This window comes from Corvus hawaiiensis, chromosome 4, assembly GCF_020740725.1.
Source record: "Corvus hawaiiensis isolate bCorHaw1 chromosome 4, bCorHaw1.pri.cur, whole genome shotgun sequence".
In the NCBI taxonomy this organism is placed as follows: Eukaryota; Metazoa; Chordata; class Aves; order Passeriformes; family Corvidae; genus Corvus; species Corvus hawaiiensis.
The window spans coordinates 48,941,808-49,004,710 of record NC_063216.1 but is presented as its reverse complement, the minus strand read 5'-3'; the positions used below and the strand labels follow the sequence as shown (position 1 = coordinate 49,004,710).

The 62,903-nt window shown below is 39.0% G+C and overlaps 1 long non-coding RNA gene across 1 annotated transcript; it reads left to right on the top strand.

Moving 5' to 3' along the window:
- Positions 1 to 2,341: 2,341 nt before the first annotated feature.
- LOC125325573 lies at positions 2,342 to 60,955 on the top strand. The gene is made up of 5 exons (XR_007203409.1): positions 2,342 to 2,460; positions 42,512 to 42,649; positions 44,109 to 44,477; positions 57,280 to 57,383; positions 60,740 to 60,955. It is a non-coding gene; the product is annotated as an uncharacterized LOC125325573 (long non-coding RNA).
- The last annotated feature ends 1,948 nt before the right edge of the window (positions 60,956 to 62,903 follow it).

The following is a 62,903-nucleotide window of genomic DNA, read 5'->3' as shown; positions in this document are numbered from 1 at the left end:
CAGCACTCTCCCTCTGGTTTTGAATTTGAGAGATATTGCATCACAACTGGTGTCAATGAGATGAATTTTTCATTCAGCCCAAACGCTGTTGGGAGAGGAAGGGAACCAGTGGCTGACGTATCTGGGTTCCTGTTTCTTGCTCCACAGGTCCCAGCTGGGTTTGAGCCTCATAGGAGTGATGCTAATTCTGTAGTTCCACAACTCCCTTAAGTCAACATAAGCAAATGCTGATGCTAAAAGAGGCAGTGCCAACTTCCCACTGACCTAATCAGTGTTTTCACTCTCCTTGCTTCCCCAGTGACTGCAAATAGTCATAAATACATATGAGAGGGGAAAAAAAAAAGAGAGGGTTAGTTTTAACCCAGAGTGTTGTCCTGTTCCCATTCACAGTGTGGCTGCATGACCCTGTGGCAGATGGGAGAGAGAGATGCAAATGGCAATAAGCAGGCAGGGGACTGGAAGGTAAGCCAGGACTGGTTATTACAGTTTAAATGAATTCTGGAACTAGCAAGAAAAGTACAGCACTTGAACAGTGTCCCCTCATGGCTAAACAGGAATGGAGGGAGGGTGTGCAAAAGCACAAGGCAGACATCCCTGGCCCATTATATCTGGATTAGGCAGATTAGATGAAACAAACTTTCTGACTCAGAAAAAGCTATCAGACCTGTTTAAGCTAGGCTAAATGTACCTAAAGAACCCCTTAGTTACAAAGTGCTTTACATTATCTATGACATCCAAAATCAAGTACTGGTAATTTCTAATGAAACATAGCCTAGTCAAGATGCTCTTTTAAATCAAAACCATTGTCTCATCTTTTTTTGAAATGAAAATCACTTGCCTCGTAAAAAGTTTTTATGTTTCAGAAAATTATATTGAGAATAATATTTCTTAATAATGACTCTTATAATGGCATTACTTAAAACAATTAAATGAATTAGTTCAATAAAATTCTTCAACTGAACTGCAATATTTTGACACTGTGACTGATTGAGTTTACTGCCTTTGCAATTAATGAAAGATTGGTTCCTTTAGCAATTACACTCTGATTAGTCCACAGCAAGAACATTTTACATTACTCATCCCCCACTGCTATCAAAGGGCCTTTACTTCTGGCTTTTAGTTCTCTCTTTAATCCTAAATTAACAGAGTTTATCAAAGTCCTTGCTCACTAGAACTCTTGGAGAAAATTTGATTTTGTATTTTACCTGTGCTAAAACTTCATTGAAATGAGAAAATCCAAAAGGTAACTAGACACTAAAGCAAAAGCACCTAATATTTTTGGTTTAATTAAAAAAATAGTAGGGTTAATGCCAAAACCTGTGATGAAAAAAAACCTGTTTATCACAAAACAGCATAAAGAACCTTTTCATAGTCCAAGTAATCAAGCTTCTGTCAAAGTGAGATAATTGTAAATCAAACTTTGAATTCAAACACAGCTGCTAAAAATCAGACAAGAAGCCAGACACTTCACTCCACTTTGAGCACTAACTCAGAAGTGAGTACAGAGGCTTGGCAGTAGCTGAGACCTTGTAATTCTGTACAGTTGTAGAAGCACTCAGAAAAGATCTCTAAATTGGAGAACTTTGTCCTTCTGAAGTTGAAAACAAATGTATTTACCATGCTTGGTAAAATGCTGCTTAATGAGAAAAATCTGGTAGTATATTAGCTTTTTTTTTTAAACGAAAACCCCAAACTACTAAAGGTGGCTCTTGACTTCCAGTACACAATTAATATTTCTTTTAATCAAATCATACTAGTAAAGCTTTTTCCTGGCTCAACAGATTGAATGAACATGGCAGGAAAGATTGTGAGCACAGTGCAATGAGCAGGCACCATTCCTGCAAAGACTCATCCTTCGTTACTCTGCTCTTGCCTGTAGAAAGTAATCAGAAATTAAATATACAGGTATTGCTAAAACAGAGCTATATTGTATATTTATTTTGTCACCCTTAGTTTCCATTTCTTTTTTTCCCCTCAAATGCTAAAAATGTTTAACATGGTGTGAGATTTTTTTGCTTACTCTGCTTGACTCTGTTAAGTAGAGTTTGAAGTAAAATCTGGAAAACAATTCTCACAGGAAATTAATGTTCTGCTTATGTGTGCTGCATATTCATACACCACTATTGTTCATTATACTATTTTGCAAATGTGCACAAATACCAACTAGTAATTTCATAAATCTGAAAACCACAATTCCCTGGTGATGACCATGACCCTAGAAAAAGCCTAGAGAATACAACCTCTTTACGAGACATACCTTGCAATAGATGTTTGTTTAACTGGAAATCCGCAGGAGCAGCTGCCCAGTGCAACAGTACATATTTGCTTCTAAATCCTTTCTGAAAGACACTATTTAAACATGTTGATGAACTGAGCTGGATTTTTCCCCACCTCCATTCCAGCAAAATAAGGAGACTCAGAAGATAAAATTTGTTTTGTTATTGCAAGTACTGCTATGTGGTAAGTGAGAAATTTACTTTCTATAGTCCTATGTAATTATGAAGGTGGGAAATGTCCATTTCCTGTACAGATGCAATGTCTGTGTGTACTGCTCAGTGATATTTCTATTTGAAAATGAATGTATTTCTATTTCCAGAAGTGTTTGTGTATAGACCTCCTTCTTGTCCATATTTGGCTTGATGTTAAAGATCTACTCAAGCTTCACCACTTTGGCAAGAGGAAACAAGTATTTCTTGTATTGAGACTGTAACTCCAATTCAAGCTATACGATGTGTTTCAGATCTGGTTCTGATTTATGCTAAGCTGTAAAAAACTGAGAATTATAACATGGGTTTTATGATGTGTGCAGCTCGACTAGCTATCACAAAGTTTCATGCAGCATCCTGGATAGGAACAGTGATAACAGAGATTTTTCAAATGCCCCAGTTCTGTGCTAAGTTTGATGCTTTCACCTAGAGTGGAAAATTTATGCCTCCTGAGCCAGTCATACTTTACACTTTCTTCCTGGACTCTGTTTTAGCCCTTCCTCTGCCATTGTCTGGCTGGGAATCTCTCCACCCCGTGAAAAACTTTAATCGGCAGAAGAAATTTCTAAAGTGCTCCTTCTCTCTTAGAACTGTTTCTGCAACCATTATAGCTCCAAACCCAAAGGAATCGGTAATGATGTCTGAGGTGGTGTCACTCATCTTTTCCTCCACCACAGGCCGATGGTGTAAATGGTCAGAAAGGACTTGGCTCAATATTCCTTCTACTCCTGTGGGCAGCATTTATGCTCATGACAAACTTCACTCTCGCATGGAGAAAGATCTGATCTAACGGTACACTAAGTGACACAAAAGTAGGAAGTGTAGGAATGATATTTTCCACAGTAAAATAGAAACAAAAAGGTACAAGATGAGTCATGCTTTTAAGATATGTGTAGTACTGTGACACCTATTTCAAACAAAACTAAAAATGTCTGTCAGCTAGTTACTCTTTTGTTTGCTCTGTGTTTTCACTTGCTTTGGAATTAGTAGGAAGTAAACCATAAAGTAGAAACATGGGCTGAATCCTGAGATATTTATTCAGACTAAAGTCTTATTACTGGCAAAGATCTCTCTGAGTAGCCTTGTCATTCCCTAATTTTTTCACTGTAAAAAGAAAATATACTAAAACATCATATTCCTGCGGCATCCAGCAATTTTGCTTCTCTCAGTTTCAATAATCAGAACATTACCCACTAATCTGCCTTAAAAGCAGAAGGGTAAAACCATGTGTCCTAACAAGACTTGTGGTGAGCTTGAGGAACACAGGTTTATTCCTTAGATGTCAATCTTTGGTTTCATTGTGGAATTTTCTGGTTCTGGCTAACTTACCCCATTTTTTCTCGTCCCCTGCAATGGCTTTAACACTAATGTCTGAAAAATGACTTTTAAATTTTCAGATCTAATTTCTGGATAAATTAAAGAAAAAAAGGAGAAAACAAGCTGTATTAGGAATCACAGGTACTTTGTAAGTTAAGATAATTTTTAGATTTCTAGGAAAGCAAGAACATGTTATACCTTTTGTTGCAATGTTTTGAAATTTTCTATTTGCTTTGAAGAAAACCTTGCCTTGAAGCAAAATGATGGTTTAATAGTGTATAGAGAAACTGTCCATGGTGGCTGTGAAATCCGAACTGAATCATCAAGACCAGATGGTGACCTTGACTATTACTACTACTATTTGCAAGACTCAATGGTAGTGATGTGAGACATGTTTTGAGACCTAATATTCAGTTCTGATGAGAAGGAAAGTGTGACAATAATTTTCTCCCTATTTCACAATGATTTTATGAAAATCAGTTAGTGTTTGTAGAATTTGTTGATTGGCTAATATGCTGCATGAGCATTCATCTTTTAATTGGATAGTTGAACTTCATCCAATATTCTTAAAATTTTTTTATATGTTTCTTAATCACATAACTCTTATATTTTTTATTTCTTCCTTCAAACTCTGAACTCTTTATCATGATATATTGTCTGTTATTTTACAGAAAGTTTTGCTTTCCATGATATGAAAGTGAAATTCAAAATATTAACAAGATGATGAATTTTTCCCTTCTCTGTACTTTACGCATGTGGATAATGATGAAAGTCTTTGTACTGTAGTTTTGATTTTTTTGCTTTCTGGTGCTAATAGTTCATAGCAGTAGATGAAAATCATGTCAAATTGTGCATCAAGAGAGTCTGTTGCATGACTTTCAAGGTCTGGAATCTGTGGTTCACTGGTGCTCCATAGGACTTTTGGTAAAGAAAAACACAACATGGTGTTTCTAACTTTACCTGAAATTTTCTGTCATAAGAATGAAGAAGTTAACATCAAGAAGTTTTAGCCACCAATGACTGTCACTAAGAAGTTCTGGATTTACCACTAAGCCAAAGCAATAGATATGTATTGATAACTTTAATCTATTGTGGCTCAGAAAAGTGACACACACAAAAAATGCTATATGCTGGTATGAATTTTTAACCATGGACCAAGATTTTTTAAATCTCTTCCATGTCTTTTATTCTCTACATTTATCATCTCAAGGTTATATTTTGAGTGTATTCTAAAGGTAATGCCCATAAGGAAGCCAGAGGTGTCAACTGTTTCAGCATGTACACACTGGGCGCCTAAGGGATGGTGGGAGGTGGCTCTTAACACATTGCTCTGGTGAACCATGCCATTTTCTCTTGGATTTTTCAAGACAGCTCAGATGCTGTTTTCTGGGATCTGTTTATTTGAAAAACTCTTTTTTGTCTTATCACACATGAGATGGACAGAGCTACCAGGCTTTACCCTGCTGATAATACATGATAATACATTCACCTTTGAGGTCTGAGAATTTTCCAATGGAGATCCTTAAATGTAGAACTTATTTCATTCCTTCCAGTCCTCCTTTGCTCCAGTTCTTTTATGCACAAGTGAAGGAAAGAGATAGAGAAACAAACAACAAGCTGACTGATTGTCTTAGAAGGATTTCTTTGTACTTTGATTAATACAACTGAAAATAACTGGTACGGAAAATATGAATACAGCATCCTAATAAAAGAAAAAAGATTAATTACTAGTCTTCATAGCAATAATTCTTTTGAAATGTGGGTAGGCTGGTGCCTAAGTCATGTTCTACTCATAGGCAGATGCCACAAGACAAGTAAAATTCATTATGTTCTATTGTTCCTTTGTTTACATTATTGGACAGTACTTCCTACAACTTTTAGTGTTGCTGCTGCTGCTTTTGACCCTAATACTGCAATGTCAGATACTGGCTTGTTTTTGGAATGAAGGCCTTACAGCAGAAGATTGAAAAGACATTGCTCAACTTGTAGTGCTGTAGTATTTGATTTGGAGAGCTTGAGGGCTATCCTATTCAGAAACTGAGCAACAAGTTGGGCAGTAACATCCAAATCCTGTAGCACTTAAAACTTGGAGCCACTCCCTAAGACACCATCAACATTATTTCAACAATATCAGTGATTCCATTTAACATGAAGAGCCCTAATTTAAGCTGTGTAAAAGACCCAGCTTCTATAGTTTATGCCAGGGCAACATCTGAAACCTATTACACATCTCTCGTTCTGACTATTGGAATAAATTCTCAAAAGATAGCCTTTCCTTCTCGTTACCAGCTAATGATGTACATTCATGATCTGTTTGAGTTTCTCCATCCAAACATGTTCTTCTTGACTTTTGAGGAAGACTTTTTTGTTCAGCCACACTATTCATCCACTTCAGAAATGACCATCCACTCTTACTGGCTGACATGAAGCACAGAAGGGATCATTTCACTTAAAAGTATAGTCTTCACAAGGTCAACATGAAAGCACACATGCAATTCCCAGTATAATAATCAGACCTTATGGGCAAGTTGGATAAACTTACTTGGTTTTTTATGCTAAATTTTGACTTTCCCAGGTCCTTAAAACTTACTTTTTGAGTAAACATATATGTGTTTAGAAATATTTTTATAGCACTTTTGCTTCAAAAATACTGTTATCTGTTTTAAGGGATTTTGTCAAATGTAGACATTTCCCACAAAAGTTTGTTAAAAAATGACCATGAAAGGAAAACATTTAATCAGATAAACCTAAAAATGTATACAAGAATTGTCCTGACATACACAGGGTAGCTCATGGAGAAAAATATTCTCACAGACTTACTCATTCTTTTTCAAAGTAAATGATTATGACAGTAAATAGGTGCCAAAAAGATAAAAGTATTCAATTATTTCCAACTAAGCACTCATTGCTTAAATGTTAGGCTGGAAAGTGACTCAAATAATTGCTCAAAAAGATTGCACTGGAGTCTACAAGTTACACTTCTGATGCCATTTAGTTAAATTGAATCATTAAATACAAGAACTAAGGACCTGGTTCTCCTTTGTACAGAAGTGTCTTTATGTGATTCTGGCAGTACAGGCGGGCTGTAAAACAAGTGCTGCAATTAATGCCTGACTGAATGACCACTGGTACCAGCTGGAACAGTGAAATGAAAACTAACCCCCAAATTTTCCTAAAGATTTTTCTAAATGATAAATCCCATAACTGTAATCAAAATTACTAACTACTAAAGAATAGAAATAAATGCATTGATTTTTTACTTTGATTTTTATGACTGAAGACTTCAGAAAGGTATTGATGCTGTGCTAAAAATACACTGGAAGAGTACAAAGGGCTTCTGTGGATTTGGTTTAGGAATAGTTTTCTTTGTTTTTTGGCCAAATCATAACAGGAAAACAAGTATTTTTCATAGAAATGCTGACATAACTTTACTAATAGCACCTTCAACAGAGGTTGTTACAATGTGTATTTACTCAAGTACAGGATTAAATAAGAGATGTGAACTCACCATAGCAACCCCTGCATCACATTGCAGATATGCTGCTTCTAAGATACGGCAAATGTTTCTGAAGAAATACACATGAGTATGAGGTAAACATCTATCAATTCCAAATTGTCTTTCAAAAATACTTTGCCCTACAGTATAAAAAAAAGCAGCATAACTTGATGCTCTGTCAATTAATGTATTACTGGATGGTATTTTCATTGTGTAATGGTTTTTGGCTCAAAATATAAGTTTAGATAACTCCCCAATTCACTATAGCAAAAATAGTGACAAACATGCTATTGAGCTCCTCCTAAATATCACTGTGAATCCTTACACTCCCTAGTAATCCAAGAAGCTCACCTGTCCTTTTTAGGCCACCTCCTGCTGATGTTTTGAGATCTTGCAATAATAGCAATGTTCACCATAAGATATTCAGCAGAGTTTTGTGAATAAAGTTGGAAATAGGTTTTCTTCTAAACAGTCTTTTCCCCCACTTTTAGATATTTTACTGTTTCCTGTTCACTGTCCCTCTGCATCTTGAATTTTATCAGCTAATATATCTCCCTTCAATTTATCTTTATTCAGGTTGGCTTTTCTTGTTTTGCATAAAAAACCTGTCTTTGTATGTACAAAGTTACTGCTTGTTTTGTTGTTTTTTTTTTTACTTAAGTGTTTTCACTTTCAACTTCAAACCAACCACTTAGGTAGTGCCTAAGGTGAGATCCTAATGATTTCCAGTGGGTTGCTATACCTCCTGAAATTAAGATTTTTCTGCTGTATCTTTCTTTTACTTTACTCAACAATTCATGTCAGCATTTACTCCTGCAAGGAGAACTAAGTTATGATATTGCTTTGGATTTTTTCTTCATATTAAACACCCTTATTGTCTCTTCCCAGATTTCACTTGTAGATGGGGAACACCCATTTTCTCACATTGCCTGAGGTGACTGATAAAGAAGACAGCAAGTATTCTGTTCTGTCACATAAAATAAAATTCTGCCACATTCTTTCATCACTGTTCAAGGTTTTGTCTCTGTGCTGTAGAAGTGAAAAAAAACCCAAATAAATTTTGGATATTTTTGGTAGCAGAGGCAGAGGTTTAGTTAAAACCTCAACTCATTTTATTCAGCCCAAAAACCTCATCGTCAATCAGCATGTCTACATTTTATCAGAAGGAAATGGTTTTTGTTCTTACAAACTAAAAAGTTTGTTCTTTGAAGATGTTTAAAAATCTGTTTAAAAATCTACTGATAAAATGTATCCCCTCGTATGCAACTTATTTTTATTACAACACCCTTTCCCCATTAGTTTACTATATTTTTTCATGGAAGGTTATTTATACTTGGGGTTAAGGGATGATGTTCAGTGACTGAATGGTTGTTCCCTGGTGTTTCTGTGCACTGGGGACATGCCCTGGTCCCAGGTAACCCTGGCTATGATGGGGTTCAAGGGCTCACCTTTCCCATGAGTCCGAGTGCTGCTTGGTGGAGCTCCCGCTCTGGCTCTATGGTGGTGCCTTGTGATCCTGGTGGGAGCTCAGGCTGAGTGGCCCAGGGCCTGGGAGAGGTGTTCCACTTAGACTTCCACCAGGACTGGTGGCCTCCTCCCAGACAAGTTGTGCAAGGAGCTATATTTCATCTCAGGTTATTTTTTTCCCCTTGCCATGGCTACCTATTGGTGCAAAATATGCAGCTGCTCAGGTGAGAAGGGGTGGTTCAATCGGCACTGGTGAAACCCTGCCACAAAATGCCTGCCTGAGAAATTGTGTGACAATTTCCACCTTTGTTATCATTCAAAACTTTCTTTAAGCTTCTAACTGTGCTCAGTTTTGACTGTCCCTTTGCTCATCTTAGGGATAATGTTAATTGTGACTCTGTGGTGGCAGAGATTGTCACAGGGTATTTGAGCTCTGCTGTGGCTTCTTGACATCTCTGCTCCTCTTAGGTTTTCTTTTTTTGGCTTGTTTGTGGTTGGTTGGTTGGTTGGTTTTTTGCCTGGCTGATTGATTCAAGATACATCCACCACAAGTTTACGAGCTCCCAAAATGAGGAATTGCTGGTTGTGGTCCTCAGGTGACTGAAATGATAATAATAATATGGCCAAAATATGTTTATTATAAAACAGTAACATTCTAGGTTACTTCTCATGACCTAGGTTTACACACTTCAGTTTAAGTGATGGAAATAGCCTGGTCACCACGGCATTGAGTTTCTTATATTAGCTTGAGACCCTTGTGATTAACTATCACAGGGATATAACCACACTTGTACTTGCTATTGCAAATCCAGATCACTAAATCCTTCACAAACTTTATCAAAATATGTCAAATGTCTGCCTACATGGCTCTCCAAACAAGCATGACCAAGGTATACCATTTTCTGAAACTAGTGACAGTCAGGGGTGTGATGTGCCCAGCATCACGTTCAGCTGCCTTTGACATCCTGTATTCAACAGAGTTTCTATTTATAACTCTTTCTATTTATTGAAAATGGCCTTTGGCACCAGGACAGACCAGGCTCCACTGGGAAGAGCCCTGTCTGTCTCCCACACACTGCCTTTTTTTGCTGTACAAAACAACAGCCACTTATGGAGCTGTGGAAATAGTTCAGGACTTTCTGCTATACATGTTGCTGTAGATATTCGCTGGGTGAACCCATTCATTAAAAATAAAATCACATCCCCTCCCCTCATTATCCTTCCCTCACAGGAATGTATTTTGTCTTTACTTTTCCCCCACCTGCCTTAATCCTGGTGGAAGCAATCTATTCCACATATTGCAACCTGATGCTAAAATTATTGTTTTATAGTGCTTGTTTTATTTTTCTTAAAATTGAATTTATTAATTTTTTTAATGGGAAGAAAAATCATCCTTTTTATAAAAATGAAATGTCAGCATTACATGGCTCGGAGAAATACCATGAATCTTTTGCTATTGCCATCTCAGATTTCTGGACAACGTGACTTATTTCTTGCTGTATCTGTGTTTTTGCATAGTGCTTACAATTGTAATATTTGAAAAAGAATGTTTCTTTCTCTTTCTCAGTGAACATTTCTGTTTGACATCATATAGTAATTCCTCATCAATGGTGCTTGAAACAAGCGAGCGTTACGGATTGATACAACATTGTGTGGCTCACTGCTGAGTGTGCACCTCACACCACCCAAGGGAATGGGACACGCTGGGTGCTGAGGAGATTTAGAAAATGACTAAGCCTCTCTCCCAGATTTATTGATACAAATGGTCCCTTTTTAACATTGAACTCCATAATCAAATCTGCCAATTCACATTTCTTCCCTTATTTATTTTTTCTTTAAAATTTGTTTGGTTTTTGTTGTGTGGTTTGGTTTGGTTTTTTTTTTTTTTTGGCATAGGATTTTTTTGTTTGTTTGCTTGCAGCTATTTGATTTAAGGGAATAAAGAGATAAAATAATCCCCAGGTATTTTTCTTACTGGAAAATGTCTGTGTAAGTTCTTTTATTATCCTTTTCCTTACCACTCCAAGAACATTTCCATAGATTATCATTACAGATATATTTTACAAAGAAATAATGAGTGACACAACACAAACACATCCATTCTCTTAATTGAATGAGCTACAGCTTTTTGGCTGAAACAAACAATAATATTATTTATAACTCAAATTACATTCCGCAAACTATGGTCTCATCTATAAAGAGACTATAAATGGCATGGTAGGGTTCCATATTGGCTTTTTTCTTTTTTTTCTCCAATGACTTTCCTGTTGACCCCTCTTTTAATTTACAAATAAAACCTTGACTTTCTTGACTGCCAGCACTGAAAATCCACCCTGGGATCTTGAGATCAAGCTGTGTCCTTTCTGCTTTATGCCAAAATAGACTCTGGTTCACCTCCTCGGTGCTGAGGTGGCTCTGCAGGGCTGGCAGGAATGTAAAGAAACAATAGTACTTTTGCCAGTAAAAAGATAAAGTGAATGAATTCTCTCAGAAGTAGGAAGATACCAATTTCCAAGTCAGCTTTATAGAAAACAGCTGTTCTTTGAAACAAATGCTCATAGGAGAGTTGGGGTGGGACATCTCATTTCTTGCTGTTCCTGCACAACCTTTTCCCCTTTGGTCTTTCCAGTTCAGGCTGTAGATCAGTCCAGCTGAGGTGTTTTATGGCACAGCCTTTTTCCCTGTCAGCAGTGATGGACTCAAGTGTTTCTGCTGTCTTTGAGTTGTTCGTGCCCTTATGCTTGTGTTGATGCTGAGACTGTTGTGTGCATTGGGTGGAGGGGACTTCTGTGGAGGTCCCAAGCTCATCTCTTTCGAGCCAGGTCCCAACACAGCTCTGCAAACAGTTAGGCTGTCTTGGATATATGCTCACCTTTCTGCTTCTGTGTTTGTGAGGTATCAGATGAAATCTAGGAAGTCAGTTTCCTAATTATTTTTTCCATCCTGGACAAAGGTGAATACTCAGCCAGTTTTTTGCAATTATAAAACCTTCCAAAATTTTTTTTTAAGTCGATCTTCCATATAATAATTGGCAAATACATTTTCTCAGTGGAAGTCTGATGGATATAAAATCCTTTTGGACAGAGCACAAAAACTTTGAGATGTTCAGCTTCCATAGAGAAGCTCTGCAGAGGTCAGGAACCCACTTGCACTCAAACACAGGGATCAAGCCCCCTGCTGCCATGGAGCCTATCATGGGAGGGCTCACTCCTTGCAAGGACAGTTTACACTGGGCAGAGAAATGTGGGCAAAGCAGAGAGGGCGCAAGGCCTGACAACAGTCAAAAAAAGTGCCAACAGGGACTGCTCTAGTGTTTTTTCAGAAGCTGCAATTATTCCTGCTGGCAGCCAGGAGTAGCGGGGCACATGACAGGTGAGAAATTCTCTCAAGAAAATGGTAACAGGTGGGATCAGGCAAAGACAGAGTTGTATCCAAAGGCACATATGAAGCACCCTTCCCTGTCTGCAGTGGTCTAGCACTGTTGGCAGAACACAGGTTCAGCTGCTCAATCCTATAATTCACTGTGTTTTGTTTCTCATTTATTAAAGAGTAGAAGGAAGGTAATGATGCATAACAGACTGCTGCCCCTGGAGCTCTTTCAGGCTGTGGACCACAAAACCCCAGATTCCAGCTCTGGGAAATAATTAGCTACAGCACTGTTGGTTCTTAGGGACAAGTAAGGTTCATGGCGACCTTCTGATGTCTGGATTGGCAGCTACCCAGTACTGTCTGCCTCTCCCGGTGGCTGTCCCCCTGCCACCCCATGCCACCAGTTGTGCTGAGAGCGCTGAGCTCATCATGCAGTGCTGCAGCAACCCTTCTGGAGACCCTGATGAGCATTGAGAAACAAAGCTTAAAGATTATTTGTACTTTGTAACAGGACAGATTTAACAGGAGAAGAAACACTGAGCCATGGGGAATGTGCACTGACATTTACAGTTCCTTCTGCAGATACATCCTGTGAGAAATGTGATTCTCTTCACTGTTTCCTTCGGTTTGATGAAAGAGATATTTAGTGGAACTTTACTTTTTATCTTAAGTATAATTTGACTCACTGGATATACATGTAGACTAAGGGAAAAGGAAGATAATTACAAAAGCTTATTAAAATAGGTTCCACACAAACCAGAGATTCACGCAGAATTTTTTCTAGAAGAAATGGCTTTGTGCTTGATTTGGCTGGTATGATGCACTTAAGTTTTATTTTTAATGTAATTTTTTAGGCTACTTCTATATGTAGCCTAAAATAAATAGGTAGTTGAGTCCTAATTTTGATAATCACAGTAATCTGAATATTCACTTTTTTCTGCCCAAGGGGTAAAAATCTACATGTGGCAGAAAATGTATCTGTTAACACAGCCTCTGTAAATCTTTCCTACCAGTCATCACTGGAAAGGTAATTCTTTTCCAGGAGTAAAACCAAATTCATGAAACCAAAGACATTCACAGACATTGACTCTTTTTTCTCTTAGCTCAATACAATTTGTTTATGTATTACAGCATCTGCTGCGGGTTATGTAAGACCTGTTGCAAGAACTTGTGGTATCTGATGAATAAAGGACAAAGTTTCAGTTTAGTTTTGAATTTTCGGGGTTTAGTGGATTCTTCTGTAACCCTGTCCCAGGTTTTGCTGCTCTAGATGGTTCAATTGCAAATCATCTCTCGCTCTGATTAGTGGAGAAAATCCTGTCACTGTGTGCCTTGAGGTTGCAACCCTGAATGTATAAATGTAATCAAAGGACATTCCTTGGGAAAAAGTGCTAAAATTCACATATTAGCAAATTTCTTTTTGAATTAGATGAACTGCTAGACTGCATTATCAGAAACAACCTTGCGTTTTATGAGTTGGCAGTCACTTAAATTAGAAAAATCCTCTGAATCAAAATTCTATCCTTAGCTCATTTTTTAATATTCAGACTACATGGACATCCATTTTGACATCACACAAATTAGTTAGCAATCAGAAAGCTTAATCTTGTTCATTTCCTTCAGATGAATATTCTCACTGGGGTTAACGAAATTCTCATAAGAATAGTATGAACATGGTTACTTAATTCTTGCCTAGATAATGTTAAATCATTTGATTAAAATACCTTTTTTCCCCATCAAGGCTACTGACAAGAAAAATTAATCAAGACTCACAAACACCCAGTTATGATCCAGTACGAACTACATACATTCCCAAGGAGAAAAATAAATGGAAGTTTCTTTAAACAGAAGTATGCCTTTAATATGAGAGTGAAGACAGAGTAATACTGCTGGATTACCATAATTGCCTAGGCCAACTTTCAAAAAGCCCCAAACCCAAATATTCAGACAAATTGCCCTCAGAAATTAATTGGGTTCTGCTTAAAAATATTTTGCATTTTACTTGCAAATGTACTCTTTTCCTGAGGACAAATGTGTTTGCTCGTTTAATTAAACAATGCATGCTATTACGTACCAGAGAATATGCAGAACAATGCATTAAAGGGCACATGAACACCCTGATTATGGCACTTCATGTCTTCTTAGCTCTGGAACTGGCCATTGAAACACTATGCCCATCACATGGGTGAAATGCACTTTGGGAATACAGGCAATATACACTCAATTACTGGTCTTTATTTTATAGATATAAAATTGAGAGGAAATGAGTGTTTTTAAACAGGAGGAATACATATTGCATACAGATAACTGCATCAAACAAGTGCTGATGTCTCCACACTGAAGAGCATTTTTAGCAAGGATTATACCTGATAGCATGAATGTTTGACAATCCTTACAAACAATCACAAAGACCAGGTAAAGTCCGATCATATGCAACCAGCTCTAAATTTTATACAGATTAAAATCCATAGAATCCTGTATAATGTTGCCTCAGTAAGAGACTGACATGTGAGGACACAAAATATTAACCTGTCCCATGGACAAGGCTGGGCTATTGCTCCAGGCAGTGCAATGGGAGGGGAAGAGCTGTTCCATGTGGCTTCTGCTTGAGCTGTGCAGGCAGCTCAGTAAACATGGGGTAGTGAGAGCATCATTTATTTTCACCAAATCACCGATAGCCATGTCTAGAAAAGTGAACTAAGGTTATACAACCTTTGGTATTTTCTACCTCTTGATTTCTTAATTGGGTAAATATCTATTATACTTTGCTCTTGTGATTAAATAGTATTTCCAGGTCTATTTTTGTAGTTATTCCTCTCTTTTGAAATAAAAAAATCAAAGAAAAGTAAGTCAGTAACAAGAGTTTAAGTCTTTTGGCACTTTCAAATTAGTTTATTTTTGGAAAAGCATGGCTTCATTATTCTGAGTCTACATAAAAACCTACCACTTTTTTAGCTCAAACCTTCCAGGGCATTTCACTTTCAGAGCCAAAATGGAGATGTTTTGAAAGAGGAAACACTTATGAGGTTACTGATGTGTGGTAATACAGCAAAAATAGATAAGAAACCGTCGCAGTGTTCTAAGCCAGTGTGTTCCAGCAGCTGCATCATCTTCCCTGCACTTGGAAAATCAGCATGCCTTTTTCTCCAGGAGTCTCTTAGCTCTCTCCTTCCCTTCCTCAGTCCTTCCTTTCAGCCCACTTGTGTTTTATCCTGCGAAAATATATGTTAGCCACAGGACAAGTGAGAGAGTATCATGACTTGGCAGGAAAAGTAAGAGAGATGGATATCTAGAGCAAAAATTAAAAATGTACAATAAGAAAATGGTGGAGCAGATTGTGGAAGACAGACTGCTTGTAAGTACAGGCTGATACTGGGATGAGACTAAAATAGAGTATTTAATGTATGCCTGTAGTAATTATTAATATTAATATCACTATATAATGGCTGTTAAAAGCACAAAACTAAGAGAATAAAAATCGATAGAATTCATACAAACCATTATGATAATTTGAATCCTTATTATCAGTGTTTACTTATGCCTTAGGGTAGAATAATGGACCTTTAATTGCAGGCAAGCAATTTTATGTCAGAAAAATTCAGAACTTGGGCACAGTGATAGCATTTATCCAACAATGCCCTTGATTTTGGAACTCATTCAGCATTCTCTATATTAAATTTTAATGCAAAACATCTGAAGCACACTGTTAATAAAGCTGTTAGGTACAACTCATATAGAATGAAATGTTCCCCATTCTTTTCCCTTTTTTTCCTTTCAACTCACACAGACCTTGTTTTTACAGAACAGCTTCACTTTTTTGATCTCCAAACTAAGGGAAAAATGGAGCCAAACAAAATAAAACACACATGCAACAAGCACAGTTGATTTCTGAGGCTGGAAGGGTGAAATGCAGAATGACTTCTTGTTCCAGGAATGTTATGTTAAGCATGGAGAAATATTGTTTTCTAAAGGAACTACACATATTAAGTGGTCTTGAACAGTATCATATCAAAAGACTGATGACTGTATTTTAAAAGCAGGAGATCTTGATAATAGTCTAGAATAGAGTAAGAAGTATCTGTGTTAATTTATTCTAGTTTCAGTGTGTATTAAACAAAGTCTGACTTGTCCTGAACTTGAGATTCATTGAGAAGTAATTTAAAATGTTATTAAGCATGCTAATAGGGTAGAACCGCCCACCCCCTCCCCCCTTGTGTCAACACTCAGACTCCTGATTGTCTCAGGCAGCCCTAGCCAAAGGTCCATAGCCAGCGAACTCCACACACCACCAGAGGCCAAGCTCAAGCACCTAATGTGGTCTGGGCTGCAGCCTGAGGTGTTGTCTTACCATTTAAAGGCAGATTTTTTGGCATGTGCAGGGCACTGGTGCGTTCATGGGAGATGTGCTAGCCACTGAGCAAGGTGTTGCTGGGCAGATCCAGGTACAGGGAGAAAGGTTTACTGCAGCTAAGTTAAAATCTCTACCATAATTACTAATATTTGCCTGAGTTAGAAGATGGAAAACCATAAGATAAATAACAAGGTTATTTGTGTAACGAAATGAAGGGAGGAGAATTATAGTGACATTCCAAAAAATACCAATCTGAAGAGAATGAATCAGTTCTTGCTTTCTGTATGAGCATGGGAAATAAATAAGAGGAAAATTAGGCAATATTATCTAAAAAAAATTTCTGAGGCTAATATTTTAAGATGTCCAGAACCACAAACTCAGCTGCCAAGCCCCTGTCCCAACATCCTAAAATCTATGCAGACTTTGCAAATAAATTGCAAAGGCTCTGGCAAGAATTTAATACCAATGACAGGAACAAGATCTGTCTACTTTTCTCATCTGTCTCGGCTACTTATCTTGCCATCTACAATGCCTTATTATGTACATATATATATACACACACATAAGTCTTATTCTAAACATTCAAATGCCAATAGTAGTATCACCATAGTTCATGTTTTAGCTTTTATTAAGCTAATTTCATTAGCTCTAATTTAAACAGAGTACTGCAAAATCTCAGCAAGAACTAAATTTGAATTTGGATATATTTAGGGATAATGCAGTTCTAAATATTTCAAGTTATAAGCATTTGCTCATAAAGTAAAAATGGAGTCTACTCAGGATTTCATGGTTAAAAGTGAAATTATTTGTCTGGCTTTGCATTTAATTGGACTAATTAGTGGCTGGACTCAGCATAGTTGTTCTATTTCCTAGGAAAGGACTCAATGTACCATATTTTACATGAACTATATTATCTGGTATATGTTTTATAATAAATTATGGGGAAAAATTTGCAAGATGAAGAGAGAATCTTATTTAACACAATCTGTTTCACAATTTTACACAACCTGTTTCACAAGCCTCTCTGAAACTAAGATGTTTAAATGAGCAGAACAATCTTGCTTGTTTTGCTCATATAACTTTTATACAATCCATTTATGGCTGATATTTCTTGAGTTTATGTAGCCTTATATTCCTGATCTCTCTTTAAAGATTATTTTATAATTTAAACTGAAAAACACACATCAGTATACACACAAAATTATCCTAACAGAATTCTAAGGTGTGAGTTCAGGCTCTCAAAGGATATAGAAATGAAAGAATCAAGAATGCCAGTGAATTCTTAGGTCATGTCCCTTTTATAAATGTGCATAATATTTGATGATGTTCCTCTATTCACTGTTGCTGTTCCCATTTCGAAATTTTCCAGAAGTCTTTGTTTGGCCGGCTATGGAAGGTAGTTCCTCCAGCTCAACAAGCCCACTGCTAAAGTTCTAGGTTTTATTTAAAAACTTGAAGAGATTTATCGGGTCATATTTTTTCTTAATATTGATCATTCTTTAGCAGTTGAAGCATGGAAGTTATGTATAAGGCATATAAATTGTTTATCTTAGCTTGTTATCTGCCATGAAAAAATCTAGCCCAAATAAAACTGGACAAAGTTATAGGGAACTTACATCACAGGTCAGTAGTGGGAAGTATTGGACAGTCTAATCTTAGTGCAGGCTGGGACTGATTAGTTCTGCCTGAGCTGCAATCCGTAAGGAATATAAAAAAAATAACATAAATTCATTATTGGTTTGGTAGGATTTACTTTATTTTTATTTTTTTTTCAAAACATGATTTTCAATAGCCTGGAAGGTCCGTATTCTTTCTTGTCATAGACAGCTCTGGAAATCCAACACACAGGATAAAGCACAGGAGAAGAAAAGACTGGATATAGACATCTGAGTGGCATTTTAACTGTTTTCACTTCTCTGAAGTAGCCTATTGCTCTTAAGGAAGTTATAACCCTTTCTGAGCCCACAGACAAATCAATTTACATCCAGAGGGATTAGAATATGCTGTATATGAGACGGGCTGAAGCTAACCAAGGATTGAGGTCCAATTTGAGCCTAGAAGTGCCCAGAAAATTGCAATATTTATTTAGAAAATTTCAAAAGAAAAATATTATAACCTTTTGTTTTCAATAATTGCATGGTTTCAAAATTGACCACAATGTTACAGCAATGTCAAGGAAGGGTTAAATAAGCTCAGAATGAAATGATAGAACACAAGTCAAACATCGTGTCTGGCTAAATTGCCGCAGACTGCACCATGTGATTATGCAGAAAGCACTAAAATGCTGGACTCTCCATCTACAACGTAGGGAAAAAAGGGATTTATCTAGTGATAATTTAAAACTGTTCCTAGTGATGATTTCTCAGAGTTGAGACTAGTACAATACTTCTTTGCAATCAATCTGCTTTGGTTTGCTAGAGAACAAAATGCCACCAGATTCAGAAGAAAAGGAGATGACCCCATGAACTTGAATACCTGCCCTACCTTGTGGCTGTCATTAACTCATAGTTGTTGACCAAAGGGATTATAAAACTTTTGTTGCAATTAATGACTGATAGCAGATTTTAAAATCCAGAGACTTATCTGTTAAATTCATCAGCAACTGTTACCATGTTTATTCAGGCTTTATTTATTGTGAAATATGAGATGACATATTTTATTTGTCACTGTGGAAATATTTATATCCTGAGTGGGAAGAAAATAAAATACCTAAAACATAGTTAAATCATAATTACTACTAATTATGGAATAAAAGAAACCTTTTGGATTTTGAAGCTGAAAAAGCCAATTCAATACTAAGTTTGAAAAGAGAAATTAAAGATTAATTTTATATGTGGAGTTCAGATTTTAGTTTGCAGTTAAAAAATATCTGGGAAAGCATGTAAACATATACATTATTAACACTTTCTTGGATCGTGGGCATGGGACAGTACAAATAATATCTACTTGAAAAATAGAGTAAAGTAGCATTAAGTATATACACTAAAAGTAAAGGAAATTACAAGCTGACATCAAATGGACTAAGGATATTTCCAGGAAGCTGCAACTTCCAGTGTAGTAAAGCATTACATTATAAGTTGCATGAGAAAAGGAAATGATCTAAAACCTGAATCTACATGTGCAAAATTTTATCCATTGTATATTGATTTCTTTGTGGATCTATTAAAACACTCTTTTGTTTGCAATGTATTTGGTGAAATTGGTTTATTTGCAGTTTATGAGTTTTCTATAACTCACTATGTTTCTTGTTTAAAAATTATTTTGTCACCATTGATTTCTGATTTTATCAGTGACTACTTGAAAAACTGCATTTTGATGACATTTAAAATTGCAGAAAAGTAGATCAATTGAAATAACTTCAAAAAGATTTCAACTAGGTATAACCAAGATTTCTAATGCTGATTAAAGCGTTGAAACTTAAAAAGTGTTTCCAGATAAAACAATTCATTTCATTTAATTAAAAAAATATTAATTTTTATTCTTTAACATTAAAGGTGTCCAAAAATTTCTGCATATAGCTGTTCCTCTGAATAAACCACAGAATCACGGAACTGCAGAATCATAGAATCATAGAGTGGTTTGGGTTGGAAGGGACCTTTAGAGGACTTTAAATTTTAGCCACCAGATCTTGTTGTAGAAGGAAATAACACTGGGTGGGGAAATGCAAGCTATCAATTTTACAGTAGATAAGATAGCATAGACAGCATTTCAAGATGCAATATTTTTATGTGCCAGAAAAATACAAATATGAAGGTCTCATGAAAATCAAGGTGGAGAGCTGGTAACCCAGCTCCTCAGGGAATGAATACCTCTGACTTAACTGCAGCAAATTGTTAGTGCATGTTATAAACCCATTTATTTCAAAATGATATAAAAGAAATTTACATATTTTGGTACCTGAATAATAGATGAATACTTTCAGGTTTCAAAGTGCCAGGTTTGAGGGTTTGAAACCTTTTCTGCTGAGGAAATGTAAAGTGTGTTGTTCTTTTAAAATTTCCCCATATGTTCATTAGCATATACGTGGATGAGCATTAGTTTTCTTTTCTTTCCTCCCTTCGACTACTGTGCCTTGATGTAAGGTATGTAGGTATCAGGATGACCATGCAGAGAGGAAGAAGGAGCTTTAGCAAATGGAGATATGTATTACCACTGAGGGGTTATGCATTTTCTTGCATTTAAGTACTTTAAATTCCTTAACAGCTCAATCCTGCTTTGTAATCAGTTAGTGTTTGAAAGACAAATATTATTTTAGTCATCTGTTAAACTCCATCACTCATCCTTAATTTCTATTCAATGCAAGGTTAATCTAAGTTTCGTGATGTGTCAAGGAATAAAACAAGGGCTGACTTGTTTCTTAGAAGAATTGAGGGCCTTAGAGAGTAAAATAGAAAAGCAAATGCCCAGAAATTCTTTCATTCAAATTCCACTCCCATGAATCATCTCTCTCTCTCTGTATGTGTGTGTGATACGTGTATGAGAGGAGAGAGCAAGTGAAAATGCCCATTATTACTTTGACTGCCATCTACTCATGCAATTTGGCAGCACCTTGGAGTCATGAAGTACAAAGTGTAAAATATGTTTTTAAAGATTCAGGTTCCATCTGTTTTTAAATTATAACAGCTATTTCAAGTTTTCTATTTGTATTCCTCAGAAAGATGCTTACTTTTTGGTGAAGCCGTGTCTCAGTCTTTAGCTACTTAAATCTTTGGTGGCTCAAACATTTTCTTAAAATTACAGAATTTGCAGTGGAGAAGAAAATAAATCAGTGAGTATGTTTAGCCCTCCTTTGTTTGTTTAAATGATGTATTTTTCAGATTTCTACGTTATGAAGTCAATAACTCTTTGCTGTGAGAGCAATATATGAGTGGATATCTAAATTGTCCTTTTCAGGCAGCTGTCCCCTTGCTCTGCTCATGCCATGAGTCCAGCAGGAGCTGTGTGGCCCAAGCTAATAGACTGTCAAGCCTGACCATGAATTGCACCCACAAAGCTTTCATTTTGTTCAAAGCATATGAAGAGTAAGCTGAGGCCTGCCTCCAGAAGACCTTGGAAATATAGCTGTGCATATTATCTTGAGTCTGTCTGTGTGTTAAGTAACTAACTGAACAAATAGTATAGTATCGTGTTGCCACTTGCAGACAGTTTTGTGATACTGTAGTCTCTCTACATAGATGCTGAGGGGGAAGGAGTTAGGCCTAGATTACCCTGAAAGGTATCTGCTTTTGCCTTGAAGTCTACTTAGAAATGTTTAAGCCTGATGACAATTTTTGGAAAACCTGGGCTATCCATAAATTTGCAGAAGAAATCAAGTGTAGAGGATCTCTGTGTAATCATATTTGGCTTTTAGATATCATGGGCTGGACCCTGAGAGCTTCTCCTTTTTCTGGTCTCTCACTTGTCTTCTTGAGTGGAGCCATATTGCTGGTTGGATTCATAGGCCTCCCAGAAATCAGGGTGAAGAGCAAGGATGCCCAGGAGAACTTCTCTGCTGTGGAGGACAGAGAACCTACCTTGACTCAAGCTTCCCTTCCCATTACTTATTTTTTTATTTTAACTGATGATAGTTTAATGCAGAATGCAGAAATGGTGCTGGAAGTTAGAACAGGAATTCAAATTTGCTCCCATCATAATTAACTGCTGAACTACACAATCATGTGTCCTTCGGTCCCTTGTTTGCTATGGTAAATCACAGGTTTAGACAGGCATCAGCTCCTCACATGTCTCTAATGCTTAGCTAAATATCACCTTGCCCCTGCATCAAGCAGTCCTGTATCACCCAGATACTGAAACATGCATCTATCTTATGCACACATTTAAGAGGATAATTTAACATAATTTTGCAAACAAACACTAGACCAAGAAAAGCTCTTTAATATTGGGAGGTCAGGTAGAAAATTAATTTCAGATGTGCCTGGTTTATTCCACAATGGGTTGTTTCCTTGATCTAGGAAGACACTGAACATAGACTTCTGTGCCTTTGCATATGCAGTCTCATCCAGCTTTCTTACACAGGAACAGTTACACTTCCAGAGGTGCAAAATAGACATGTAGTGGTATCAGTTTGTTTAATGAAAACCTTCTGGGTAACCCATGTTAAAAGTGAGTTTGGTGTAAATAGTGTGAGTCAACCTGGATGTCCAGTGTTCCTACCGTGTTTTTATGCTAAAACCATTTCAACACCCCTAGTTTAAACTATCAGATAATATTCAGCACTTGGTATTTTTCCTCCAAAATATTATTATACTACTCCAATAGCGAGGCAAAAGGTGTTAGTTTAAAAAGCTCAAAGGCAGCCAGAAAGAGGACAGGTTCATATTCAGGAGCAGCTCCCGCAGTGGGGAGGCAGCTCTTGGCTGCGGAAGGCAGCTCCCCATCCGCGCTGCCCAGCACAGCTCTGGGCTCTGCCTCGCTGGGAGGGCATGTCTTGACTCTCTGTAGGTGCAATTGGTGATCCTACTTGTAATTCCTGCAAGATGCACCTTTTAAAGACCAAGGTATTTTGAAACACTTCTGTAACACCAGTGATATTATCAGAGATAATAGATTCCCTTTTCTTTTTAGATATCTTTACAAACCATTTTTTAAAAATACTAAAAACACTGGATTGCTAAGACAACTAGAAAATAAGCTATTTTTTTAGATAAAGGCGTGGATGCTGAAAGTCTGATGCAGAGAAATTTTACAGCTTTCTGCCAGCATCGTGTGAAAGTCTTTCTCTCACATACACGCTAGCTGTAAACAGTGAGAGGGTTTTGTAAACTAATACTGTATCTCGCACCTGCAAGCTTGTTATGCGCAGCTTGTTGTGATACTGACTGAAGAAATATTTTGAAATGGGTATTGTAGGGTTTAACCAATCATTCTAAGAGGTCATGGTCAAGGACAAGTAACCTTATGCCATTCAAGAAAACCAGGTTATATAAATGAGTTTGGAAATTAATAAATAATTCCATTCCTTCCTGGACTGCAGGATGCAACTATGTTCCTTTTTCTCACCGTCCCCGGTACAAAAGCGACATAAAAGAAATATCATATGCAGCCAGCAGGGCAGATGGCAGGAAACTTGGGCCCTGATGTAAATTTTGAAGTTAAGAAACAGAGTTGCTAGGGGGAGATTCAGCTTCTCCCTTTTAGGGTTCAGCTACAATAGAAGGATAACATTTTATAAAATGGGAGGGTCTCATCTGTGTTATGACAGCCCCACAGGCATCACTTCCTTTGCCCAAATGTGGGGAAGAGGTGGAAGCTCTTAAGTGGAATAGAAGCTTTGGTGAAGGATGGGCAGGTGCTGCTGGTGAACAAAATGAAGATGGAGGATGACAGTCAGAGATGTTGCAAAACAAGGGAAAATGAGTCAGGAGTTTCACATTAGAAATAGTGTTCATTTAGCCCAAAGACAGCTTTGCATCTGACCACAACACATTCTGCATGTTTGATGCAGAAATAGACATGTTTGCATTGCTTAATTGAAAAAAGGTTTTGCCACATGTTTGTCATGCCAACTGCAGGTCTTGAAAATCTTTGGAATTTGGTACAACTCTAACAAATGTTTCCACATATTTAAGTAGTCTGTTTTAAAGGCAAAATCAATCCTGGTATTCCTTTGCCACTGGCTTCAGTACATGGCCGTGTTGGAGAAGCTATGCACATGCTGTGTAGAGGAACTGCTAGTGCCTGGCAAAAGCAGATTGGCATAGAGAAGTGTGATCTGGCAAAGAGCAGACCCTTTGCTAATGAATCAGCACGAGCACTTTGGTTTGGACAGAAACAAATTATAAAATGCCAGCTCAGCAGGAGCACTTCCTCGAATACATCAAAGCTGTTCCTTTCTACATGGCACAGCTACATTCTTTCCAAGAATTTCTAGGCCAGTGTTCTTGCTTTTCAGAGTTTTTAAATGCATACAACTCCCACCCTGCCTCGAATGTTCAAAAACAAATAAAAAAGGATGTAAAAATTAGAAGCATCAAAATATTAAAATCATCAATCATGCAAAGCATGAGCATAGCTGGTTACAGTCCCCCCTTGCTTACATGATGTTTATATTTAAAATAAAAATGTTGCTTTCTTTTTCTGGAGAAGTAGATATCTTGAACATTCTTGTTTTCTTTATCTGGGTATTTAATTTTTTAAAAATAATTTTTAATTTCCTCTACAACTAAGAGCTAAATATTGGCATAGAACTGGATTTCGGCTGCATCAGTAACTGGGATAGTTTTGCCTATTTCAGCAGATTGTGATAGAACAATCAGAAGTAATATCAGAAGTAACACAATAGCCGAGTTATCTTACAGCATTTCTTAGGCTATGGACAAATTCTGTAAAAGAATAGGAAAACAGCAGTGTGTTACTAATTATAATAGCGTGGTTGTGGTGTTGTGGTTGTCCCAAGGCAGCGAAGCTGCAGTGAGTTGAAACCTATGAGTCCATCTCCACCTTTGTGAGGGACAGCCACAGCACACACTCAGGGACATGGGGCACTAAGCATGTGCACCAGCCCCACAGCCTCAGCTGGGTGCTGGGCAGAAGCAGAGGAGTGCTCTCAGCCACAGGGTATTCCCAGCTGGGGGAGTAGGTAGCAGAGATCTGGAGGTAACACTGCTCCCATAGGTCTTCTCAGTTTGTTTCATACTGTTAAGATAAACAGTGGCTACCTGTCATGAAAAAGGCAGGGATATTGTGCTGTGATGGAAATATCAGGCTTATGGGAAGGGCTCACAGGCTGCTTGTGTTGGTGCGGAAGGAGGAGATGACAGAGCTGAGCAGCATTTCTGGCCAAGCCAGGCTGGGTTTCCATCTGAATTTCTCAGCAGCTTTGTCCCTATGTCTTAACTTCAGTAGAATTTAGGTGTACAGGATTAGACTCGGACATTGTATGGGTTAGTGATCTTTTGCAAAGTATATCTTTTATAGTAACCAGAAGTACTAGGTTAAGAAGTAGGACAGGAAACTTGTACATGTCAACAACTGGGTTGAGGTAGATACACCTGATAATGTAAGCAGTGTACCATGGTTTTCTGGTTTTGCTGTTGATGTGTAACAGTACAAGGAAAATGGTCCCCACAGAGACAGGGGAGGGGGATGCCATACTCAGAACCCCTGCGGAGAGCTCGGTGGAAAAGGAGAGGTTCTTTGGCATGTTTCATGAGTGTTCAAGCATCCGAGGCTGCAGCTATTGCTATAGACTGCCCCTGAGATCTGCTGCCAGAGCACCACCTGTGGCTTTGGATCGAATATTACAGAGGACACATCACTCCTCTGTGAAAGAGGAATCTTTTCTTGGGAACAACCTGGCTCTTGCTGTTTCTGGGTAAGCAAAGCAAGCCATTTGTGAGATGTGAAGGACTTGTCCCCACGTCACAGCTGGATCTGCTGAGATCATCTCTTGCTGTGCCAGAAAGAACCAAAATATGGCCTGGGAGATGTCCTAGAATATATATAAATATATGGAGAAAAAACAGAATAGCAGGATGGCAGCTGTGAGAAAGAGAGTTCTGTAAGATACTGAGAAGAGGACACACAAAGAAAGGAATTTTTTTTTTTTAAGAGTATACCATAAAATATAGAGCAGTTGGGCAGAGGTGCAGCTTCAGAGCAAGGCTGAATTAGAGGCATTAAAGAACAGAGAATTCAGCAGGAAATGAAGTTAATACTAAGCACATAAAAATGCACAGGATAGAAAGAACATTGAAAATACCCTCTTCCTGGGTATGCCTATGATTTTCTACTGACTAATTCAGCACCTTCATCTTTTTTGAGAGCATTTAGGGTCCAAAAATGAAGAGACCCTCCATGAAGTAACTTCTTGAACTTACCTTGCTTGACAAAACCAAGCTTCCTTCAAATTCAACTAAGTCCAAGTATTGATGGAGATGGTCGTTGGTTTTTGCTATAATGACTTTGCAAGAAGTGAGAAGTTCAACTTCAGATCCCTACTTAGCCAGCTCTCTATTGAGCTGTGGTTAGTTCAAATCTCAATCCCTTGCTGCCCAAAGGCTCTTCTGAAGTTTGGGTATAAATCATAGCAAAAGGAGCGGAAGGCAGGGAGGATCTTGAAGCAAAGGTTGCTTTTTCATGAGTCCAGGAGGAGAGGAATAAGAGGGTCACAAGGGACCTGGAAGCTGTATCCCAAGTGTTTGACTTGGAATTACTGCAAAATCACTGTTTAGAGCTGGAGCTGTAACATTCACACCCTCATTTTCTTAAAATAGACATTTAGAGTAAATCTGATTTCAGTGTTTCAATGCATTAATTCTCCAAATACAAAGATGGGGACAATAATAGCTCCCTTCTCATGGCCAGTATGTGCAACTAAATTCTTGAATGTGTATGAGGCTCTCAGATACTATTGTGAATTTTTCCCTATGGTCAGCTGGGATTAAAAGAGTCAATCTCTCTTTAAATAAGGCTTTGAATCAGTGGGCAGCTAGTAAGAAAAATGCAAGATATTAAAGAATTGCTCATGGTTTTGCAGCAATCTGTTATTAAAACAAAGTGCAAGTGATAATACTGTGACAAGGAGTGTGAAATTATAAAAGTCTTTACTAGATAGAACACACAATTTTTTTTTATCACTGTATCTCTCTGAATGGATGAATGAGCTAAATTCTACTTTTCTAAGAGGACTGCCTAAAGAATCGTCTGCTAGAATATGTTCCACTGTTGATAATTGAAACAAGTCAAATGTCCTGAAAATCCAAAAATGTCTGTGTTCTTATCAAAAAAGGATGGTTGGCACACACCTGTCAACCTGATAAACTCCTTTGGGCACTGGAGTCTGCCCAGGGAGATGGCGGAGTCACTGTCCCTGGAGGTGTTTGAAAAAAGACTGGACGTGGCACTCAGTGCCATGGTTTAGTTGATGAGGTGGTGTTAGGTCATAGGTTAGATTTGATGATCTCAGAGGTCTTGTCCAACCTAGTTAATTCTGTGATTCTGTGATGTAAAGTGATAAGCAAGAAATTGTGGTATCCCTGCAAGCAGATGGAGGTTGCATCTTTTTCTGTCCGAAGTCAGGCGTTTATGTAACTGCACAGGCCTGCATTCTCATATTCACTTACTCTGCCCACTGGCATATAGTTATGTCGCACATAAATATTTAATCTGCTTTATACTGGAGTGGTCACATAAGGGGTAATACTTAAGGACATAGAAGGTCTTGTGACAGATGGGATCACAGATAAGGAATAAAGGCACACAAAGGAGCTACTGAATGGTCAGAAGCTCCTTTAAAGAAAATGTATGATAGCATTCCTGAGAGAACCACCTACTTCCAATTCACTCAGCATTTCATGAATAACCTTGTTTATAGAGGTGCTTGAAAAAATTTAACCAGTCTCACTTGTTTGCACACAAATTACAGCTTTACCTTCAAAAAATCTCTGCTTTTTGAAAGCTCCCTTTAGCACCCAGTACACTTCTGTGTATCAATAATTACTTTTTAGTAGCCCAGAACAATTTCAGGAAGCAAGCAGTGAACGGAAAAAGTTTGCATTCATTACGTTAGATGATTCTCTTGTTCCATTCCACCAGGATGAAGTTTTTGGCATATTTATGTTAATTTATATTCATTCACTGGAAACTGTCAGCAACATCTGATAGACTTTGGGGTCTCTTCATCTGAAGGTCCCTGTTTGCACTAGTGGCCCAGAAACATCTGTCCTCTCCGCCTTGGGAGGATTCAGAGGAAGGGACATCAGGAGGAAGTGCTCTGCAGGGTCTAGCTTCTGGCTGGTGCTTGCTCTCATGTGAAATGACTGCAGGGACTAAAATTACTTGGACAAGCCAACACTGCTTAGATAATAAGCAACTCTGCCCCTTTTTAAATGCACCCCTCCTCCCTCTCAAATCACAGATAATGCAGTTTATTTGTTCACCCAGTGCATGAATGAGGTACACTTCTGATGAGAAAGGTCTGGCTGAGACCTTGTCCATGTGGGATAGAAAAGATACTGATGGATGGGGAAAAGAAATTACTTTGGATATTTTGCGATATGTTGCAAATATATGCAAATATAAAAACCAGATATGTTGCAAGACAGAACCTTCTACATACTATGCATTTGTATTGTTGTCCTCAATGTCTCCCAGATTCCTAGACACTCTTCAGTGGCTAAAATCCTCTTTTCACTTGCCTTTTAATATTTACAGAAGTTTCTGACATAAAGGTCACCCTTGTGTATGTGTGGTCAGGTTGTTGTGTTGTGTTTGGTTTGGAGCTAACCTTGCCTGCCACTGAGGTAAGTGAAAAGTCACCCATCAGCTATTCAATGTTTCTTCTGGCTGGCAGGGAATTCTAAGAGTAGAGAATTTTAACTACTTATTCATCCAACGTACTTTAATTCTTATTCTGTCATTGCTGGAGAGGTAATCCAGAACAGGTGAAGTTTTTGTCAACACTTTTTATATCAGAAGTCTAGATGTGGGACATTTATGGTAGACAGTGTGTGATTTAACTTTACTTGTGGAGCTGCTGGAATTTCTTCATCTTCGTAATGTAACAGAGCTCATACTATCCCTTGGGGTAATGCATAAGAGCATCTGTTGTGCATAAAGAGCATGCTGAAATGAGTAGAAAATTCAGTCTTCTGTGCTTTAGTTTGGAAAAGAACCAGTCACCCCTTAAGAGGAGAGAAGACACCTTGAGGAGAGCAGTTCACAGGTGAAGGCAGGAGAAGACTGTAATCCTCCACCGGAGTACCCTGCGAAGAAAAGATGATGCAACTAATTTCAAAGGAGAATTTCTCTGTCATTAAAGAAATGGAGATTAAAGCATTGTTAATTCCCAGGAGAATTAATTTAATTTTCTATTTTTTCTCTGAATTAATGAAAATCCTGCAGCCCTTCTCAGGTATCACAGTTTCTCTGATTTTGCGTGAAAAATGAAGCTTCTAGCCTGACAGAGCATCAGCTAGTGGCAGCATAGCAGCTCAGCAGTAGTTCTTTCTTTTCCTCTCTTCTGACAACTGCCTTCCATTTTTTCCACTTTCTCCCTCAACAATTTTTCCACCACTTAATTCTGATTTGACATATCTGTGCTGACAGAGAAGTTAAGATTGATGACCTCTTATGTTCTTCTGGTCAGAGAAGATGAATCAAACCAAATTGGTTTACTCTTTTTTTTTTTTTTTTATAACAGAGCAAAGAAGTTCAGGGGGCAAAGAATGACAAGAAAAGGCAGTTGGATGTAATGTGGTGGTGGTTGCTGAAAAATAAAGGTAGCTATGGGCAACTTGCCAGTTTGTTCAGACTGAGACTTAGCTCTTGGCTCAGGAGGAACTATCTGAGTTTTTTAAGTTCATAATGTAAACAGCTGTCAATTTGCTTTTGTAACCAGAACTAATATGATTTTAAATAGCCAAGCTATTTTTGTAGTTGATCCTGGGTATATTTCTTGTCCTCTTCCATTCAATGTCAGTTGAGGAACATGTGATCCTTGGAGACCAAGTTATAGTTGTAGATAAGAAATCCATTAAGCCTATCATTTTTTGGTTTTGATGGAACACACTTCTGAAGGCTAGGAAAAAAAACACACCAGAATAAACCCACGTATTTCTAAGCATTGATATAACAATTGCTACTACTTTTGACTAGTATTTTTTTCCTATTTTTGAAAGATTCCTGTTAGGAGCAGCCTTATCAGGGAGGATTCACTGCAGACATCAGATTGCTGCAGGATTTGACAGATCCCACCACAGATATTGGAAAGAGCAGTCCTGGGCTCTGTCATAGGTATTGCATAGGTTCTTGTATCTCTAGTGACAGTGGTCAAAACCATGAAGAGATCATTGTGCTTCATGCTGGCAGGAAATACCCATGCAATCTCTAACCCATTTTAAATGATCTTTTTTCTTCTTTTTCAAGAGGTGAAAGAGTTTCCAGGGATTGGGAGGCAGTGTGTTAGTGCATGCTGCATGTCCTTCAGAAGGAATTCATCATGCATTGACCTCAAAGTGGTGGTGGCTAGGCAGGGAGGATTCTGTTCGCCTGTTACCACATCTTCATGTAGTTCAGCATGCAGATGCACATGGTTTGTGTGTACTTGCACTGCTAAATTATGCTTTATTTCCAGGAAAACCATCAGTGGTTTGTAGGTCTTGTTTCACAGATAGGGAGTCTTCTACATCTGGCTGCACAAGGTGTGTTCTTACACCCATTTCACGCACTTATCCCATTCTGTTCTACCCCAAAGCAAGGCTGAACTACAGCCCCCACCAGCCAACTGCACCAAGAGGCTTCTGATTCTCTGTCCTTCACTTTCAGGCCTGCTTCTTGCTCATTAGGTGTCTCTTGAACCTTTGTGCTTGCCCTTTACCAAACTATTTCCTCTAAAGTCATTTCAAAAAAAATAATTCAATTTTTAGGGAGGTGTATGGAATTAGTGGTCTTTTAGGGCACAGTTGAAGCAAAAAACCTATCTGTAGACACATGTTCCCTTGCTAGCTGGAGTATTTCAGTATGTAGAAGGGACATATAAAATTTATTAAGGTTCTTTAAATATAAATATATTTGTGTTTCCAAGCAGAAGTTTTGATGAGTTGCTTCACATTCTGATCATATGCATTTTGAGGACAGTAAAGTGGGGTCTGATTAAATTCCATACGTAGTCTGTGATTCTGTGATTTCAAGTTCTGGATTAGTGCTGACATCTGCTGTTTATTCTTGCTATGTACATGTAACACAGGATGGGGAATTGCTGCCTGTATGCTTTTTGCTGACTCAGTTTTAGGCTTTATTTCTTACAAGGTAAGATAGATAGAAATCAAAAAGTACAGGAGAACCTCCATGGGTTAATAACTATCAATAACTATCCATATGGAATTCTGAGACATGAAATAAGGACTAGAAAACAAAGATGGAACTGAATTTTTATCCTTTTAAATTTCCAAAAATGCTTTTAACTGGGGAAAGGACTCGAGATAGGTAGCTTAAGGAATGAAGCTGTCTATGTACAGGGTGGATATTTAGCCTGGAAACTCCTTAGTGCAGGATCCCTTTTCTGTTACAATTTCTGTTACCACTTTTCTGTTACTCTTTCTACAGGACCCCGTAAAATGCCGGGGTCCTAATCCACAGCTGGTATAGCTGGCTGCTACTGCAGGGAGAAGGGGTTATGGCAACAGTGCAAGAACCCCATCTTCTCATTCTGCTTGTCTGCTCTGAGGTCAGACCCAGCAGCACCAGTTCAAGGAGTTCCAGCCTGGCCACAAGCATGGCTATCACTCTAAGACACTGAGCAGGTGTCACCACTCAGTGTCACTGGGACTTGCAAGAAAGAGCTGCTCGGAGACACCAACTGCTTTCATACATGTTGTTACATGGCTGCCATGGCCATTAGTCATTGCTGGGCTGGGCTGGATCAATAGTACTTTATGTGCTTTGTATTGCCTGGGAGCCTTAACTCTTCCTGCTCCTGCCAGTCACCCTCCCTTCTAACCTCACCCAAAACAATTGCGGGGGACAAAACAGTTTTAGAGATTTTTAGTGAGATTTTCTCATTATAAAAGGCATCAGGGTGAATATAAGGATGGGAGGTGTGATGGAAATACCAGGTTTATCACATTACTGCAACAAAAAACAACTTTATGTTTCTGCTCTCCAGTGAAAGAAAATCCTTCACTTAAACAAAAAGACCCCGAGTACTGCTCCAAATACAGCCATGGTAGCTGTCAATTGCATTCCCTTTACAAAGCATTGGAATTAAGTACACAAATATTCACAGTTAGGATTTGTTCACTGTGATTAGTATCATGAGTCAGAGGGAAGCAAAATTTTCAGGTTAGTTTTGAAATCAGAAGGGCTTTAAAATAACATTTAAATAATTTTTATCTGTGCTGTGGTATTTCAGTCCATTATAGTTTCCCTTTTCCAAACATTTTTTTTTTCTTGTAAAATGCCTCATTCCCTGTCCTGCAAATCCAGGATCTGAGTTTTTCAGAGATGTGCAATTAAACTGGGAGAACTAGCAAAAGACTGCTTCCCAAAGGGTAATGCTAACTGATGATGTCATTGCTGAGGGTAAGGTTTCTGGAGTCTCTGGTACTGAATCTATTAATGGTTTTAAAATAAAAGAGAATAGATTTATATCAGATATAAGGAAGGAGTTCTTTGCAATGAGGATTATGAGGCACTGGAACTGGTTGCCTAGAAATCTTGTGGATGCTCCGTTCCTGGAAGTGTTCAAGACAAGGCTGGACGGGGCTTTCAGAAACCTGGTCTGGTGGAAGGTGTCTCTGCCCCTGGCAGGGGTTTGGACTAGATTGGACTAGGTGATATTCAAAGGTCTCTTGCAACCCAAGACATTCCATGATTCTATGATTCTTCAATAACTTCCAGTGACTCTGGGTGAAGTGAGTAGGGTTCCCTCAGGAGAAAGGATAGCAGCAGGGTAGAACATTGAAAAAAATGTCAGGTCATAAATTCAAGATAAAGCCAAAATTTTAATCCCAGAAAAGCCAGTCTAATATGCTTTGTACCATAAGACCAGGATTTATATTCAGTTTCTCAAGAGAGTGAGGCTATTAACTTAGTGTGATAAAAAGACAGTAACATGCCTGACACTGAAAATATTTTTTGTTTTGCATATGAATTAAATAACAAGTCTCAAATACAGTCTCAAAATTGTTATTATTATGTAAAAATAGTAATAGGGAAATTTAGAGAAGTCACTGAAGTCCTATGAGAGGTGCTTTACATCAGAAATTACAATTAGAAGGAAATAAGTGGCAGGTGATGCTAATTGTGTTGGACTGGAAGAGACCTGGGCCTTTAAATTACAATCCCAGTGAGTACAAAGAGTCTCTCAGAAGTCACTCGTGTTTTCATTAACCCAAAGCTGGGGCTGGCACAATGCCTCCTTCCCAGGCCCACACTGGGCCCTGGCCCAGGCTCCCCACACCCCTGAGACCACGTTTCTATCTGTCCATGAGCCCCCTTGAGAAGTTTGTACCCAGTGTGATGTGAGGAGTGGAGTTTCCAGCTTTGCTTATGCCACTGAGGGTTTCTCTGGGCATGTAAGACCACGGTGCACTCAGGCTCCCTGCCTGGGTCATCTCAGGGGTGGTGTGAGTGTGTGAGTAAGGGAAAGAAGCCGATCCTTGCCTTGCTCTCAGTCCCCGCTCCACCAGCAGCACTCCCTGTGTACAGGAGGGGGTTCCTTCTGTCTGTCAGAACATGAATGTACTGTTCTCTCCTGAAGGGAGAATGACTGTAAGAAAGTTCCTTCATTAAGGCATTTCCATTGCATTTTAATAAAGTGCAGCTTCAGCAAGTTGCATGAGTTGCTTCAGTTTTAATGACATTGTGTAATTCACCTCATTGAACTGAGAAAGCTACTGACAACATGAGGGCATTATAAATCATACCTAAGTGGTCAGGGATATTTTGTGTCTCCTATGCTAGAGAGTATTTGCTGTACTAAAAAATGGTGATTTTTTTTTCCCCAAATCCTTTTGGTTAAACATCCCCTGTCATATCCTCAAATATTTTTCTCATTTAACACTCAAAAAATTTATATTTTCTTCCAGTTATTTTTTTTTGAGATCAAATTCACCTTTGGCTGGATTTGGCCGACAGGATTTGTACTGTCAGGAACCCCTGGTGAAGGTTCTTGGATGTGACTACATTATTTTGACATGGCTGTGGAGCACAGTGTTACCTTTGCCATGACTCTGACCCTCAAAATGGGCCTTAACATGTGATCCATTAGACAGTTTGGTGAAGACCCAGAGACAATGCAAAGTATTTCAAGAACAGAGATAGTCAATGACATTAACCTTCTCTGATGTCTCTGCATTATTCAAAAGAAGCCAGGGACAGGGAACACAGAGCAAAGGCTTCAGTAGTGCAATTATCCAATTCAATTGTATTGAAATGTGAGGTGGTCACAGGACTAAGCTGTGAACCAATAAATAAAGTAATTTTCATCACCTCTTTTAAACATTAGCTTGACTTTAAATCTCATGAGTTTAGCAGGTAAAAAATATATTCCTAAAATTGTTGACTTGCAGTGCTTGTAAATAGTCTGATCTGCATAAATCACAGAATCACAGAATATTCTGAGTTGGAAGGGACCCTCAAGGACTGTTGAGTCCAGCTCTTAAGTGAATGGCCTGTGGCCATGACTTTGGCATTATTACCACTGTGCTCTAACCAACGGAACTAATCCATCCATAAGGCTGGGTCTCCTACAAGAAGGGTCTCCTACAATCATGTTCCCAGTGATGAGGAGTACTCAAGGACTGTTTCCTTGTAGGAATGCTCAAGAGCTTCAGTGGAGCAAGGATTATTTTTAGCTCTCCTTTGACATACACTAGTATGTCGGGCAGATTGCCATTACCCTGATTTAGACAGCTGGTTAGTTCTCTCTGTCTCTGGTCTCCCATTTTTACTGACAGAGCCACACATACAATCTCCTCGCCATACCACAGATGGAGGAGATGATTCTTATTAGTACTAATGAGGGGTTACTGAGAGGAACAGTGTGCAGAGGCAATATTGCAGTGAGGAAAGGGACAATCTGTTCTGTTTCCGCTCCTTTAGGGCAAGTAGTAACAGGCATGTACTGCTACAATAAAGATTCATGATAGGCATTTGACACAAAATCCCCACTTTAGAAGGGCAAGGACAGAGAAGTGCTGGAACAGATGGCCTTGAGAGATGGTGTCACCTATGGAAGACTGTGAAACCAAGCTAGACAAGTACTGTCAGGACTGACGTGGTCCTGCTCAGTGATAGACAAGGGCTTGGAATTTATAGCCTTCCTGGCTCCTCCCCACGTAGATATTACTTTGCCACACTGACCTGGCTTTTAGATAGAGAAACTGCCATTACTTCTAGACTAACTTTAATTCCTCTGTGTTACTGAGACTGAGTCTGGCAGTCACGAACTCCTAGGTGGATGCCAACTCACACTTCCTCACCTGCCCTGTCTCTCTATGCAGCCAGTGCAGTGCTGCAGCAGCAGGTTGGCTGTTGGGTGCACCACATTTAGCACTTTGCTTCTCTCTGCAGCAAGGAATCTTTTAATATGTTGCAACAGCATAAAGGCAGGAGGAACTGAACTATAAGTAGGAGGCAGGAAAAATCACTAGTTAGGAAGCCAGTCTGCAGCCTGTGTAATCTTAGTTAAACTGCTGTGTTATTTTAAACACAGTGCTTTACAAAATCTCTCTTTTGCTCTCATAAAATCTCTCATTTGTTGTTTCTGCCGTTCCTATTACAATGATTCTCTGCAGTGTCAGTGTAGTCTTGTAGTAACCAAGAGTGAAAGGGAGCATCCATGGATATACTACACCTCTGCTCCATCCGACTATAATAAGAAACATTCTAACACTGGAAAGCTGCTCCCTCCCTTTTTGTGTTTGCTCAGCTAAGTAGTGGCTTTTACCATGCATATCAAACTAAGCAAACAAAAGCACACAGTAAATGTGGTCTACCTATGATATAGTTTCTTCCTGCATTTTTGGGTTTGAAAATTAACTGTGCCCAGCCAGGAAGGAGTATGAATATACGGACAGGAAAGACTTCCACTGAATTATTATGCAAGCTACTTAGCCCCTAGTTGTTGCATTTTTCAAAGGGCCTGTTAAAATACTGCAGAAGCAGAAGTGATAGAATCCACCCAGAATGGGAGAAGGACTTCATATGTATAATTTAGCAATGGTGTATAACGAGTATAATATTTGTAACAGCTGTTAGGTGCTCTGAAGCTACACTGCGTTTATGGAATTTTCCATTGAGCTCTAAATATTCAGGTCACATACACAGTTAAATTTCCAGCAGTGGCAGTACAGATAAAAGCACTCCAACCGTATGCCATAATTGTGCTCTATTTAGAGAGTGCAGCAACTCAGGCATTTTCACAGCAGTTGTCTTAGATACGGTATACATTCTGTTTTATAAATGCCAATTCATTAGTGCATGTAACACGTAGCGTGCTGCTCTTTATTTAAAAAAAAAGGAGAGCACCATGTTTCGGTGAAGAATAAAAATACAGAAAAAAGCTGTTACTTACAAGAAGGAAAAGGAAAATGGAGAGGAGTGCCAAATTCAGGGTTTTTTTTTTTACAAAGATCTGTAGAATATCAAGGTCCATTTTGTAAGAGGTTTCAAATAAGTGACAGTAATTTAAGTATCCATAAATTAATTTTAAAAAGACTTAATTGATAGGAAATTTCCACTTCAGGATATTGAATTCCACCACAGAAAGAGTGTATCACTGACAAGACATGGTTTTAAAACACAGTGAACAAGCATATGTATTTTGCATATTTTTTGTAGTGATGCTGCAGTAGGTACGATTCCAGGTTCCAAGAAAGACAGCAACATTATTTTAATGCTTCATTCTGATGGGTTTTTTTACATTCAGCAAGTACTAAGCCAGCAAGTCTGACCAAAATCAGATAGTAAAAACAAAGAAAAATCATTCTATCACTGCAACGAATTCCAATAAAACACAAAGAAAAAAACATTGGGGCTAAAAGTCATGTTTTAACTCACTACTCTGAAGTGGACAGAATGACAGGTTCACCTGTGGTGCTACTGGTTTTGAGACAAGCAGCACAGCTGTGTGAGATCAGGTATTCACGAAAAGTAGGTCAGCACAGTCATTTGGATTGAGTTCCCAGTCTTGCTAGACTTATGAATAAAATATTTTACACCTTTTTCTACAACTGTGGTCCATCTTGAACAGCAGATATATTGACCTATTTTAAGATTTATTATGATTGCAAAATGTATCCATGACCTAAATGTGGACCATTAAGCTATATTTGGAAGTCACCTTCTTGTGGCCTTTTTTTTTAACTCAGTACACATCAAAGTAAGGTGGTGAAACATATCCACCTTTCACCTTCTCTGCACTAGAAGCCCAAAGAAAACAGAGATCTTTTGCTCTGTTCTTATCCCTTGTTCTGTCCTTTGCCCCATAGTAGCTGGGTGATGTGTCCCACCCAGAAGTTTAGACACGCATCATCTAAGGAAACCTCAAGGAAGGCTGTGCAGGCGTGACACCTGGAATCAAGGGCAGAACTAGCACAGACCCACAACCCTTGGCTACTGAATATGTTTTCTGGAAACAAGAAAACTAGTCATAAAACAATATTGATGGCTCTGACAGGTGCAGCAAAGGAGCTTTACAATGTTACTTCACTGTTGCCCAGGTTTGTTCTCTTTTCTCGGAGTTTACAGTGCCTTTGACACAGCTGGGAGAAGGGAACACCTGATTCATGTCCTCCATTTCAGCTCACAGCAGGGTCTACAGATACTTGTTTCCTCCTGCTCGGCTTTGTGTCCAGCCAGCTGGACAGGGAATTGGGAGCTAGTGTGCCAAGTTTGCCTTGCTTTCCTCGATGGAAACCAGGCTGTGTGATGCCTGCAAGCCCTGGCCTGGGTCATGCCAGGACATGGGGCTGGCAGAAAGGGCCAGGACTCTCCAAGGCTCCTGGAGGGAAAACACAGCTGCTGTGTGGGCTCCAATCCACACCTCCACATGTCAGGTTGTTTACTGCCACAGTTCATGTTTCTTCTCCTTTCTGCACACACCTGGCTCATCTTTCTGGCAGGGGAATCAGGAAGGAGTATTAGGCAGTACCTGAAAGGCGGCAAAGACCAATTATCCAGCAGCTCTCAGAACTTCTGATGTTTCTTCTCTACCCTCAACATTCAGATTTACTGAATTGCCAGCCACATTAGAAGGAGGTGTTTCTTCCAGAGAGCCTAATCCCCAAGATACAGGATAACAGTCTTATGAAGCAATCACAGTAAGTTCCTCCTGGTTGCAAGACACAGTGAATGCTTGTCATCCTGACAGGGTTTTGATTGTTAAGGGGAATAATCAGGTTTTTTCGTGGAGAACACGAAATTTTCATGGAATAACATCCAACCCCTGTTGGAGGTCTCCTTCCAGCCACCTGCCCTCAGAAGGCCCACAAACAAGTATGAATTTCCAGGCTTGTTAAAACTGGCTCAGGTTGTTAGAAGAGACAAACAAAATCTTCACCTCAGGAAATATCATAGAACCATGGAATGGTTTGGGTTGGAAGGAACCTTAAAAATCGTCTAGTTCCAACACCCCTCCTATGGACAGGGACACCTTTCACCATACCAGGTTGCTCAGAGCTCCTCCCAGCCTGGCCTTGAACACCTCCAGGGATGGGACATCTGCAGCTTTTCTGTGCAACCCGCTCCATATCTGGACAGTAAAGTCCATGACTAAATGGCTTTACACAGTTTCTGTCCCCAGGCCTTTGACTAAAAAGGACTGTACCATGTCAGATATATTTCTGGATATACTGGACTGATAACTCTTGTTCTTTGCTTTCGTGCATTGCTTTGGGCATGCTATAAAAATGTTTAACCTGGGTGCCACAAGTGCAGGGAAAACCTGTATGCATATAAAGATGCAACCATGGAATAATAGTAAGACATTTTTAATAGGGTTCACACAATGCCTTATAATAGTGTTGCTGAAAACAGAAACAAAAAGTGATTTTTTTTATCTGTCTTAACAAAATTGAAGACACATTTGAACTTGCAAAGACTTTTTGATATATGAATGATGAATTTAAAATAGGCATTAGAAGCTGCAACCAGGGCTTCATCATCCATCAAACAGACAAACCTGATGGTCTGAGAAGGCTGCCGATTTCATCAGGGTTGTGTTTGTCTGCTTTTTCTAGCTATTTCTTTCTGTGGCCAGTCACTTCTATTTTCAATGATTTGTGTAGTTTCTCTTGTACTTGAAACAGGGAGAAACAATTTCTGCAAAATCAGTGAAAGAAGCCACAAGTGCAAGGGGTCTTGCACTGAGCCCTTTGATTTAATTTTGCCATGTTCCTCTGCCTATGGTCTGCAACATAAAATAAAAACATTTTAAATTGAGCAGTCCGAGTACTCTGTTGCAGCATGTGGGCCACCTGACCAGTTATCCCTCAGGCCCTGACACATAAGCTTCTGTGTTAATAAACTTTGGGACTGTGTGTGGATTGATTTCAGCATCCAAAGCTGAAATGGAAAAAGAAAAATCTTCAGGTACTTCTATTATATATATATATTTTTAAATTTTGGCACTATTTTTTTCTGCCAGAAGAAGATTATAGAAAGAGTTCATCACTAAAGTACAGACAAAAATTCCAGTACAGTCTGCCTTTAAGCAGCTGAAAACTGTGTGGAACTAACCCTCATGTCCTTCTAAACCAAGTCTCTCTAATCTTTCAAATCCGGTTCAATCTTATTATCAACTCACTTGGCAGAATTAATAGACTAAAATGGGCATTTTGCCAAGTTGTTTTTATAACACTCAGTTTCTATTATGCCAATTCAATTCCAAATTATTTCTTTATGAAAATTAATCATAATTAATTAATTAATAGAAGCAAAAAGACCAATTAGGATACAGTTGACTATGTTACAGCCTAAAGATATAATTAGTCTTATAAACATGACAAATGGATATTAAACACGTATATTTACACTGTGACAGATTTAAATCTACATGGCCCACAGGAAATGAGCAACCAAACTCATCCAAGTCTATTGGAAATGAAGGCTGATTCATTTTCACTTTGACATACCAAAAGTAGATGATGCTAAGCAGAAATCTCTTAGTTCTGATTTGGATAAAAAACCATGGAACCTCTTTGCCTGCTCAGCCTGGAATGCCAAATAAATTATAGCTTTCATAATTAGCACGAACCCCCAAAGCAATCGATTATCTACTGTTAAAACACTGTTATTCTCAGCACAGCTTCTCACAGAATTGCTTGGGCCACAGTACAAACTGTTGTGCTAATGATGTTCCAGTGGCCTGAGTTCAGAGCAAAGACATAAGTATGATTTGTACTTATCTGTTGTCCAGGAACCTGTTTACAGCAAAAATACTGTTACCATGCATAGGGATGTAAAGAGAACTCTGATTATTTGTGTGAAAGTAACATGATTTCTGTGGACTTTTCTACAATCTAGTAGACTTAATTCTTCAGACTGGGACATAGCCATTACAAGTTAAACAAAGCATTCTGAAGTGCTTCTAATACCATATGAATCAAAAATTCCATATATATTTACCTAAAATTGCATTAAAACTAAAACATACTGCACTAAGGGACTCATGTTGTTAAAGGATGCAGTAAATCACTGCACTGAAGAAAGAAGAAACATTTATTGATAAAACCAGCCTTGAGATTTGATGTCATTTATCACAAAAGAAAAAAAAGAAAAATATTATCATTTCACTGGGCAGCTAGTTATGTACCTGCCCTTCTTGCTCTTTTGTAAAAATATTATTGTTACTAGACTTAGCACAAGCTCCCAGTGATCTCATGAGGAAACTGTCTCATCTTGAGAGAAGTTACACTCTGTCAGAAGAGATAGGTCAGACTTCTTGTTTTTTTATTGAGGTATCCTCAGTTCCTGCTTGCTGTCTGGCACTTCTTGTGAGAGAAACCAAATAGGTTTGTGGTTTCCATTGGATCAGTCCTGCAATGCTTAAAATACAAACTTTTATTATGTACAGATGGGTAGACTTGTAGGACAACTATCATTGCTATGTCCTGTGAAATTGTAATGGTCTGGGATGGTGACCAAGAATTCTGAGCAAACAGAGCCTAAATGGATCTACATTCACTTATTTCCTTTGTAGTTCACAAACCCTGACATGGGTCTCTATGATGTAGCAGCCACTTTGCTGAATAATGTGTCTGGTATTTCATTATCTTTCCTCCTATCAAAAGACACAAAAAACCCCAAAAAATCCTGAAGATCTACCATTGCAATTTTAATAAAAGCCTCAGCTAGTGATGTTAGACTAAAGTGGTGGGGGAAGAAGGACAGCCTGACCTGTCATGTGCAGAGCTGTACTCAGAGCTGAATGTTTCTGAAACAGTTAAAAGAGACACCACTCCCTCAGAGATTCTCTGTCCTGAACTTAGCTACCTGCTTGCTCTCAACCAAAGCCCATCCCTTGTCTCTATGCCTTACTTCTGAAAGAGTGGTAATATCCATCTATGTAAAGGACAAGCTTTGAAGATTTTGTCAATTAAACACTACATCAGGATGTCCCCAGACTGTATGATGCTGACAGGAGCTGGTTTGAATACCAAAACTCTTATGCCTAGCTCTGCTGAATCCCCTAATGAAGTGCTATGCCACCTTCCAGACCTGTGCCAGGTGATTAAACTCTTTTGGATGTATGGCACAGCCCTGTGCTGCCTGTGGAGACTCTCAATACCAGGACGAGGGGTGCACATAGACTGATGCATACAGGAACATGCCCAGATCCTCATTGCACTTGGATCTTTTGGACTATCCCTAAGAAAAATCAACTTGTTTTTTTTTAAGTAGGTTTGTGGTCTCATGCAAGAACAGTTGCTGAACTGAAGTCATGATCATTTTCTTTTCATGTGGACGTTTAACAGAAGTACTCTAGAAAATAACAGTGGCAACCGACCATTGGTTCTTCTGATCAGTTCTTCTTGGCTAGCTTCTGATTCTAATTAGCACAAAAATGTAATTAGCAAAACTGTTAATGGATTTTTTTGTGTATGCATTTTGCCCACTCACCCCTACTTCTGTCACTGACCTCATCTCAATTGCTGGCAGTATGTACACATTCCTTTTAGCAGATTTAACCATTATGTGTCATGGTCCATTGGGAAGAAAATTGTGTCTCATTATTCTTGGTATTTAACAAAAAACATTTGGAGTAACAACAAACCATACAAACTGCCAAAACAGGAAAGTGCAGGGCTCAGCACACTAGAAGTTCTGTCTGCAGTCTGGATTGAGATGGAGAACTCTTTAGACTGTGCTCAGCTCAGTGCCTGAGATAAAAATTATCTGTTCTGTTCTATCAGTTTGTCTTAAAAATTGGAATTTTGTTTATTCCAGGGATACTATAGGTCTTCCAATGCACTGTCAACTCAGAAATACATTAAACAATACAATCTTGAGTGTCCAATGCAAAACCTGACAGAAATGGTCATTTTGCAGCCTTCTTATTTCTGAAACATGGTTTTCTTTCAGATATACCTTCAGATCTTTATGGTTCACTTGAGGTCCACAGAACAAGCCAAAGCCCATGCCAGAAGTCAGCAGCAGAAGGCCTAAGCACCAAATATCTGCCTCCAGCTTTTTTGAAGAGGTCTGAGGATGACTTTTCTGGTAGGAGCATATCCAGCCAGCACTTGCTGCATGGGGAATGGGAATCTCATGCTTAATGGAAATGCGTAAGTCCAGCCCATGTGTACTTGGGGAGACACCTGACTGTTTTCAAGGATCCAGCCCAAATGGAGTATGTTGAGCACTGCCCAGCAGTACCCCATGCCATAGGCTGTAAGGGTTTTCTGCCACAGGTAAGCCTAGGCACTGGGAATTATCTGGATGGGATCATGCCCTCCCCGAGCAGCAACACCAGGGGTTGGTTTGTCCCTGCCCAGAACATTCCTTTGATGCACATCAGCTGTTTGGAGCAGAAAGATAAGGAACTGATGAAAATTCACTGATAAATCCAGAGGCTGGGGAAACAGGATTTAGCTGAGCTTCTTCAGGATGTTTATTAGAGTTTGTTGCACATAAAGCAACCAAATTATTTCCAAATCCAAGCCAGATATGGAAACAAGTCAGGTGCTTTTTGCGTGGTGCTGCATTTGTAGGAGAAATTCAGCAGCTTCAGTTTGGTGCTGGGTCTGCAGTGGGTGATGACCCTCCGGGGTCTTTGCTGCCTTTGGAGCAGATTTCTGCCCTGCTTGACCGTTGGCGGCCCACAGCTGCTGGTGAGATGACTACAAGCCCCTCTTCCATCCGGACACCTCTCGTAATGGCTATTTTCCAACTAGAAAGACACAAACATGCCAGTGTGATACATCAAAAATAAAAGAAAGCTACACAGTAGAAATTATACACTCATTGCATTCTTTTCGAATTTTTGACGTTATAAACCACAGAGAGTTATTTGCATCATGAAAAAGAGGAAAATATTACCAATCTTATTGCAGCATAAGATTATGCTTCTCTTTTAAGGAGAAGTTTTATTTTCCTTTTACTGTGGACAGTGAGTTTCTATAGTAATGTTATGGGTGAATATTTTTTCACACGTGGAAAGCACAGTTAAACTGTAGGACTCATTCCAATAGGAAGTTTCAGAACCCATAAATAAAAATGACTTAATAATGACAAATTCATGACAAAAACTCATCAGTGCCTGTTAAATAGCCTGGTGCAAATGTAAACTCCAGCTAAGCATGTTCCCAAACTTGTAACTACTAGAATGGGAGGTGTTGTGAAGCAGTTTGTAATTACTTTGCCTTTAATTAACTCTTAAGCTGACATCTCTGATACCAGACTAGATAAAGGCTCATTCTGAGGGTGTAGAATTTTAAGTATTTGACCTTCCTTTCACATAATAACTTTACTATTTCCAAATGCAGATCTTGTCATAGAAGACATAATTGCCAGAGATATTCTGTATATGCTTCCAGGGTATGCCAAACAGGACTTGCTGAAGAGAACCCTTAGTCCATGTCACACTTTCAAAGAGATTTTAGTGGAATATCTTTGGGAACTGACTTTAGTTAGTACCATTCAAAAGTTTGGTCACTGACTTTTTTTCTCATTTGTCCAGAAAAGAGAGACCACTACCCTTCAAAAAGTGATGTCTGAGACCTTACTGTGCTATGAAGAGCTACAGAGACCACACCACCTTGCTCTGGAAAAGCATAGGTGGGATTTGAGAATATCTTGCATGGGTTAGTAGAAGACAATGGGAAACAGACTTCAATTTCTCTAAACCTGTACTAAGCTCTTACTTGGAAATAAGACTGCAATGACAAAGTCACAAAGAATAGCTCTTCCTGCTCCAGCTTTGGGAGGCCAAGGGGCTCTTGTGTCACTGATAAATTTCTTAGGAGTGACAAAGGTGAAGGTGACACACTTTGGCAAACAGCTGTACTGCTTATGTGCTGCTTCAAAGAAGTTGAAGGATGTTATGAAGGTATATGTATGTACAGAGAAATTAATCAGTGTTTATAGACATGGAAGTAGATTTCTGCTAGTTATTTTTAATAAATATGAAATTATTTTAAGAGATTTATGTTGCTATTCATAATACAAAGGAAAAAGAATGTCAATGTAATGACATGATTTAGACACTCATAGAATAGTTTCATAGACTCATGGAACGGCTTGGGTTGGAAGGGACCTGAAAGACCATCTAGTTCCAACCTCCCTGACATGGGCAGGGACATCTTCCACTGGAGCAGGCTGCTCAAATCCAGGCCTGTCTTTCATGGTTCTGTGGTTCAACCATTTACTGACAGACAGTTACTATGGACATTATACCAAAGCTGGAATACCCACACTGCCCCTGAGAAGGAAGCCCCACTGCAGCTGCCCAGGCTGGGTCGTGGTCCTGGCTGGGAAGCAGCTCTCTGGGGCTCTGGTGGGCAGCTGAGGGTGGGCAGCCCTGTGCCCTGGCAGCAGGAATGGCCAGTGGACTTCTGGGCTGCACAAAGAGGGTCACAGCCAGTAGACTGAGAGATAGGACCTCCCAGATCACATTTGAAATACTGGATCCACTCCCACTCTCTTAACCCAGCAGAAGTAGGACCTCCATAAGCCAGAGTGAGTTAAATGGAGGAGTCCAACTGTGGAGTTGAGTGGAGGAGTCAATCTTCCAGGATGGTTACGGGTTGGAGCACATGCCCTGTGAGGAAAGGACGACCATGCACAAGTGAAGGAATCTTCAGAGATGAGATGTTCTCACCTCAGCCTATTGTGCATTTGTATTGGCTTAGCCAATGGAGGGAATCACTCTGTCCACTCTCTCCGTTGTCGTGCCTGTTTGGTCAAGTGATGATGGACATTATTTCTGCTGAGCTGAATTAACCACTGGTTTTCCACTGGATATCCAGTTGGCAACAAGTTGGGAAGGTCCGGGAGAACAACAGGCCTTTCAGCCTGACCTCAGCGCTGGGGAAGGTTATGGAGCAAATCATCTTCAGTGCCATCATGAAGCACGCACAGAAAAAACAGGGGATCAGGCCCACCCAGCATGGATTTAGGAAAGGCAGGTCCTGCTTGACCAACCTGATCTCCTGTTATGACCAAGTGACCTAGTGGATGAAGGAAAACATATGGGTGTCATCTACCTGGATATCAGTAAAGTCTTTGGTACCGTCTCCCACAGCATTCTCCTGGAGAAGCTAGCAGCCCATGGCTTGGATAGGTGTACTCTTAGCTGGGTTAAGAATTGGCTGGATGGCTCGACGTGGAGAGTGATGATGAATAGAGTTAAATCCAGTGGGTGAGTGGTCACTAGTGGGGTTCCCCCACATTCAGTATTTGGGCCAGTCCTGTCACTACTGGCCAATGGCAGCTGAACATGAGCCAGCGTGTGCCCAGGTGGCCAGCAAGGCCAATGGCATCATAGCTTGGATCAGAAATAACGTGGCCAGCAGGACCAGGGCAGTGATTGTCCCCCTGTACTCAGCACTGGTGAAGCCTCACCTTGAGTGCTGTGTCCAGTTTTGGGCCCCTCACTACAAGAAGGACATTGAGGGGCTGGAGTGAGTCCAGAGAAGGGCAACAGAGCTGGTGAAGGGTCTAGAGAGTGAGTCATATGAGGAATGGCTGAGGAAGCTGGGGTTTTTTAGCCTGGAAAAAAGGAGGCTCAGATGACACCTTACCACTCTCTACAACTGCCTGAAAGGAGGGTGTAGCAAAGTGGGGGTTGGTCTCTTCTCCCAGGCAACTTGTGACAGAGCAAAGAGGAAAAGGCCTCAAACTGCCCCAGGGAAGGTTCAGGCTGGACATCAGGAATAATTTTTTCACTGAAAGGATGGTTAAGCATTGGAATGGGCTGCCCGGGGAAGTGGTGGAGTCACCATCCCTGTAAGTGTTCAAGAAACTGGGTGTGGCACTTAGTGCTATGGTGTAGTTGATATAGTGGTGCTCACTCAAGGGTTGGAGGTCTTTTCCAACCTTAATGATTCTATGATTCTGTGATATTTCATATCCGCCATGTTTCATACAGATTTAGCAAAAATTAAAGGAAGTGAATGACCTCTGTAATAATACAAGAAACAAAAATTGACATTGTCAGGGGTTCTCCGTCTTGACATGCCTGCGTGTTTTGGTCTACACTGGTGTTTCACAGCATATGTCTTACTGATGGCACAGATGCAGATATTGCATTAGAGGTATGACCCCGTAGTTCTGTGTTCTGTTCCAGAAGGATGGAGTAGTGTCTGGCACCATGTGAGGCTTCAAAAAAAGGACAAGAGCCCTAACTAATATAAAAAGTTGTCAGTGTAGTCCTGAATCTGATTTCAAAGCCCTGCTGAATCTGGGATCAACAATTGCTCTGCCTGTGATTTTTACATGTTCAACTAAGCAAACAAACAAAGAGGTAAATTACAGTTTTGATTCTCTTCCTCCCTTGAATGACATAGCATCAAAGAGTGATCTGGTTCTGTGGCATTGCTCAGATTCCCTTACTTCTTTGTTTTCAGGAGAAATAGGACTTAGTAATAGCAATAGGTATGCAAAAAAGGAGGTAAGTGAACAGATGTGCAGAGAAAATCACTGGGTAGGAATCTCCCCCTTGGGCTACTAAAGATATTGTATATGAACTCCTCATAAAAGCTCTGCATCCCTTGGCTCTCTGATAGCAATTATGATCAAACTGCAACCAAGCAGCTTAAAAGACTGCTCAGCAGCTGCATTTGCTCAGCGTTCCCAGAGGTAGCCATGAGTCAGTGGAAGCAAATTTAGTCTGTGTGACTTTGCACAGCCTTCTGCTCACAATTACAATCAAGATGGATGGGAGGCACTTCTCTGATTTTTTTTTCCTCACAAGGGGGACCCCTCTAGAGACCACACATGCACTGCTGCAGTTACAATCCAGCAGGTCAATAGCAGGACAGAAAAGTGTGATTAATGAATGATCCAAGATTACTGCCAGTCAGTGCAGTGTAAAGGCATAAAAGAATGCAGAACTATGTGTAGAATTGCCCAAAAAATAGTGTGAGGGCTCAATTTCCATAGAAATGTCCTATTTTTACCCCTTTCTTCCCTATTCTGAACAAAATCTGTGCTACAAATGTCTACACATCTCCCTGTTCAACTCCAATGAGCATAAAAGGAGGTTGACACTAATCTTACCGTTATAATGCCTTTAGATTGCACTAGTGCTACATCTAAACAGCAGCCACAGGAATGGCACAGTACCCTGGGATAGGTACAATGCTGGTTTGAGCCAGACTGAGGGGCAGCAGAAGGCTGGCAGACTATGTTTAGTCAGCCTATGTTGTGTTTTCTTCTGAGTTTTGGGCTTCTGCTCTTGGGCTGGCAGCATGACTAGGAGTTAGGTAGGTAAGTGACAATGTGGGTCAAGACTGACAAATCAGCAGTGCTGATTTAGGGCAAGTGGGTTTCTGGCCCCTAGATCTCATTGTCTTGTCACGCTGGTACAAAAGGAAATGAAGATTTTCTAAATTAACACAAGAAAAGAATTGGACTCACAATGTCCATGTCTCATCACACTGTGCTCTTAAAACAGGAGTTCAGCAGACAGTTAAGCCAGTTTCCAGTGGAAAACAGGTTCAGCATTATCTGTTATTGCTCCATCCCATCTTTTTTTGAATATTTTCCTGTATTTTTCTGAATAACAAGGACAACAATATAGCAATGGCATGTGTCACCCACAGCAGCTAGCAACATTAGAGCTATATCACATGGAGATCATAGTGTTGCTGGCTTGAAGAGTTCCTATGTTTCCTCTCCCTGACATCCCAAAATCTAGATGCTGGCTTGTAACCCTGGGCCACAGTGCACCATATTTCCCGTTACATATTTAGCAGCCTTGTTCCATGTTTCCACTGGGACAATTTCCACTGGTTAGCTGGATAAGCTGCCCAACAGCAGTACTGTGTCTAGATGTTAATATTGCCAGGGAAGTGCATTCCAGGCAAGACAATCAACTGCTATGGAGAACTCTGGGAAGACAGTGGGGGACTAAAATTAATAGTCCTTGGTACAGATAGACAGCCCCTGCTGGTAGCAAGAATGCTGCTGAACATGCTGCTGAACATGCTGCCTTGCTGTTCAGACCTGCCCGTGTCCAATATCCTAAATAAGAACAGTATGCAGATGTTTAGGGATGCTGCTGTTTGGTATCTAAACCTCTCTACTAATAAGTCAGAAGGACTGTCTCCTTGGAAAGGCTGTGATTGCAGGGCCTGAAGGCAGACCTGGGACACCTCTTATTTTCCTGCTGCTGGCAAGCAGTTTAAATCCTGGATTACAAGCTCCAGGGCAGAATCGATATCTTGTGGGACTTCCACACCCCAAGACTGGCTAGGAGTGTCATTGCTACTGGCACCAAAATGGATGAAAAATATCTGTTTGTACTGCAGTCACATATCAATCAGACTGCGCAGGAGGTTTACCCTGAATCTGTCAGTGCTCCAGATCTCAAAAACATCTTTTGTTTCCTGGCCTTTTTGGTGTCCAAGTCAGGAGAAATCAGACTGCTTGGACACTAAATTCTTTGAGGCACACAGAGTAGTACAGTGTTTATAGTGTATCTCCTCAATAAGTAACCTGGTTTATCTGAGAGCTTCAGATATTACACAGTAGCATCCCTCACCAGCTGCCAAAGGGGAGGCTGGTCTCCCAGCTCCTACAGCATGTCTGAAGTCAGCATCTGTCTGTTTCACCCCCCCTGCCGGCTTCCCTGCTTTTGCAGTCTCATATGGGCAGTGGCCTGCTTTCCACAGCAGGAACAGAGAGACCCCTTCTCCAGTGTAGCCAGGAAATCCAGTCTGGAAATTCAGATGGATAGACTGTATAAACTGCTGTCCTATTATTACTGCATTGGATAATTACTGCTAATGCATGTCTTCCTATGGCACAGTGACATCTACAGTCCATGTTTAAAATGAGTATAGAATGTTAACAGTGTCATAATGTTCTACACTTCAGGTCTGCTCTGCTTGAAAAGAAATGCTGTCATTGCCTTCGATGTCCAAGTTCTGTACTGCAGGATGCTGACAACGCAGTGTGCTCAAGTTCTGGACCAGTAGGACATGAGCCAGCTTCAGCCTAAAAGCTCTATGACTTGTTATTTTCATCCTGCATCTGCCTTGTGACTACATTTTCCACAATAAATACACAAGCAGGCCCTTCTTTTCTGTGTGAGTGCAGTGATGCTGAGCTCTTGCTAATGTCTGTAATGTGTCTCAGGCATTTAGCCATCACTTTCAACCCCTGCTCCTTTTTGTTCTGAAGTGTTTACAGGTTGTTGACCAAGGCAGCCTAATTAGATGTGTTTTCTTGGGGTGCTTACCATTCCAAGGAAACTTTTTTTTACTTCCAGCACTCCTGAGACAAGTAACCTTTCTTTGAATGACTTCCTGCATGAACTTTTCTTCCCCTCTTTCATCTGTCTAAACTTAACTTCTTGTCCTGTTTATTTAGCATTAACCCATCAAGCTGGGCTTTTCCCTAAGTTGTTCTGAGCCATCTGTCATGCTTTTTGTTATGTAAATACAAAGTCAGATCAAAATGTCATCTATGTAAACTTCAGCACATTGATCTGTTTAAAATATAAATACAGAGAAATCTTGTGGTTCAGGTGAAACACCTGGAGCTGAACCAATTCAGACCATGGTCTGAGACACAAACAGCGATTATGTCAAAACAGCTGGGTATGGGAGATCTTTGCAGACCTTTGGTCTGGGTGCACTCTCCATCTTTCTTCTTACCTCGTATCAAATTGAAGTTGGGAAAGTCAATATTTTCCTCACCATCTTCCAGAGCTTGGTGTCTCACAGGTCCTAACATCAGGGAAATAGATACATGGCTTAGGAATTTCCACAGACTGAAGTTGTTTTTTGAGAGGCAGACAGTGTCTCCCAAGGGAAGTGGTGAATGAAAACAAGTAGGATCTATTACTTTCTCAACACACCCATTAGACCCATGCTGATGCATCAGGCGTGGATAACCCATGGACGTCGATCATTTGTCCTGGCATTTCTATCTAGTTGAAACCTGAATATGTATTTGGTCAGGCCTATTTCCAGTAATTGACTAAGCAGAATTTAGGTGTTTTTTTCCAAAATGTGTGATGATGATGCTCAGTTGCTCCCTGACTTCTCAGGGTGACTAATTTCCAAGAGCATCTTACATTTTGTCTGGACAGCCTAGCATAATACCTTTGTACACTTCTGAATCGTTTTCTTGAAGGGTCTGAACAATTTGACATCTGAGTCAAATCTCAGCTCAGTCAGGAGCCAGAAAGCAGGCACCCCTCTGCCTCTGTTTTTGACATGCTCTGTTCTGCTGTGGCTCTCAAAATGCAGCAGAAGAAATCATTAAGAATGGGCTTAATGCTCCATGAAATTGTATATGCTTTCTTTTTAAATGGTGATGGAGCTGCCTTTGCCATGCTATCTAATTAGCCTGGATGTCCATGGAAGATGGAGGAAGATACTGCAAGCATTCAAATTTTTGGGCTACCCGAGGCAGCTGCCTTAGCCATAACGCAGAGTACTCAGGGTTCTCATTTTCTTTATTTGTTCAGAGAAAGGGTTGTCTTTGGAAGTCAGTTCACCTAAGACAGTATATGTCCCTTATCTTTTTCTCCACTCTGTGCTATCCCAAGGCAAGGATCTCTGCAGCTTGTTTTGTAGCTTCAGGATGAGGCCCAACATCTTGGAGACATAAACAGCCTTTCCCCAATCTATTCTAGTAAGAGTTTCTCTGCCTTCTACAAGACATTATACATTTTTTCTTACTTTAGATAGCCCCTTCTTCTTATTCTCCAGCTCTTGCCTTCAGTGAAAAAACGAACTTCAGATTCATTCTAAGCCAGAGTGTGCTGTTGCTGTGGCATTCCACTGAACCACACTTCTTAAGATCTGGATGTTTAGTGTTCTTTCCCTGTTAAAATGACTAGTCCTTGTGCTATGCTGCCTTAGACACGTTATATAAATACATGTTCATTTGCTTTCAGTGTATTGACACGTTCTTCTGCTATTTCTGCTTTCAGCTCTTGTTTGTTGGGCTACAATCTTAGGAAAACTTCAGCATTCCTGCTGTTTCCATCTTCCTTTCCATATTCTGCATGGTGAAATGCTATCTGTAATCTCTTACAAAGCTGATAATTCATTCAAATTCTTGCATCACCTTCCAACATCTATTTGTCTTGACTTGCAGAGTTTATGGAAGAGCACCTGCTCTTGTGGATTGTGATTTTAAGAGTGAGATTTTTTTTCCCTTTTTTTTTTGCCTTGGGCAAAAAAAAAAAAAAAATTTCTCTTACTGTCAAGTAAGACATTTTTGAAGTCCAGATGTTGTTTGTTTAGAGTCTGAGGATTTTATTGTTGGGACTTAATCCCTCTCCAAATGGTAAATTTGGCTCTTTCATCTTGGAGCATTCTCAAATTGTGGTTTCAGTTTCTGTTTGAGCTTTACATACATAAATGCTTTGTTCTCTTGTGGGAGACACAGCTTCTCCTGCTGTCTTCTGCCACGGCATTCCCACCCAGCATAGGAGGGCCCCATTTTTCCTGCTGCCCACGGCCTCCTGGTGCTATGTAGATTCAACATGGGGGCTCTTCTTCACCTCCTGCACCCTGTTTTTCCAGTGCAGCTGCAGAGAGGCTTCCCCCACTTTTTCACTTCTCTTCTACCTATAAATGTTATTTGTAGCTGGGTCAGGCCAAATTACCACGCTAATGATTTTGGACAGTGCCAACATTTTCACTGTGCTCTTATCTTACTTTAAGAAATTAATCGCTGAGAAAAAATTTAGAATATGTTAAGAAGCTTTTGGAGACTTGATATTTGAGGAGTTTCATTACCTTCTAGAGCAAAGGAGGTAAAGAAAGTGGTGAAGGAGGAGGAAGGAGAGCTCTTTTTTTACTTTTCTTTAAAGGTTTTTGTTCTGCTGTATCGCTTCAAACAACCACACACTGTTGATCACATCATAAACTGACATGATAACATTTTCCTTCTGGTTGCTCAGGAAAGCATTGAGAATACCTTCAGCATGACTTAAGGGATGTGCAGGACTTAGTGTAAAATTTTTAAGCAATAATACTTACATTTTAGGTAGACATAGTTAATAATAATTACAATAAACACAAAATATGGTGGGCAGGGAAAAATGAAATTTAATCACAAGAAATATTCACAGAACTGTGTCACTGTACTGCTCCTGCAAGATTCTTATAAAGTGCAGTGGATTTTAAATATTTCCAAAAAATCAGCTTGTCCAGTCTTTCTCATTATCTGAGTAGTTAAGAATCTGGAGCCAGATGTCTTGAGGACAGAAATTCAGAAAAAACAATACATTGCAGAAATTTTAAAGTTCTGAAAAGATTCCTTAAATACTGTGGCTGTCACAATTTTTTTGTTTAATTACAAAACATACAACAATCAAAGACATGATAAAATAAAGCAAAATGAAGGAAAGCTTTGCTTCATCTCCTGTAAAGGAGATGAAAGATTAATGTCAAAAGGCAGGTGCCTTCTTAAGCAGGGTATAAATTGAGTTTTGGGATCAAGGATCCAGTTTGGATCCTAAAAATCCTGGAGGTTATGATTTAACCCTATATATTGATTTTTATGAATGTTTACCAGATCTGGGGTTGGACGTGATTTGAAATTAGGAAGATAGAATTATAAAATCTGTGGAGGCCACAGGCCCCTAAAGAGTGGATACATCATCTACACCACAGGTATTAAAAATTTAGTGGGACAGCCTGCAGGATCCTATCTCTTGTCTTAGCTGTGCAAAACTTTACTGATGTTAATGTGTGCCATTTGCCTTAGGAGAGAAGTTCTTCCACTATCATCTGTGTGAGTTTTTGCACTTCAGTTTCAGGATTTGACAGGAGGAAGTCTTACACTATTTCTAGACAGTGCTATAGGAAAGTTAATCTCTTACTGGCAATTACGTCGGAATGAAATTTGTATTTTTGCTGTTCCCCAGCTGAAGCTAGTGGCTTATGGTCTGGCCTTTATTAGTTCATACCAGTAACGATAATTTCTCTTGGGTCCCCAGTGAAATTTTATAATGAAAGTTAGCTATTAAAATGTCAATCACAACTTGCTCTTCCTAGGAATCTGCTCAGAGACAAAAGTGACAAAGAAGCAGAGAAAAGCCGAGGGTGCACAAGCTTGAGTTTGAAATTGTGTCTTCGTGCCTAGTGATAGTAGACAATGGATTTTGCAAATTAAGAAATACATGGGAGAATATTACAGAGAAGGGCATTGTTCCTAGAACTCTTAGATTTGAAGATTTTCTTATATGAGTTTATGTGTGGTAGGCCAGGCAGTGAAGGAGTATAGTTGTTCCTATTCCAAAGCCCTTGTTAGACAAGGAGGAGACTACAGAGGTTAAGAAACATGACCTAAGAAAGGGGGAATAAGGAAATGTTGTTCAAATTCTGCATGCAAAAATGGTTAATGCAAGAGTTTCAATGCCATCAGACGTTGAGGCAAAGCTTAGTAAAGGACTTCATGCACTTCAATGACTTCAGAACTTCCTCAGAAAATAACTTTTGAACAGTATGGATACTTTCTTTTTCCTGAAGACAGATATTAATTTCATATTAACTCAAACTTTGAAACACTTCAACATAGAAATCATTATAAACTGTACAATAATATTAAATGCATATTTCATCCCTAAATTCAATATGACATTTCGATGTAGGTAAGATTAATGTTCCTGTAGAACAGCTAATCTGGCAGATGGGGAGAAGGTGAAGCAAGTCAGGCTGACAGGAGAGGTCAGAAAATGCTGGTTTTATCCAAACGAGATATGGTGCCCTGATGATGTTGTACACAACACTCCATTATAATATAAACAGCAGCTATCATCACTGGTTTTCTCTGCATTTGCTTTATGACTGTTCCACACTGGGCAGAGAAACAGAAGGTTGGCTTATGTTTGCTTATTATAAGTCTTTGGTGTATCTAGGTTTTTTTTCCTGCTGTCCCATAAGTTCATGAACTTCTCTGTTTAAAGACTCTCAATGGAATGCTGAAAAACTTGATAATTTTCTTTGGGGACATGTTTTCTAATACATAGTTTAACCATCAAGTTTTGCTCTGTAGATGACAATTTACTCTTGGAAGAAGACCTACTGACTTTACATTCCAACAAGCCAGTATGAGGTAGAAATGATTTATTTCATTCTCTGAAATCATTATTTAGGACTGCAAAGTGGTTTTTTATTTGTGTTTCTATTTGTTCTCACTGTCCCTTTAAAATGCATATTTTTCTGAGACATAATTTCTCTTCTGGAGTTAGGGAATCTCAAAAGTTCTGAGAGCAGAAAATTAATCTGAATTTGTTATTTTTTTTCTTTGTTCTGCTTTTAAAACAAAGTTTTAATTTCTTTTGTATTAGAGTGTTTCAAAAGATCCTTGAAAGTAGAAATTAGGTATCAGAAAAGAATAAGCTGAATTTCAGAAAGAAAACTTTCTATAAACTTTATAAAGTCCTCTGTTCTCTGTGTTTCATAAATAATTCTTCAATTGAATAGAAATAACTGAACAAGTGTTGAGTTTTTTATTTGCCTCATTTCAAAAGTTTCAAAAATACAAGCAAATTTTTAGCTAGTTCTTAATTAAGTCTAAATCTGCAGGGATTTTTTGCCTTAGCTGAAATATTGGTGCCTCTGATAATGCAGCATTGCCAACCTAATCTTCCCAGTTGATGACAGTTTCCAGATGAAGGACATCCACACTTATAAATAATTTCAAATTAAGAAACCAAATTAGCTGCCTCTCATGGTTACTTAAGGTAGGATGAGACATATTGTCATATTACATTTCACACTTCACTTTTGCTCTGAGACTAATTTCTAATTTTGAAGAAAATACTTCTAAGAAGCAAGTAATCAAGCTTTTTCTGTGTCATGGCAGTTGCAAGGAAATATAAATTAGTAAGAAATTCAGGACATCATGAAAACATGACTGATCACTTGTTAATGAGTACTTTAGAAAAGAATTTGTTAATAAAGATGATACATGAAGAATGTAAAGCAGAATACTCTCATATTGATAGGAAGTGAGGAGTGGAGCAGAAGTCACACAACACCAAGCTAAGAAAATTTTCACAGTGATTTTCTGGCACAACCTGTGATTTCGTTCTCTCTTTGCCATCATGCAAGTGATAGGAATTTTCTTTGTCCTCTTTGGTGAACATGACTTGTGACAGCAGTGTTGTTTTCCAACTTTAGCCTTCCCAACAATACTAAGACAATCTGGCTCCTTTTCCTTTGGAGGTGTCATGAAGGTGACCTCTTCAGAACTAGACAATATCTATAAAATTTATAAATATGTCTAAAAAGTGATTAACATTTTGTAGTTTTAGTTCTGATAATCCAATAATTCTAGTTTCCCCATTCTTTAAATTACAAATACTAGGTTTCCTTTAGCAGGGTGACAGGAAAGATTTTGGCAGGTCAAAGGAAGCAGCTGTTGAACCATATGCAGTCAATTGGCTGATCTTTTTTTAGTCCTACAACCCAGTAAAACTTTAAGGATTTACCTGTTGTGTAAGAGATTTTATGTACCATTTTTGAGAGCATGTAACTACTTTTCCTAGGCTAATATTTGACCCAGTGATTGTTTTCTTTCTCTCATCTGACGTTGATATGAGCCAAACAAATTTCGCTAGAATATTCTGCCAAAGAATTATTTACATTGAATCATGATGCTGAAAATTTTGCTTCAGAGTATCAGTACAGACTTGTGAATATCATGGTGCTGTAATACCATGACTCTCCAGCTTTTCACTTTCGTGAGACAACAGGATTGTTCACCAGACTGGATTATTGCCCACGACTCCTACAGTTTTATAGGGCAAAAGTGCAACACTGAGGTCAAGCAGCTATCACTTCTAACAATCCATTTGGTACCAGTTGTGTCTTGACTTTGATTTTCCCCTCATCAACTTAGAGAAAAAAAGGTAATGCAGAACTAAAATTGTAGGCCACTTTTAGAACCATAGACACAAACTGAACACTTTCAAAATTTCCCTATCTGAACAAATAATCTAAGCATCTTGAGAAATTGATTAGGTGTAGAAGGAATGAAGAAGCTTTATAACTGGAAACAGGAAACACTCCCAAAAATAGTTTAGTACAAGGAATGAAGTTTTACATAAATTTGGCCAAATATTTAAAATTCTTTTTACTAGCAAAAGTCAATGATGATGGAATTTTTTTTTCTGATAATGGTTTGGAAGAGTGAAACTGGACAATATGAAAGACTTTGGATGAATCTCTCTGTTAAGGTCAGGCACTCCATCAGTGAATTAAAGATATTCCTTAAAAAATGTTGCTTGGTAGAAATGCACTTTGTTCTTGGGAGTCCAGTAGAAGTTTTAGTGTTAAGAGATGTGTTTGGGCATAAATCCTGGGATTAAAACAGAGAAGGCTTGTGGCCATAGGCTTGGGGTCACTATAGGCTCAACCTATAGTGACCCCAAGTATAGATATCCAAGTATACATATAGCCTACATGACAAAAATGAACTTGTTATTGAAACATATGTAAAAATATAGTGCTAACACCTAACTTTCCCATCTCTTTCAGTCCAAGAAGAGGTTTACAGTGCACCTGCTAAAGACAGTTAGTTTCTTGTATTTGAAATGTCAAGGGTCCTTTCTACGTCCTGAATATGACCCTTTCTTATGTTTCAGAGCTTGATTTTTTTTAAATTTTGACCAACAATTTAAAATAATATGTTTTCCCTAATTCTGTGCTTTTTAGACATAGTCTCTAGCATCATCAACATCCATACTGAAAATAAGTGCCATCTTGCTTTGTATTTGTGGATTCATTTTGAGATGGAGCTCTGAAACAATGTTTAAAGGGTAAGTATGACACAACTGGAAATCATCTGTGAAAAAAGTCTTGTTGGTACATGATGAGATACGGCCTAATGACTGGGTTTCACACAAGAATTTTTCATGCATTGCCAGTTTTGGAAACCTTAGCTGACAGAGAGCTTCCTTCTTGAAGGCTCACTTGAAATAGGTATGATTACTTAAGGCCATTCAGTGTGAATAAAGGTTTCAAAGTTTAAGCTCTCTGTTGTGAAAATGGGGAGTGTGGAAGGACAAAATAAATCTGTTGGAGGAAACTGTATTTGGCTGAGTTAGAGTGGTCAAAACAAGGTGGCTTTTTTCTGTTAGGGTTTTCAAGAGCAGCATCGCTAAAGAAAATATAGTTGAAGATCCCCTCGCTCTGCATTATTTTTGACTTATGCATAAATAGATATAGACAATTTAGCCATGAAACTTGCTTTTCCATTCAAATTTGAAGAAGAACCCTTTCCATCTGTTATTTTCAGCTAGTCTTCCTCCCCTTCCCTTCCAAACAGCTCTTTTTTGTACTGGTGTGTCAAAGAGACAAGTAGAAAAGAACCCAACTCTGAGTATTGTAAAAAAGCATTACTCTCATGAGCTGAAAATTAGCATTTGGATTTTATTTCTCCTCACATGGTTGGTGAGAGTGAGGAGACTAAATAACAGTCATTAGGGTTAAGCATGTTTTCTGTCATTTTAATGCAGCTATTTCTCAAATCTGAATAATGAGTTGGTGTACCTCTGCTTGTCTACTGTCATTTGACCCAACTGGAGTGTGAGATGACTCAGAAGTAGCACTGGTTTCAGAGTATTTATATAACTTGAGTACAAGGAGGTAGAACTTTATTCATGCAGTTGGGCAAGAAAGGTGTTTCTGCACTGGTTGTAGCAAAGACATGAGGTATAAGATCATGTAGGTATATCCTGTACCCTGAATGGCCTGACTTGCTGTATCCTTGGTTTTACTGGAATAATCATCACACAGTATTTTGATGAGGAAATGGCTGCAGCTGCTTACTGAGAGCTGCTGCTCTGCTATGTTTCTTCAGGCACCCCTGAATCAATGAGAAGAGACCATCTGAGACCATCTTGGCCCTGCCTTGTCCTCTACCTGGTTCCCAGTTTGGAGGACTGTAAGACTGAGTTTAGTACACTGAACATCACGATGCCAGAGCACCTGGAGTCACCAGGAAGTGTTGAACCACATTCTAACTAAGCTTGTTCTTTGGGGGTGCTACCCTACTACCCTGTTTTAGGTTATAGAAACAGTGATCTCTGCTGTCTCGACTTCCTCATAGCCTAAATGTCTTACTATTAGTGTTAACCAATCCTTTTATGTTGGGGCACAACCTCTTGAATAGTGGTTTTTATGCCTGGTTTGTGCAATATTCTTTTTCCCCACACAAACTGTATGCTGGATTTCAAGCTCAAAATATTTTATCCTTTTACCATGCACAGCTTTGATTTCCCCATGAGTAAAGCTACAGACTTTGTGTAAAAAAAAAATGCAGTGATTTTTGGGAACATACTTCATACCTTTCAAGTAATGTGAATCCTCCTTAATGTCATCCAGAGTACTTCAAAAGTTGTCATCCAGAAAATTTCTCACAAAGTCTTGATCATTATAGGTGAGTTTTCAGTTCCTGGATTGTTACTCAGCACCCTGGAAGCCTGAACTGGAAAACATTGTCCATGGCATGGTGTTGTAACTGATGCTGAAACTGGGCATTATTTTGCTGTGTTCCTGGATTTTTGTTGAGCTCATGATTTTGGTTCTCTGCAACCTGCAAAATTTGTCCTTTTGTGGTAGTTGTGGGAGACAGGGGAGGCCAAAGTTGGGGTTTGGGTCTCTGGCGGCTCTTGTGACTGTAACTGTGTAGCACTGTCCAAATTTTCAGATGAAGCAATCATCTAAACAAGAGGGAACTTGTTGCAGATCAGCAGTTAATATGCACATTACAAAAACTGTAAGACCTGAACCCAGTGGTGAGACTCCATATGATCCAGGTCTTTTCTCTTTTGTTTGTTAAGATTGCTGTCAAAGCCATTTCTCCTGTCCTGACTAGAATCACAAATTGTTTAGGATGGAAAAAACTTCTAAGATTGTTGAGTCCAACTCTTAATGCATGTCCACCACTAAATCAAGTTCTGAAATGCCACATATATGTATCTTTTAAATACTTCCAGGTCTGGTGATTCTACCACTTCCTTGGGAAGCCTGTTCCAATGTTTAACAACTGTTTTGGTGAAGAAATTTTTGCTAACACCCATCTAAACCTCCCCTGGTGCAACTTGAGTCCATTTCCTCTTGTCTATTACTTATTCCTTGGTAAAAGAGACAGACAGACAGACAGACAGACAGACTCCCCCCTTGCCAGAGCCTCGTGTCAGGTAGCTGTAGGGAGCAGTAAGGTTTCCCCTGAGACTCTTTTTTTCCTAGACTGTTTAGCCTAGTTCCCTCAGTATCTCCTCATAAGACTTGTGCTCCAGACTCTTCACCATTTTCCTTCTATGGACACACTCCAGCACCTCAGTGTCCTTTCAGTAGTGAGGGACTCAAAACTGAGCACAATATTTGAGGTGCTGCCTCATCAGTGCCAAGTACAGGGGGAGAATACTGATGAGATAGAATGAAGAAGTAAGATTTTAAACAGCCACAGTGAAAACTCCTTGATGAGCAAGTCAAACAATGAAAAAGCATTATTCATGTCCCAGGAGAAAGTCAGAAAAAAAAATTCAAGATGCTATAGCATTTAGTTGTAGAAAATGAGGAAATGCTTAAATTGCCAATCAGAAATACAAAAGGAGAAGAAATGAGACATACCATTCTTCTTGTTTTAAGGATCTTTTTGTGGTTTATATTCTATTATATATTTTATATTTTAAAGTTCATTAGGAACTTTATTAGGAATCAGCATATGGTTGAAATATGCTCTGATTCACTACATAATGAACATTATTTTCTTGTTTTTAATAGTGACCTTTTAATTTTACCATTTAGGGACAAACTACTGGTGCTAGGCTTATTTGGGGATTTTTGGGGGGTTGGGGTGGTAGGGCTTAGTGCCTGGATGGCATACCCATAGTACCTACTCTTCCTTCTGTTATCTTTTGCTCTTTGCATTGTGGTGTCAGTGGTGTGGTATTGTAGCACTGTATGAAGCAGAAAGCTCTCCAAGAGTACCCACGGTAACAAGAAGGGGTGTATTTTCTGTCTGGTTTGAATCAGCATTTTCTGTAGAAAATCCGGTTTGTCTGCTGTATCCTGCCAAGCTTTTAAAGACATGATGAAAAACTAAGAGCAGAACCTCATCCTCGTATGATAGCCTTATTCCAGCTCTTCTCCCTCAACTCTTTCTCAGGTGATATGGTAAAGCTACAAGTGAAGAACAGGAAGATTTGTTATTCTGACCTAGGAGACATTCATGGCTTTTTAGAAGATCTAACTAGGTAAACACTGCGTTGGTATCTGGGACTTTGATCTTGAGCCTAAAATCCCATGGACGAGTTACAAGACTTCCAAAGTAATAATGGTGCTTCTTTTGAAATGATGGATCACACCACTGAAATGGAGTGGGAAGGAGGAAATGAATAAATTTTCATTCATATTTATTTAAGCTAGAGTTTTTCCTGATCACATTTTGATCCATATCTTCTAGCAAAGATATATCAATGCCTTTTTTCTACAGCACTGCTGATATCATCCTGGATGATGTATAGCAGCTCTACTTCTCGCTTCTCCATGATTGAAATGTAAAACTACACTGAAAATCTGTGCCTTGTAATAGCTACATGGAATGCTTTACCAAACTGTCAGCAGGAAACACAAATGTTAACACTGTAGTTATCAAAGTAGTGCAATGCATTGACTGCAGTATGTATTTTAAGTGTGATCAGATTTTTTTCCCATTTTCTGAGTGGGGTTTCCTGAATACCGTAGAAGAATCTCCAGGTCTAAAATGAATAAAAACAAAAATGGGAACAGGGACAATTTCTCTCTTCGAACTGATTTCAATGCATTAAACACACTTTTACTATGAAAGGGACTATTATACAGCCCTAAATTCAAACAACTCGGTTCTTTCATTCAAATGATTCTCTGTATCATGCTGAAATAATTACAGAGCTTGGTCACTGCAAGTCACATCCTTAATAGGTGGCAAGAATAACCACATTAAACAGGGATATTTTGTCTAAACTTATTTATCTCTTTCCAGACTTCCTAACTTCTTAAAAATCTTATTAAACACTAGATTTAATGTACTTAGCCTAATCGCTATCTCCAAAACATTAAAGAATGCCTGTTACAGACAAAAGAGACCAAATTAACTTTTCTCATATTTTTTTTCCCACTTTTTCTACTAAAATTTTTTCTAGCTTCTTAATTGAAAGAAATCCCTTATTTTGTATTCTGTTGCAATTTTTAAGAGGAGCATCTGAAATATGTATAATTTCATTCCACGTGATACACAACTCTACCATCTTAATTTCAAAACTTAATCACCATTTCTATTTTAATATGAAAGCAAGCAATGTATTAGCATGATTGTCTATCATGTCTTGAAGAATCCCTTATTCTTAATCCTGTATCTGAATTAGCTTTGCTATTTGATCTTCTTTAATAATTAGAAAATATCATCAAATATTTTTTGCAATTAGTTGCTGTAGTTGGGCATAGGGAAGCCCGGAAATTGTGGTGTGCTTTTTTAGTAAAATGTATTTGTGGTAGTCTGCATGGCAGGGAGTGAAGAAGGTCTGTGGCTGTGGTCTGTTTTGTGATGCCGGTGAGAGCTTTTCCAAGGTTCACCAACCTGCATCTTGGGAGCCTGGAGATCTCCTGCTGCAGAGCCAGGAGTGAGAAAATCCTTGGTGGCCAGGGGGTGAGCACTCCAGTGAGACACAATTCAGCAGAGGTAAGCCTAGTAGACGACAGAGGCCTAACTAAGACCAGTGCCTGTAAACTGGAGACAGGGAAATTAATGTTGGGATTATAGTATCATAAGATGATAGGATAATTCAGACTGGAAGGGTGCTCAGGAGGTCACCAGTCCAACCTCCTACTGAAAGCAGCATCACCTCTGATCTCAGACCAGGTTGCTCAGGGTTTTATCCAGTCAGGTCTTAAAAACCTGCATGGATGCAAAGCACAACTTCCCTAGGGAACTTGCTTCAATTCTGATCTTTTAGGGAAAAAGTTGCTTCTATCCAGTAAGAACCTTTAATGACAGAGACACATTTATATTGTTGATGACTATTGGGATCAATATGCCACAGGAAGTGGGGAATTCCACATTTATTGTTACCTTCATGACCGGATAATTTTCTGGGAAACTTGTCTTTTATCAAAGATAAGATGATATTTTCTGTATATACAGCTGTTCCTTGTGGCTTTAATTTAACAAATGCATGAAGACATATCCTATCACCTAGATGAAAGAGCTGAATGAGGTACTTTTGACAATAAAAGCATTGTTTTTTTTAAATAACAGTTTTGAATTTCTTTTAATTTAAATTACTAAAAATATA